The following is a 72,089-nucleotide window of genomic DNA, read 5'->3' as shown; positions in this document are numbered from 1 at the left end:
ACACCTGACGTCACTAAACAGTTCATTGTCGAGGTAGACGCGTCAGAGGTGGGCGTGGGAGCCATTCTGTCCCAGCGCTCCCATACTGACGATAAGGTCCACCCTTGCGCGTATTTTTCTCATCGCCTGTCGCCGTCGGAACGTAACTATGATGTGGCTAATCGCGAACTGCTCGCCATCCGCTTAGCCCTAGGCGAATGGCGACAGTGGTTGGAGGGGGCGACCGTTCCTTTTGTCGTTTGGACTGACCATAAGAACCTTGAGTACATCCGTTCTGCCAAACGACTTAATGCGCGTCAGGCTCGTTGGGCGCTGTATTTCGCTCATTTCGAGTACGTTATTTCTTATCGTCCGGGCACTAAGAACACCAAGCCTGATGCTTTATCCCATCTTTTCAGTTCTTCTGTAGCCTCTACCGACCCCGAGGGGATTCTCCCTGAGGGGCGTGTTGTCGGGTTGAATGTCTGGGGAATTGAGAGACAGGTAAAGCAAGCACTCACTCACACTCCGTCGCCGCGCGCTTGTCCTGGGAACCTTCTTTTCGTTCCCGTTTCTACTCGTCTGGCCATTCTTCTGTGGGCTCACTCTGCCCAGTTAGCTGGCCACCCCGGCGTTCGGGGTACGCTTGCTTCTATTCGCCAGCGTTTTTGGTGGCCTACTCAGGAGCGTGACACGCGCCGTTTCGTGGCTGCTTGTTCGGACTGCGCGCAGACTAAGTCCGGTAACTCTCTTCCTGCTTCTGCTCCTGCCCTTGCTGTGTCTCAGTCTGTCCCCAGCCACCGCATCTCTCCTGGTCCTGTTCCTGCACTTGCTGTGTCTCAGTCTGTCCACAGCCACCGCCTCTCTCCTGTTCCTGGTCTTAGCCTTGCTGTGTCTCAGTCTGTCCCTAGTTGTTACTCTCCTGGCCTGTTTGGTCCTGATTGCTCAAACGCTTACAGTTCTCTACCCGTGTCTCATTTTTATAATAGTAATTGCACTAGATTCCCTCTTCATCGTTTCCCGTTACGGTCCTGAGGAGAGGAGTTGGGTTCTATCTCGGGACGTGCTGGACCGTTCGTTGATCAATGATTTCCTCCGTTGCCGCCAGGGTTCCTCCTCGAGTGCGCCAGGAGGCGCTCGGTGAGTGGGGGGGTACTGTCATGTATTGTCATATATTGTCATGTCTTGTCCCTGTGCTTTCTCTTCTATTCGTTTCCCCCTGCTGGTCTTATTAGGTTTCTTTCCCTCTCTCTATCCCTCTCTCTCTCTATCGTTCCGTTCCTGCTCCCAGCTGTTCCTCATTCTCCTAACGACCTCGTTTACTCTTTCACACCTGTCCCCTATTTTGCCCTCTGATTAAGTCTCTATTTCTCTCTCTGTTTCTGCTTCTGTCCTGGTCGGATCATTGTTTGCTGTTCGCTGTGTACTTGTTCCGTCCTGTCGTGTTTTTGTCTTCATCAGATGCTGCGTGTGAGCAGGTGTCTCTGTCAGCTACGGCCTGCGCCTACCCGAAGGGACCTGCAGTCTGTGGTCGCTTATCCTGTTATTCCCCTCTACAAACTAGAGGATTTCTGTTATCCCCGTTTGGACATTTCCTGTTAAGGATTCAGGATTTGTTATTTTCTGTTTGGACTTGAATAAACTCTGTTTCTGTTAAGTCGCTTTTGGGTCCTCACTCACCTGCATAACAATAGCCCTTACACAGCCTGGAGGTGTTGGGTCATTGTCCTATTGAAAAACAAATGATAGTCTCACTAAGCCCAAACCAGATGGCGTATCGCTGCAGAATGATGTGGTAGCCATGCTGGTTAAGTGTGCCTTGAATTCTAAATAAATCACTGACAGTGTCACCAGCAAAGCACACCCACACCATCACACCTCCTCCATGCTTCACGGTGGGATCCACACATGCAGGGACCAAAAGGACTAATGTTGAGTCGGTGTTCTAGAACGTTTGACCCGTACATGTAGGCTCCTTTCTGACGAGCAGTTTTAACTCACTATTTGCATTTAAGGTTTGGTCCAACAGAACAGGTCATATGGACGAAACATACATTATTATTATTTGTAATGGAGAAGTGAACCTTTTTATGTATGAACTCCTGAAGTCGCTCAGCTTTACTGTGCGGTGGTACAAACGGAGGTAGACGTACTTCAACTAGCTAGCTGTAAAAACAATAGGGCTAGACAACCGGCAAAACCAAACACATCTGGTGAACACCGGCTTTATACTAGCCGTCTATAAATGTGGCTAGACAACCAGCAAAACCAAACACATCTGGTGAACACCGGCTTTATACTAGCCGTCTATAAATGTGGCTAGACAACCAGCAAAACCAAACACATCTGGTGAACACCGGCTTTATACTAGCCGTCTATAAATGTGGCTAGACAACCAGCAAAACCAAACACATCTGGTGAACACCGGCTTTATACTAGCCGTCTATAAATGTGGCTAGACAACCAGCAAAACCAAACACATCTGGTGAACACCGGCTTTATACTAGCCGTCTATAAATGTGGCTAGACAACCAGCAAAACCAAACACATCTGGTGAACACCGGCTTTATACTAGCCGTCTATAAATGTGGCTAGACAACCAGCAAAACCAAACACATCTGGTGAACACCGGCTTTATACTAGCCGTCTATAAATGTGGCTAGACAACCAGCAAAACCAAACACATCTGGTGAACACCGGCTTTATACTAGCCGTCTATAAATGTGGCTAGACAACCAGCAAAACCAAACACATCTGGTGAACACCGGCTTTATACTAGCCGTCTATAAATGTGGCTAGACAACCAGCAAAACCAAACACATCTGGTGAACACCGGCTTTATACTAGCCGTCTATAAATGTGGCTAGACAACCAGCAAAACCAAACACATCTGGTGAACACCGGCTTTATACTAGCCGTCTATAAATGTGCAATACGCATAAAACATAAGGAATTGGCAACTCGCTCTCATGCTGAGAAATAATGTTTGGCCACTTGATTTCAACATCTGAACAGAGTGGACAGGCTAGCCTGCTGTTCAAACAGTGGAGAGGACAGAATGGGGTGTTCATAATGATTAGACAGTTCAACCTCGTTAGCTAGCAAATAGATCCAACTTGCCTAAACTTGAAATATAAACATTAGCTACTCACTAGCACGTGGGCTTGTGCTTGACCGAGACCTGTGTTAATGTGCTATAATGGCTGCTACTAGAAGTTGGTCATTATTAGTGAACGTGGTTCTTGCTAAATTTGTAACGAATATGGCATGTTCATAGACTTGAAATCCAGATCACGGATTATTGCAAAAAAAAAGCAGGTTAAACTATTTTGATTAAATAATTAAATCATTTACGAATCCAAGGGCTTATATTTAGCCTTGGTATAATTTCACAAGCCCTGAATTCATTATTACTGATGAGAAAACATTCAAAAAATGTAGACCGTAGGGTTACAAAGAAATCGAGACATCACTTTCAGGCCATATCGCCCAGCAAAAGTAGTGCTCTACCCATAGGGCTCTGGTCTAAAGTAGTGCACTACCCATAGGGCTCTGGTCTAAAGTAGTGCACTACCCATAGGGCTCTGGTCTAAAGTAGTGCACTACCCATAGGGCTCTGGTCTAAAGTAGTGCTCTACCCATAGGGCTCTGGTCTAAAGTAGTGCACTACCCATAGGGCTCTGGTCTAAAGTAGTGCTCTACCCATAGGGCTCTGGTCTAAAGTAGTGCACTACCCATAGGGTTCTGGTCTAAAGTAGTGCTCTACCCATAGGGCTCTGGTCTAAAGTAGTGCACTACCCATAGGGCTCTGGTCTAAAGTAGTGCACTACCCATAGGGCTCTGGTCTAAAGTAGTGCACTACCCATAGGGCTCTGGTCTAAAGTAGTGCACTACCCATAGGGCTCTGGTCTAAAGTAGTGCACTACCCATAGGGCTCTGGTCTAAAGTAGTGCTCTACCCATAGGGCTCTGGTCTAAAGTAGTGCACTACCCATAGGGCTCTGGTCTAAAGTAGTGCACTACCCATAGGGCTCTGGTCTAAAGTAGTGCACTACCCATAGGGCTCTGGTCTAAAGTAGTGCACTACCCATAGGGCTCTGGTCTAAAGTAGTGCACTACCCATAGGGCTCTGGTCTAAAGTAGTGCACTACCCATAGGGCTCTGGTCTAAAGTAGTGCACTACCCATAGGGCTCTGGTCTAAAGTAGTGCACTACCCATAGGGCTCTGGTCTAAAGTAGTGCACTACCCATAGGGCTCTGGTCTAAAGTAGTGCACTACCCATAGGGCTCTGGTCTAAAGTAGTGCACTACCCATAGGGTTCTGGTCTAAAGTAGTGCACTACCCATAGGGCTCTGGTCTAAAGTAGTGCACTACCCATAGGGCTCTGGTCTAAAGTAGTGCACTACCCATAGGGCTCTGGTCTAAAGTAGTGCACTACCCATAGGGCTCTGGTCTAAAGTAGTGCACTACCCATAGGGCTCTGGTCTAAAGTAGTGCTCTACCCATAGGGCTCTGGTCTAAAGTAGTGCACTACCCATAGGGCTCTGGTCTAAAGTAGTGCACTACCCATAGGGCTCTGGTCTAAAGTAGTGCACTACCCATAGGGCTCTGGTCTAAAGTAGTGCACTACCCATAGGGCTCTGGTCTAAAGTAGTGCACTACCCATAGGGCTCTGGTCTAAAGTAGTGCTCTACCCATAGGGCTCTGGTCTAAAGTAGTGCTCTACCCATAGGGCTCTGGTCTAAAGTAGTGCACTACCCATAGGGTTCTGGTCTAAAGTAGTGCACTACCCATAGGGCTCTGGTCTAAAGTAGTGCACTACCCATAGGGCTCTGGTCTAAAGTAGTGCACTACCCATAGGGCTCTGGTCTAAAGTAGTGCACTACCCATAGGGCTCTGGTCTAAAGTAGTGCACTACCCATAGGGCTCTGGTCTAAAGTAGTGCACTACCCATAGGGCTCTGGTCTAAAGTAGTGCACTACCCATAGGGTTCTGGTCTAAAGTAGCGCACTACCCATAGGGCTCTGGTCTAAAGTAGTGCACTACCCATAGGGCTCTGGTCTAAAGTAGCGCACTACCCATAGGGCTCTGGTCTAAAGTAGTGCACTACCCAGAGGGCTCTGGTCTAAAGTAGTGCACTACCCATAGGGCTCTGGTCTAAAGTAGTGCTCTACCCATAGGGCTCTGGTCTAAAGTAGTGCACTACCCATAGGGCTCTGGTCTAAAGTAGTGCACTACCCATAGGGCTCTGGTCTAAAGTAGTGCACTACCCATAGGGCTCTGGTCTAAAGTAGTGCACTACCCATAGGGCTCTGGTCTAAAGTAGTGCACTACCCATAGGGCTCTGGTCTAAAGTAGTGCTCTACCCATAGGGCTCTGGTCTAAAGTAGTGCTCTACCCATAGGGCTCTGGTCTAAAGTAGTGCACTACCCATAGGGTTCTGGTCTAAAGTAGTGCACTACCCATAGGGCTCTGGTCTAAAGTAGTGCACTACCCATAGGGCTCTGGTCTAAAGTAGTGCACTACCCATAGGGCTCTGGTCTAAAGTAGTGCACTACCCATAGGGCTCTGGTCTAAAGTAGTGCACTACCCATAGGGCTCTGGTCTAAAGTAGTGCACTACCCATAGGGCTCTGGTCTAAAGTAGTGCACTACCCATAGGGCTCTGGTCTAAAGTAGTGCACTACCCATAGGGCTCTGGTCTAAAGTAGTGCACTACCCATAGGGCTCTGGTCTAAAGTAGTGCACTACCCATAGGGCTCTGGTCTAAAGTAGTGCACTACCCATAGGGTTCTGGTCTAAAGTAGTGCACTACCCATAGGGCTCTGGTCTAAAGTAGTGTACTACCCATAGGGCTCTGGTCTAAAGTAGTGCTCTACCCATAGGGCTCTGGTCTAAAGTAGTGCACTACCCATAGGGCTCTGGTCTAAAGTAGTGCACTACCCATAGGGCTCTGGTCTAAAGTAGTGCACTACCCATAGGGTTCTGGTCTAAAGTAGTGCACTACCCATAGGGCTCTGGTCTAAAGTAGTGCACTACCCATAGGGTTCTGGTCTAAAGTAGTGCACTACCCATAGGGCTCTGGTCTAAAGTAGTGTACTACCCATAGGGCTCTGGTCTAAAGTAGTGCTCTACCCATAGGGCTCTGGTCTAAAGTAGTGCACTACCCATAGGGATCTGGTCTAAAGTAGTGCACTACCCATAGGGCTCTGGTCTAAAGTAGTGCACTACCCATAGGGCTCTGGTCTAAAGTAGTGCACTACCCATAGGGCTCTGGTCTAAAGTAGTGCACTACCCATAGGGCTCTGGTCTAAAGTAGTGCACTACCCATAGGGTTCTGGTCTAAAGTAGTGCACTACCCATAGGGCTCTGGTCTAAAGTAGTGTACTACCCATAGGGCTCTGGTCTAAAGTAGTGCTCTACCCATAGGGCTCTGGTCTAAAGTAGTGCACTACCCATAGGGCTCTGGTCTAAAGTAGTGCACTACCCATAGGGCTCTGGTCTAAAGTAGTGCACTACATAAAGAATAGGGTGCCATTTGGGAGAATCCCACAACCTTAAAAACCTGCAAGTCAGCTAATCAAAACTATGCGACCTTTGACCCCTGGTGATATCAGGACAAGGTTAATTAACAGACAATACAGGTCGAGTAGCTGGTGCTGCCTTGTCCACTCCTATAGCGCTAAGACAACTTGGAGAGAATCTCTCTGACCTATTTCTGTCTTATTTCTCTGGGCTATTTCTCAGGCCTATCTCTGGCTTATTTCTCTGGCTTATTTCTCTGGCTTATTTCTCAGGGCTATTTCTCTGGCCTATCTCTGGTTTATTTCTCTAGGCTTATTTCTCAGGCCTATTTCTCTGGGCTTATTTCTCTGGGCTATTTCTCTGGGCTATTTCTCAGGCCTATTTCTCTTGCCTATTTCTCAGGCCCCTAACCCAGGGTCTGGCTCTGTGTCTGGCTCTGTGTCTGGGTCTGGTTCTGTGTCTGTGTCTGGCTCTGTGTCTGGCTCTGTGTCTGGGTCTGGGTCTGTGTCTGGGTCTGTGTCTGGGTCTGGGTCTGGGTCTGGGTCTGGGTCTGGGTCTGGGTCTGGGTCTGGGTCTGGGTCTGGGTCTGGGTCTGCATCTGGCTCTGCGTCTGCTTCTGCGTCTGGGTCTGGCTCTGGGTCTGGTTCTGTGTCTGTGTCTGTGTCTGGGTCTGTGTCGGGGTCTGTGTCTGGGTCTGGGTCTGGTTCTGTGTCTGTCTGGGTCTGGGTCTGTGTCTGTGTCTGGGTCTGGGTCTGTGTCTGTGTCTGTGTCTGGGTCTGGGTCTGTGTCTGGGTCTGTGTCTGGGTCTGGTTCTGTGTCTGGGTCTGGCTCCATTGTTCCAGGGTGGTTAGGGGGCTGTCCTGGCTGACGGGGCCCAGAGAGGCTGCCACGACTCCATTTTGCTGATCCCTGCCTACAGACAGAAATTAAAACAAGAGGCTCCCACGCTGAGGTCTGTCCAACGCTGGTCAGAACAAGCTGACTCTACACTCCAAGACTGCTTCCATCACGTGGACTGGGACATGTTTCGTATTGCGTCAGATGGGAATATTGACGAATACGCTGATTCGGTGTGCGAGTTCATTAGAACGTGCGTCGAAGATGTCGTTCCCATAGCAACGATAAAAACATTCCCAAACCAGAAACCGTGGATTGATGGCAGCATTCGCGTGAAACTGAAAGCGCGAACCACTGCTTTTAATCAGGGCAAGGTGTCTGGCAACATGACTGAATACAAACAGTGCAGCTATTCCCTCCGTAAGGCTATCAAACAAGCTAAGCGTCAGTACAGAGACAAAGTGGAATCTCAATTCAATGGCTCAGACACAAGAGGCATGTGGCAGGGTCTACAGTCAATCACGGACTACAAGATGAAATCCAGCCCAGTCACGGACCAGGATGTCTTGCTCCCAGGCAGACTAAATAACTTTTTTGCCCGCTTTGAGGACAATACAGTGCCACTGACACGGCCTGCAACGGAAACATGCAGTCTCTCCTTCACTGCAGCCGAGGTGAGTAAGACATTTAAACGTGTTAACCCTCGCAAGGCTGCAGGCCCAGACGGCATCCCCAGCCGCGCCCTCCGAGCATGCGCAGACCAGCTGGCCGGTGTGTTTACGGACATATTCAATCAATCCCTATACCAGTCTGCTGTTCCCACATGCTTCAAGAGGGCCACCATTGTTCCTGTTCCCAAGAAAGCTAAGGTAACTGAGCTAAACGACTACCGCCCCGTAGCACTCACTTCCGTCATCATGAAGTGCTTTGAGAGACTAGTCAAGGACCATATCACCTCCACCCTACCTGACACCCTAGACCCACTCCAATTTGCTTACCGCCCAAATAGGTCCACAGACGATGCAATCTCAACCACACTGCACACTGCCCTAACCCACCTGGACAAGAGGAATACCTATGTGAGAATGCTGTTCATCGACTACAGCTCGGCATTCAACACCATAGTACCCTCCAAGCTCGTCATCAAGCTCGAGACCCTGGGTCTCGACCCCGCCCTGTGCAACTGGGTACTGGACTTCCTGACGGGCCGCCCCCAGGTGGTGAGGGTAGGCAACAACATCTCCTCCCCGCTGATCCTCAACACGGGGGCCCCACAAGGGTGCGTTCTGAGCCCTCTCCTGTACTCCCTGTTCACCCACGACTGCGTGGCCACGCACGCCTCCAACTCAATCATCAAGTTTGCGGACGACACAACAGTGGTAGGCTAGATTACCAACAACGACGAGATGGCCTACAGGGAGGAGGTGAGGGCCCTTGGAGTGTGGTGTCAGGAAAATAACCTCACACTCAACGTCAACAAAACTAAGGAGATGATTGTGGACTTCAGGAAACAGCAGAGGGAACACCCCCCTATCCACATCGATGGAACAGTAGTGGAGAGGGTAGCTAGTTTTAAGTTCCTCGGCATACACATCACAGACAAACTGAATTGGTCCACTCACACTGACAGCGTCGTGAAGAAGGCGCAGCAGCGCCTATTCAACCTCAGGAGGCTGAAAAATTTGGCTTGTCACCAAAAGCACTCACAAACTTCTACAGATGCACAATCGAGAGCATCCTGGCGGGCTGTATCACCGCCTGGTACGGCAACTGCTCCGCCCTCAACCGTAAGGCTCTCCAGAGGGTAGTGAGGACTGCACAACGCATCACCGGGGGCAAACTACCTGCCCTCCAGGACACCTACACCACCCGTTGTTACAGGAAGGCCATAAAGATCATCAAGGACATCAACCACCCGAACCACTGCCTGTTCACCCCGCTATCATCCAGAAGGCGAGGTCAGTACAGGTGCATCAAAGCTGGGACCGAGAGACTGAAAAACAGCTTCTATCTCAAGGCCATCAGACTGTTAAATAGCCACCACTAACATTGAGTGGCTGCTGCCAACACACTGTCATTGACACTGACCCAACTCCAGCCATTTTAATAATGGGAATTGATGGAAATGATGTAAATATATCACTAGCCACTTTAAACAATGCTACCTTATATAATGTTACTTACCCTACATTATTCATCTCATATGCATATGTATATACTGTACTCTACAACATCGACTGCATCCTTATGTAACACATGTATCACTAGCCACTTTAACTATGCCACTTTGTTTACTTTGTCTACACACTCATCTCATATGTATATACTGTACTCAATACCATCTACTGTATGCTGCTCTGTACCATCACTCATTCATATATCCTTATGTACATGTTCCTTATCCCCTTACACTGTGTATAAGACAGTAGTTTTTTTTGGAATTGTTAGTTAGATTACTTGTTGGTTATCACTGCATTGTCGGAACTAGAAGCACAAGCATTTCGCTACACTCGCATTAACATCTGCTAACCATGTGTATGTGACAAATAAAATTTGATTTGATTTGATTTGAGCCAGCTGGGGAAGGGGACAAGGAGCTTTGGCTTCTCTCTGGAACTTATGTAGAACAAAGTGCTTTGTGTTTTCCCTTCTCCTTGTACCTCACGTTGCTAAGGTCATCGTGGGTAAACATTCCTCTCTTGTGTACACACTATTACAGATACGAACACACACACACAGAAATGAAAACACACACACAGATACGAACACACACATAGATACGAACACACACACAGATACACACGCATAGATACGAACACACACATAGATAAGAACACACAGACACACACACGTAGATACGAACACACACATAGATACGAACACACAGATAGATAAGAACACACAGACACACACATAGAAATCTAAGGAAGTCTCTAGATTTTGCTCGCCTGAAGTAGAGTATATTGTGATAAATTGCAGGCCACACTACTTGCCTAGAGAGTTCTCAGCTATACTTTTCGTGGCTGTTTATTTACCACCACAGACAGATGCTGGCACTCAAGACCACACTCAGTCAGCTGTATAAGAAAATAAGCAAACAGGAAACCACTCACCCAGAGGTGGCGCTCCTAGTGGCCGGAGACTTTAATGCAGGGAAACTTAAATCAGTTTTACCAAATTTCCATCATGTTAAATGTGAAACCAGAGGGAAAAAATTCTAGATCACCTGTACTCCACACACAGAGACGCCTACAAAGCTCTCCCTCGCCCTCCATTTGGTCAATCTGACCACAACTCTATCCTCCTGATTCCTGGATTGCTTGTAAGCTTCCGGGTTAGAGTCCCGCACCTTGAAAGCGGCAGCTCTACCCTTTAGCTCAGTGCGAATGTTAAAGCAGGAAGCACCAGTGACTCGGCCTATAAAAAAGTTGTCATTGAAGCAGATGCTAAACTACAGGACTGTTTTGCTATCACAGACTGGAACATATTCCGGGATTCTTCCGATAACATTGAGGAATACACCACATCAATCACTGGCTTTATCAATAAGTGCATCGAGGACGTCGTCCCCACAGTGACTGTACGTACATACCCCAACCAGAAGCCATGGATTACAGGCAACATTCGCGCTGAGCTAAAGGTTAGAGCTGCCACTTTCAAGGTGCGGGACTCTAACCCGGAAGCTTACAATAAATCCTGCTATGCCCTGCGACGAACCATCAAACAGGCAAAGCGTCAATACAGGACTAAGATTGAATCATACTACACCGGCTCTGACGTTCGTCTTATGTGGCAGGGCTTGCAAACTACTACAGACTACAAAGGGGAGCTTCCCAGTGACACGAGCCTATCAGACGAGCTAAATCACTTCTATGCTCGCTTCGAGGCAAGTAACACTGAAACATAAATGAGAGCATCAGCTGTTTCGGACGACTGTGTGATCACGCTCTCCATAGCCGACATGAGTAAGACCTTTAAACAGGTCAACATGCACAAGGCTGTGGGGCCAGACGGATGACCAGGACGTGTGCTCCGGGCATGTGCTGACCAGCTGGCAGGTGTCTTCACTGACATTTTCAACATCTCCCTGATTGAGTCTGTAATACCAACATGCTTCAAGCAGACCACCATAGTCCCTGTGCCCAAGAACACAAAGGCAACCTCCCTAAATGACTACAGACCCGTAGCACTCACGTCTGTAGCCATGAAGTGCTTTGGAAAGGCTGGTCATGGCTCACATTAACACCATCATACCAGAAACCCTAGACCCACTCCAATTTGCATACCGCCCAAACAGATCCACAGATGATGTAATCTCTATTGCACTCCACACTGCCCTTTCCCAGCTGGACAAAAGGAACACCTATGTGAGAATGCTATTCATTGACTACAGCTCAGCGTTCAACACCATAGTGCCCTCAAAGCTCATCACCAAGCTAAGGATCCTGGGACTAAACAACTCCCTCTGCAACTGGATCCTGGACTTCCTGACGGGCCGCCCCCAGGTGGTGAGGGTAGGTAGCAACACGTCTGCCACGCTGATCCTCATCACTGGAGCTCCCCAGGGGTGTGTGCTCAATCCCCTCCTGTACTCCTTGCTCACCCACGACTGCATGGCCAGGCACGACTCCAACACCATTATTAAGTTTGCTGACGACACAACAGTGGTAGGCCTGATCACCATGATGAGACAGCCTATAGGGAGGAGGTCAGAGACCTGGCCGGGTGGTGCCAGAATAACAACCTATCCCTCAATGTAACCAAGACTAAGGAGATGATTGTGGACTACAGCAAAAGGAGCACCGAGCACGTCCCCATTCTCATCGACGGGGCTGTAGTGGAGCAGGTTGAGAGCTTCAAATTCCTTGGTGTCCACATCAACAACAAACTAGATTGGACCAAACACACCAAGACAGTCGTGAAGAGGGCACGACAAAGCCTATTCCCCCTCAGGAAACTGAAAAGATTTGGCATGGTTCCTGAGATCCTCAAAAGGTTCTACAGCTGCAACAACGAGAGCATCCCGACTGGTTGCATCAATGCCTGGTACGGCAATTGCAAGGCACTTCAGAGGGTAGTGCGTACGGCCCAGTACATCACTGGGGCTAAGCTGCCTGCCATCCAGGAACTCTACACCAGGCGGAGTCAGAGGAAGGCCCTAAAAATAGTCAAAGACCCTAGCCACCCCAGTCATAGACTGTTCTCTCTACTACCGCATGGCAAGCGGTACCGGAGTGCAAGTCTAGGACAAAAAGACTTCTCAACAGTTTTTACCCACAAGCCATAAGACTCCTGAACAGGTAACCAAATGGTTTATCTTATATGCATAGTCACTTTAACTATACATTCATGTACATACTACCTCAATTGGGCAGACCAACCAGTGCTCCCACACATTGGCTAACTGGGCTATCTGCATTGTGTCACACCCACCAACCCCTCTTTTACGCTGCTGCTACTCTCTGTTTATCATATATGCATAGTCACTTTAACCATATCTACATGTACATACTACCTCAATCAGACCGACTAACAGGTGTCTGTATACAGCCTCGCTAGTCTTTTCTCAAATGTCTTTTTACTGTTGTTTTATTTCTTTACTTACCTTCACACACACACACACACACACACACACACACACACACACACACACACACACACACACACACACACACACACACACACACACACACACACACACACACACACACACACACACACACACACACACACACACACACACACACACACACAAAACAAAACAAAAAAATTCCCACACCATTGGTTAGAGCCTGTAAGTAAGCATTTCACTGTAAGGTTGAAACCTGTTGTATTCGGAGCATGTGACAAATAAACTTGATTTGATTTGAGATACGAACACACACATAGATACAAACACACACACATAGATACAAACACACACACATAGATACAAACACACACACATAGATACAAACACACACACATAGATACAAACACACACACATAGATACAAACACACACACATAGATACGAACACACACACATAGATACAAACACACACACATAGATACAAACACACACACATAGATACAAACACACACACATAGATACAAACACACACACATAGATACAAACACACACACATAGATACACACACACACATAGATACAAACACACACACATAGATACACACACACACATAGATACAAACACACACACATAGATACACACATAGATACAAACACACACACATAGATACAAACACACACACATAGATACAAACACACACACATAGATACACACACACACATAGATACAAACACACACACATAGATACACACACACACATAGATACAAACACACACACATAGATACACACATAGATACAAACACACACACATAGATACAAACACACACACATAGATACAAACACACACACATAGATACAAACACACACACATAGATACAAACACACACACATAGATACAAACACACACACATAGATACAAACACACACACATAGATACAAACACACACACATAGATACACACATAGATACAAACACACACACATAGATACAAACACACACACATAGATACAAACACACACACATAGATACAAACACACACACATAGATACAAACATACACGGTGTGTGTGTGTGTGCGTGTGCGTGCGTCTAACAGTGTGTGTGTGTGTGTGTGTGTGTGTGTGTGTGTGTGTGTGTGTGTGTGTGTGTGTGTGTGTGTGTGTGTGTGTGTGTGTGTGTGTGTGTGTGTGTGTGTGTGTGTGTGTTATAGCAGCTGGTTAGTCTGTTTGAGGTGGGGCCTTCTCAATGATGTTAAAGGTTGTATGAGGTTACAGCCTGACCTGGCAGAGAGGAAACAAGAGGACTCTTTATCATGGCCAGCACACTACAGAAATACCCTCTATCTCAGAGAGGAGTCTTTATCATGGGCGACCCTCTACAGAAATACCCTCTATCTCAGAGAGGAGTCTTTATCATGGCCAACACACTACAGAAATACTCTCTATCTCAGAGAGGAGTCTTTATCATGGCCAACACACTACAGAAATACCCTCTATCTCAGAGAGGAGTCTTTATCATGGCCAACCCTGTCACGCCCTGGTCGAAGTATTTTGTGTTTATCTTCATGTATTGGGTCAGGCCAGGGTGTGGCATGGGGTTTTTGTATTGTGGTGTGTTTTGTCTTGGGGTTTTGGTGTGTATATATTGGGAGTGTAGCTAGTGGGGTGATCTAGCAAAGTCTATGGCTATCTGGAGTGGTTCTCAATCAGAGGCAGGTGTTTATCGTTGTCTCTGATTGGGAACCATATTTAGGCAGCCATATTCTTTGAGTTTGTCGTGGGTGATTGTCCTTAGTGTCCTTGTTCCTGTCTGTGTTAGTTTTCACTAGTATAGGCTGTTTCGGTTTTTGTTACTTTGTAGTTTTGTATTTTAGATTCGTGTTACGTTTTTGTTCATTAAACATGGATCGCAATCTACACGCTGCAGTTTGGTCCGACACTCCTTCAACACACCTAGAAAACCTTTACAAACCCTCTACAGAAATACCCTCTATCTCAGAGAGGAGTCTTTATCATGGCCAACACACTACAGAAATACCCTCTATCTCAGAGAGGAGTCTTTATCATGGCCAACACACTACAGAAATACCCTCTATCTCAGAGAGGAGTCTTTATCATGGCCAACACACTACAGAAATACCCTCTATCTCAGAGAGGAGTCTTTATCATGGCCAACACACTACAGAAAGACCCTCTATCTCAGAAGAGATATATACCTACCCCTCACAGTACATGGAAAATCTCTCTCTAACTCTATCCCTCCCCATTTCCCTCTCTCTCCTTGTCCCCCTCCCTCCTTCCCTCCCTCTCTCCCTCTCCCTCCTTCCCTCCCTCTCTCCCTCTCCCTTTCTAATTATATGGGAATTCACCAAAAATAAACTGCCCCTCCCCCCCCAGAATAAAATACACAAGGTTCCTCTAAGAAGACAAAAAAAGATAAGGAGAGAGAGAGAGGGAGAGCAAGGAGAAGAGAGAAAGAAGCACAGAGACCCTCTCTGTCGGGTCTAAAGGGGACAGAGTGGTATTGTTCCCCCTCCTTCCCTTCATCGCTCCTGATTCACCTGGAAACAAACCCCTTTATTGAGGGCCGGCGGCCATCTTTGATTAGAGGGAATGACTCAGCGAAGACGGACCACAAGGTGTGTGTGTGTTAGGGGCTGTGCGATGTAGTCCTACCTCGTGGTCAGGTATCTCAGAGGCTAGTGTTTGTCCCAGGATGGACACAGTCAGGTAGGTTCAACAACGAGTCGTGTTGACTAGGTTATGCCCTCCTAGAGAGAAGGGGCGGGAGGGGGAGAGAGAGGGAGAGAGAGGGGGGAGGGAGAGAGAGGGGAGAAAGAGGTGGGGAGAAAGAGAGAGTGGGGGGAGAGAGAGGGAGAAAAAGAGAGCAAGAGAGAGGGGAGAGAGAGAGAGCGAGAGAGTTGGGAGGGAGAGAGAGAAAGAGAAAGATACAGAGAGAGAGTGAGAGAGGGGGGATGGAGGGAGAGAGAGAGAGAGAAAGAGAGTGAAAGAGAGCGAGAGAATGAAGGGGAGAATGCAGTAGAGAGATCAGGAGGAGAGCAAGAAATTGAGAGAAGAGGGAGAGAGTAAGTGAGGATAAATAGAAGGATTGTAGTGTGTGTGTGTGTGTGTGTGTGTGTGTGTGTGTGTGTGTGTGTGTGTGTGTGTGTGTGTGTGTGTGTGTGTGTGTGTGTGTGTGTGTGTGTGTGTGTGTGTGTGTGTGTGTGTGTGTGTGTGTGTGTGTGTGTGTGTGTGTGTGTGTGCGTGTCAGACGTACCTCCTCCCAGTGGTAGTGTGGGTAGGTGCCAGTCTAGTACGTGTCGTAAACACTGTGCCCTCCTTACAGGGGTCATGTTAAAGGAACACATGGGGTCACCAGCCATGGGGTTAACTCCCAACTGTTTCCGGGTTAAACAACGGCTGCACCTCCTTCATCACACTGATGATGGCAACAACAATCACACCTTTAGTATTTAATCTAACATATCATATGCTGTAAATTAATCTGACTATAACAATTACAATAATTACAGACTGACAACTTCATCCAATGCAATATGTACGCTAACATGTAAACCGTAGAATGGACAATGTTATAATTTTACTAAACAAAAACATTTGTATTTTCTCTGCAGTTGCAAATCCTCAACAAAACAATGAACATGCAACCCTAGCTTTTTGTTAAATGTTGCTGACAATGTTAAGCGTTACGGAAATGGTTTTGTTGACGGTTTACCTTTACCCAGCCCTGAGTCATCCAGAGGTTTACCTTTACCCAGCCCTGAGTCATCCAGAGGTTTACCTTTACCCAGCCCTGAGTCATCCAGAGAGACGTACCTTTACCCAGCCTGAGTCATCCAGAGGTTTACCTTTACCCAGCCCTGAGTCATCCAGAGAGCAGTACCTTTACCCAGCCCTGAGTCATCCAGAGAGACGTACCTTTACCCAGCCCTGAGTCATCCAGAGAGACGTACCTTTACCCAGCCCTGAGTCATCCAGAGGTTTATCTTTACCCAGCCCTGTGTCATCCAGAGGTTTACCTTTACCCAGCCCCGTGTCATCCAGAGGTTTACCTTTACCCAGCCCTGAGTCATCCAGAGGTTTACCTTTACCCAGCCCTGAGTCATCCAGAGAGCAGTACCTTTACCCAGCCCTGAGTCATCCAGAGAGACGTACCTTTACCCAGCCCTGTGTCATCCAGAGGTTTACCTTTACCCAGCCCTGAGTCATCCAGAGGTTTACCTTTACCCAGCCCTGTGTCATCCAGAGAGACGTACCTTTACCCAGCCCTGAGTCATCCAGAGGTTTACCTTTACCCAGCCCTGAGTCATCCAGAGGTTTACCTTTACCCAGCCCTGTGTCATCCAGAGAGACGTACCCTTACCCAGCCCTGAGTCATCCAGAGGTTTACCTTTACCCAGCCCTGAGTCATCCAGAGGTTTACCTTTACCCAGCCCTGAGTCATCCAGAGGTTTACCTTTACCCAGCCCTGAGTCATCCAGAGGTTTACCTTTACCCAGCCCCGAGTCATCCAGAGGTTTACCTTTACCCAGCCCTGAGTCATCCAGAGGTTTACCTTTACCCAGCCCTGACTCATCCAGAGAGCAGTACCTTTACCCAGCCCTGTGTCATCCAGAGGTTTACCTTTACCCAGCCCTGAGTCATCCAGAGGTTTACCTTTACCCAGCCCTGAGTCATCCAGAGAGCAGTACCTTTACCCAGCCCTGTGTCATCCAGAGAAACGTATCTTTACCCAGCCCTGAGTCATCCAGAGGTTTACCTTTACCCAGCCCTGAGTCATCCAGAGGTTTACCTTTACCCAGCCCTGAGTCATCCAGAGGTTTACCTTTACCCAGCCCTGTGTCATCCAGAGGTTTACCTTTACCCAGCCCTGAGTCATCCAGAGGTTTACCTTTACCCAGCCCTGTGTCATCCAGAGAGACGTACCTTTACCCAGCCCTGAGTCATCCAGAGGTTTACCTTTACCCAGCCCTGAGTCATCCAGAGGTTTACCTTTACCCAGCCCTGAGTCATCCAGAGGTTTACCTTTACCCAGCCCTGAGTCATCCAGAGGTTTACCTTTACCCAGCCCTGAGTCATCCAGAGAGCAGTACCTTTACCCAGCCCTGAGTCATCCAGAGAGCAGTACCTTTACCCAACCCTGAGTCATCCAGAGGTTTATCTTTACCCAGCCCTGTGTCATCCAGAGGTTTACCTTTACCCAGCCCTGTGTCATCCAGAGGTTTACCTTTACCCAGCCCTGAGTCATCCAGAGGTTTACCTTTACCCAGCCCTGAGTCATCCAGAGAGCAGTACCTTTACCCAGCCCTGAGTCATCCAGAGAGCAGTACCTTTACCCAGCCCTGTGTCATCCAGAGGTTTACCTTTACCCAGCCCTGAGTCATCCAGAGGTTTACCTTTACCCAGCCCTGAGTCATACAGAGGCTTACCTTTACCCAGCCCTGAGTCATCCAGAGAGCAGTACCTTTACCCAGCCCTGTGTCATCCAGAGGTTTACCTTTACCCAGCCCTGAGTCATCCAGAGAGCAGTACCTTTACCCAGCCCTGAGTCATCCAGAGGTTTACCTTTACCCAGCTCTGTGTCATCCAGAGGTTTACCTTTACCCAGCCCTGAGTCATCCAGAGGTTTACCTTTACCCAGCCCTGAGTCATCCAGAGGTTTACCTTTACCCAGCCCTGAGTCATCCAGAGAGACGTACCTTTACCCAGCCCTGAGTCATCCAGAGAGACGTACCTTTACCCAGCCCTGTGTCATCCAGAGGTTTACCTTTACCCAGCCCTGAGTCATCCAGAGAAACGTACCTTTACCCAGCCCTGAGTCATCCAGAGAGCAGTACCTTTACCCAGCCCTGAGTCATCCAGAGGTTTACCTTTACCCAGCCCTGAGTCATCCAGAGAGCAGTACCTTTACCCAGCCCTGAGTCATCCAGAGAGCAGTACCTTTACCCAGCCCTGTGTCATCCAGAGGTTTACCTTTACCCAGCCCTGAGTCATCCAGAGGTTTACCTTTACCCAGCCCTGAGTCATCCAGAGAGCAGTACCTTTACCCAGCCCTGTGTCATCCAGAGAAACGTATCTTTACCCAGCCCTGAGTCATCCAGAGGTTTACCTTTACCCAGCCCTGAGTCATCCAGAGGTTTACCTTTACCCAGCCCTGAGTCATCCAGAGGTTTACCTTTACCCAGCCCTGTGTCATCCAGAGGTTTACCTTTACCCAGCCCTGAGTCATCCAGAGGTTTACCTTTACCCAGCCCTGTGTCATCCAGAGAGACGTACCTTTACCCAGCCCTGAGTCATCCAGAGGTTTACCTTTACCCAGCCCTGAGTCATCCAGAGGTTTACCTTTACCCAGCCCTGAGTCATCCAGAGGTTTACCTTTACCCAGCCCTGAGTCATCCAGAGGTTTACCTTTACCCAGCCCTGAGTCATCCAGAGAGCAGTACCTTTACCCAGCCCTGAGTCATCCAGAGAGCAGTACCTTTACCCAACCCTGAGTCATCCAGAGGTTTATCTTTACCCAGCCCTGTGTCATCCAGAGGTTTACCTTTACCCAGCCCTGTGTCATCCAGAGGTTTACCTTTACCCAGCCCTGAGTCATCCAGAGGTTTACCTTTACCCAGCCCTGAGTCATCCAGAGAGCAGTACCTTTACCCAGCCCTGAGTCATCCAGAGAGCAGTACCTTTACCCAGCCCTGTGTCATCCAGAGGTTTACCTTTACCCAGCCCTGAGTCATCCAGAGGTTTACCTTTACCCAGCCCTGAGTCATACAGAGGTTTACCTTTACCCAGCCCTGAGTCATCCAGAGAGCAGTACCTTTACCCAGCCCTGTGTCATCCAGAGGTTTACCTTTACCCAGCCCTGAGTCATCCAGAGAGCAGTACCTTTACCCAGCCCTGTGTCATCCAGAGGTTTACCTTTACCCAGCCCTGAGTCATCCAGAGGTTTACCTTTACCCAGCCCTGTGTCATCCAGAGAGACGTACCTTTACCCAGCCCTGAGTCATCCAGAGGTTTACCTTTACCCAGCCCTGAGTCATCCAGAGGTTTACCTTTACCCAGCCCTGAGTCATCCAGAGGTTTACCTTTACCCAGCCCTGAGTCATCCAGAGGTTTACCTTTACCCAGCCCTGAGTCATCCAGAGAGCAGTACCTTTACCCAGCCCTGAGTCATCCAGAGAGCAGTACCTTTACCCAACCCTGAGTCATCCAGAGGTTTATCTTTACCCAGCCCTGTGTCATCCAGAGGTTTACCTTTACCCAGCCCTGTGTCATCCAGAGGTTTACCTTTACCCAGCCCTGAGTCATCCAGAGGTTTACCTTTACCCAGCCCTGAGTCATCCAGAGAGCAGTACCTTTACCCAGCCCTGAGTCATCCAGAGAGCAGTACCTTTACCCAGCCCTGTGTCATCCAGAGGTTTACCTTTACCCAGCCCTGAGTCATCCAGAGGTTTACCTTTACCCAGCCCTGAGTCATACAGAGGTTTACCTTTACCCAGCCCTGAGTCATCCAGAGAGCAGTACCTTTACCCAGCCCTGTGTCATCCAGAGGTTTACCTTTACCCAGCCCTGAGTCATCCAGAGAGCAGTACCTTTACCCAGCCCTGAGTCATCCAGAGGTTTACCTTTACCCAGCTCTGTGTCATCCAGAGGTTTACCTTTACCCAGCCCTGAGTCATCCAGAGGTTTACCTTTACCCAGCCCTGAGTCATCCAGAGGTTTACCTTTACCCAGCCCTGAGTCATCCAGAGAGACGTACCTTTACCCAGCCCTGAGTCATCCAGAGAGACGTACCTTTACCCAGCCCTGTGTCATCCAGAGGTTTACCTTTACCCAGCCCTGAGTCATCCAGAGAGCAGTACCTTTACCCAGCCCTGTGTCATCCAGAGGTTTACCTTTACCCAGCCCTGAGTCATCCAGAGGTTTACCTTTACCCAGCCCTGAGTCATACAGAGGTTTACCTTTACCCAGCCCTGAGTCATCCAGAGAGCAGTACCTTTACCCAGCCCTGTGTCATCCAGAGGTTTACCTTTACCCAGCCCTGAGTCATCCAGAGAGCAGTACCTTTACCCAGCCCTGTGTCATCCAGAGGTTTACCTTTACCCAGCCCTGAGTCATCCAGAGGTTTACCTTTACCCAGCCCTGTGTCATCCAGAGAGCAGTACCTTTACCCAGCCCTGAGTCATCCAGAGAGCAGTACCTTTACCCAGCCCTGTGTCATCCAGAGGTTTACCTTTACCCAGCCCTGAGTCATCCAGAGGTTTACCTTTACCCAGCCCTGAGTCATACAGAGGTTTACCTTTACCCAGCCCTGAGTCATCCAGAGAGCAGTACCTTTACCCAGCCCTGTGTCATCCAGAGGTTTACCTTTACCCAGCCCTGTGTCATCCAGAGGTTTACCTTTACCCAGCCCTGAGTCATCCAGAGGTTTACCTTTACCCAGCCCTGTGTCATCCAGAGAGACGTACCTTTACCCAGCCCTGAGTCATCCAGAGGTTTACCTTTACCCAGCCCTGAGTCATCCAGAGGTTTACCTTTACCCAGCCCTGAGTCATCCAGAGGTTTACCTTTACCCAGCCCTGAGTCATCCAGAGGTTTACCTTTACCCAGCCCTGAGTCATCCAGAGAGCAGTACCTTTACCCAGCCCTGAGTCATCCAGAGAGCAGTACCTTTACCCAACCCTGAGTCATCCAGAGGTTTATCTTTACCCAGCCCTGTGTCATCCAGAGGTTTACCTTTACCCAGCCCTGTGTCATCCAGAGGTTTACCTTTACCCAGCCCTGAGTCATCCAGAGGTTTACCTTTACCCAGCCCTGAGTCATCCAGAGAGCAGTACCTTTACCCAGCCCTGAGTCATCCAGAGAGCAGTACCTTTACCCAGCCCTGTGTCATCCAGAGGTTTACCTTTACCCAGCCCTGAGTCATCCAGAGGTTTACCTTTACCCAGCCCTGAGTCATACAGAGGTTTACCTTTACCCAGCCCTGAGTCATCCAGAGAGCAGTACCTTTACCCAGCCCTGTGTCATCCAGAGGTTTACCTTTACCCAGCCCTGAGTCATCCAGAGAGCAGTACCTTTACCCAGCCCTGTGTCATCCAGAGGTTTACCTTTACCCAGCCCTGAGTCATCCAGAGGTTTACCTTTACCCAGCCCTGTGTCATCCAGAGAGACGTACCTTTACCCAGCCCTGAGTCATCCAGAGGTTTACCTTTACCCAGCCCTGAGTCATCCAGAGGTTTACCTTTACCCAGCCCTGAGTCATCCAGAGGTTTACCTTTACCCAGCCCTGAGTCATCCAGAGGTTTACCTTTACCCAGCCCTGAGTCATCCAGAGAGCAGTACCTTTACCCAGCCCTGAGTCATCCAGAGAGCAGTACCTTTACCCAACCCTGAGTCATCCAGAGGTTTATCTTTACCCAGCCCTGTGTCATCCAGAGGTTTACCTTTACCCAGCCCTGTGTCATCCAGAGGTTTACCTTTACCCAGCCCTGAGTCATCCAGAGGTTTACCTTTACCCAGCCCTGAGTCATCCAGAGAGCAGTACCTTTACCCAGCCCTGAGTCATCCAGAGAGCAGTACCTTTACCCAGCCCTGTGTCATCCAGAGGTTTACCTTTACCCAGCCCTGAGTCATCCAGAGGTTTACCTTTACCCAGCCCTGAGTCATACAGAGGTTTACCTTTACCCAGCCCTGAGTCATCCAGAGAGCAGTACCTTTACCCAGCCCTGTGTCATCCAGAGGTTTACCTTTACCCAGCCCTGAGTCATCCAGAGAGCAGTACCTTTACCCAGCCCTGAGTCATCCAGAGGTTTACCTTTACCCAGCTCTGTGTCATCCAGAGGTTTACCTTACCCAGCCCTGAGTCATCCAGAGGTTTACCTTTACCCAGCCCTGAGTCATCCAGAGGTTTACCTTTACCCAGCCCTGAGTCATCCAGAGAGACGTTTTACCCAGCCCTGAGTCATCCAGAGAGACGTACCTTTACCCAGCCCTGTGTCATCCAGAGGTTTACCTTTACCCAGCCCTGAGTCATCCAGAGAGCAGTACCTTTACCCAGCCCTGTGTCATCCAGAGGTTTACCTTTACCCAGCCCTGAGTCATCCAGAGGTTTACCTTTACCCAGCCCTGAGTCATACAGAGGTTTACCTTTACCCAGCCCTGAGTCATCCAGAGAGCAGTACCTTTACCCAGCCCTGTGTCATCCAGAGGTTTACCTTTACCCAGCCCTGAGTCATCCAGAGAGCAGTACCTTTACCCAGCCCTGTGTCATCCAGAGGTTTACCTTTACCCAGCCCTGAGTCATCCAGAGGTTTACCTTTACCCAGCCCTGTGTCATCCAGAGAGCAGTACCTTTACCCAGCCCTGAGTCATCCAGAGAGCAGTACCTTTACCCAGCCCTGTGTCATCCAGAGGTTTACCTTTACCCAGCCCTGAGTCATCCAGAGGTTTACCTTTACCCAGCCCTGAGTCATACAGAGGTTTACCTTTACCCAGCCCTGAGTCATCCAGAGAGCAGTACCTTTACCCAGCCCTGTGTCATCCAGAGGTTTACCTTTACCCAGCCCTGAGTCATCCAGAGAGCAGTACCTTTACCCAGCCCTGTGTCATCCAGAGGTTTACCTTTACCCAGCCCTGAGTCATCCAGAGGTTTACCTTTACCCAGCCCTGTGTCATCCAGAGAGACGTACCTTTACCCAGCCCTGAGTCATCCAGAGGTTTACCTTTACCCAGCCCTGAGTCATCCAGAGGTTTACCTTTACCCAGCCCTGAGTCATCCAGAGGTTTACCTTTACCCAGCCCTGAGTCATCCAGAGGTTTACCTTTACCCAGCCCTGAGTCATCCAGAGCAGTACCTTTACCCAGCCCTGAGTCATCCAGAGAGCAGTACCTTTACCCAACCCTGAGTCATCCAGAGGTTTATCTTTACCCAGCCCTGTGTCATCCAGAGGTTTACCTTTACCCAGCCCTGTGTCATCCAGAGGTTTACCTTTACCCAACCCTGAGTCATCCAGAGGTTTACCTTTACCCAGCCCTGAGTCATCCAGAGAGCAGTAACTTTACCCAGCCCTGAGTCATCCAGAGAGCAGTACCTTTACCCAGCCCTGTGTCATCCAGAGGTTTACCTTTACCCAGCCCTGAGTCATCCAGAGGTTTACCTTTACCCAGCCCTGAGTCATACAGAGGTTTACCTTTACCCAGCCCTGAGTCATCCAGAGAGCAGTACCTTTACCCAGCCCTGTGTCATCCAGAGGTTTACCTTTACCCAGCCCTGAGTCATCCAGAGAGCAGTACCTTTACCCAGCCCTGAGTCATCCAGAGGTTTACCTTTACCCAGCTCTGTGTCATCCAGAGGTTTACCTTTACCCAGCCCTGAGTCATCCAGAGGTTTACCTTTACCCAGCCCTGAGTCATCCAGAGGTTTACCTTTACCCAGCCCTGAGTCATCCAGAGAGACGTACCTTTACCCAGCCCTGAGTCATCCAGAGAGACGTACCTTTACCCAGCCCTGTGTCATCCAGAGGTTTACCTTTACCCAGCCCTGAGTCATCCAGAGAAACGTACCTTTACCCAGCCCTGAGTCATCCAGAGAGCAGTACCTTTACCCAGCCCTGAGTCATCCAGAGGTTTACCTTTACCCAGCCCTGAGTCATCCAGAGAGCAGTACCTTTACCCAGCCCTGAGTCATCCAGAGAGCAGTACCTTTACCCAGCCCTGAGTCATCCAGAGGTTTACCTTTACCCAGCCCTGAGTCACACAGGTCTCCAGTACCTACAACAGGGTGGTAGGGCTACTATGAGTCTGTGGGAGGGTGTTTCAAGTCTATTAGGTATCACAGTGTGTGTGTGTGTGTGTGTGTGTGTGTGTGTGTGTGTGTGTGTGTGTGTGTGTGTGTGTGTGTGTGTGTGTGTGTGTGTGTGTGTGTGTGTGTGTGTGTGTGTGTGTGTGTGTGTGTGTGTGTGTGTGTGTGTGTGTGTGTGTGTGTGTGTGTGTCTGTCACAGTCATCATGTAGCAGTCATCCCTTTAGAGGTAAAACTTCCCCACCTGAGAGAAAAATTACATTATTCTCTAAAAATACACAAAAACACATCTTATTGACAGACAAAAAAATTTACAATCAACATTGATGAACTTTTGTATCCACTTACGGTAGAGAGGAAGAGAGATGTAGAGACAAGAGGGTAAGAAAGAGAGAAAGACAAGGACAGGAAGTGAAGTGAGAGTTTGTGAGGACAGAAAGTACCAACAATTAGAGGACCTCCAACTAACATAATTTGTTCAACAACATTTAATTGTTTTTCTCATAGAAATCACTCATCAGCATTTCCCCTGGTCCTTCCCCTGTCCTCTTACTTCTTGGCGTGGTGCCAGCCTCCTGACCAGTCGATGGCCACCTCACCGCTCTTATCCAGCAGGCACTGGGGGGCTGTCAGGGTGGCACCACCCACCGCTGCAGCATAGTCATAGATACTCTCCACCACTGGACAGTCATAACCTGGGAAGAGGGGGATGAGGAATGGGGGGGGGGTATAGGGGTGAGGGAGAAAGAAAGGGACAGAGGAAGAGATGGAAAAGGAGAAGGGGGAGAGAGAGCGAGAGAGGTAGAGAGAGAGAGAGAGGGAGTGGTAGAGAGAGACAATGGGTGAGAGGGAGGAGAAGTGAGAGTGACAAAGACCGAGACAGAGGGGAAGGATGGGAGGAAGGACCAGACAGAGGTGTGGAGGAGAAACAAAGGGAGGAAGAGAGAGGCGGAAGAGAAGGAGAGACAATGAAAAGGAAGGGTGTTGGAGAGGGACATGGAGAGATGGGGAAGACAGCGGAAACACATATGGTGAGATTGAGCAGTTTTTCTGAGAGAAAGGTTGGCAGAAGATGAGTGTTCTCCATCCAATGATACCAGACTGGGGTTGTATCCTTCCTACAGACTCCCACCCACAGACCAAGATAACATCAGTAACCTATAAGGGCCGTCAGCATTAATCTGTTATTTATATCTTCAAATATATAACTCGAGGGATTTTAATGTAGATATTTAGTGTGTTGTCAATCAACCTTTTGCCCAGTGGAGTCAATGGGAGGTGGGTCATTTTTATTGGGTGTTAGACCACCCTCTACTGCCAGCAAAACAACATTACATGAAATGGTACTCCCTCCCATCTCTCTCTCTCTCTCTCTCTAATTTATTGATGTCTGTCAAACTTAGCTCCAGGGACCCCGTCCTTCCCTCTCTTTTTACCCAGGCCAAAGTCTCCGGACTGGGGATCATCATTGTCTCCGTCCTGGCTGATTTTGTGGAGGTGCTCCAGGTAGCGTGAGTCTGTGTGGGACTTTGCCATCTCCTTAATGGTTGCAACATGGGGCTTCACAACACTGAGAGAGATAGATGGAACACAGACACTGATAGAATGCTTTGGAACATTCTATCTACTTAGCTAACAGAGTTCTGGAACTGTTCTATAGAGTTCCATTCCATTTCATTTCATTTCAAGGGGCTTTATTGGCATGAGAAACATATGTTAACATTGCCAAAGCAAGTGAAGTAGATAATAAACAACAGTGAGTTATTGAACTGTTCTATAACTGCAGGTAGAGCTCAGAATGGGGTACTGGCTTTGGAGCAAAATGGTAGCTAGCTATTTCGATTGAATCTTTAATCTAAAAGAATAACTACAACTCTTCAAACATCCACAATCTGTGTGAAACAAGCACCAAGTTGAGTTGGTTAGCTAAGGGAATGGTTGCCTAAAGATACCGACCCTTCCGTTACACTTGTTTACACTGTGCTACACTGGGGTCGGAACACAATCGTGGACACATTAAGACACCATGGAGCCGGCGCGAGACATGGGTCAGAAAACGTACCTCAATGCAGGGAGGTGATACGTGGCCGTACTCCAAATTGGACCTTTATCCACACTGTTTCATCAAGAACTACTGGCAATACCGCTCGTTTTCCTGGAAAACGTCCCTTTCCATCCGTATGCTAGCTAGCAATAGCCTCCGCAGCCATTTTGAAATAGCAGTGTCAGTCCATCAGCTCCTTTGTGCCATTCCATAATGGCTGCTGTGTTTACTGTTCGCATGAGGACGAACAGGGGCAGTATTTCAATCTTCTCGACGGAGCGATGATAGTAAAATGTGTTGTACAGAGGCACCTGCTGTCTCCAACTCTGAATGATCGGCTATGAAAAGCCAACTGACATTTACTCCTGAGGTGCTGACCTGTTGCCCCCTCTACAACCACTGGGATTATTATTATCTGAGCCTGCTGGTCATCTATGAACATTTAAATATCTTGGCCATGTTCTGTTATAATCTCCACCCGGCACAGCCAGAAGAGGACTGGCCACCCCTCAGATCCTCTCTAGGTTTCTTCCTAGGATCTGGCCTTTCTAGGGAGTTTTTCCTAGCCACCGTCCTTCTACATCTGCATTGTTTGCTGTTTGGGGTTTTAGGCTGGGTTTCTGTACAGCACTTTGAGATATCAGCTGATGTACGAAGGGCTTTATATAAATACATTTGATTGATCGATCCCATCCCTGCGTTGAGGTACGCTTTCTGACCCATATCTCGCGCCGGCTCCATGGTGTCTTAATGTGACCACGCATTTCGACCCCAGTGCAGCTTAGTGTAAACAAGAGTAACAATAGGGTCAGTATATTGTGGCAAAGGTCATGGTTAATTTAGCTACAGTGCCTTCAGAAAGTATTCACACCCCTTGACTTTTTCCACATTTTGTTGTTGATCATTGCTTAATAACAGACATTTTCAAGTCTTGCCATAGATTTTCAAGCCGATTTAAGTCAAAACTGTAACTAGACCTCTCAGGAACATTCAATGTCGTCTTGGTAAGCACCTCCAGTGTGTTAGGGCTTGTGTTTTCGGTTGTTGTCCTGCTGAAAGGTGAATTTGTCTCCTAGTGTCTGTTGGAAAGCAGACTGAACCAGGTTTTCCTCGAGGATTTGGCCTGTGCTTAGTTCTATTCCGTTTATTTTTATCATGAAAAAACTCCCTTGTCCTTGCCAATGACAACCATACCCATAAGGGTTAGGGTTAGGGTTAGGGTTAGATGCAGACAAAACCATTCTTGAAAATATGAAAAGTGGCACTCAGTGATATATTGTGTTAGATTTGCCTATGTACAGACTCAGTGAGCATAGCCTTGCTATTGAAAAAGGCTGCCGTAGGCAGACATGGCTACGAATTGGCTTGAATTGAAAATTGAGAGGCGGAAAATCTGTCTCCATCCAGCAGGTGGCGTTTTTTCATTGTTTCGCCGACCAAAGAGTCAATGAGAGTGTCAAATTTGGTCAACAAAAAAAATGAATGGCTTTTTTGTTATGTGAGGTTTATTTGACCATAATAGAAGTTTTGTAATGCTTAAGATTTTATGAGTGGACTGATGTAAATAGGACACATCCTGGCAACTTTGAGAAAAAAACCTTTATATTGGGGTTGTCTCGAGATGGCTATGCATATTCATGACATATCTCTCAATTGAATACAGGCGGTTGACATTACATTTACATTACATTTAAGTCATTTAGCAGACGCTCTTATCAAGAGCGACTTACATATTGGTGCATTCACCCTATGACATCCAGTGGAACAGTCACTTTACAATAGTGGATCTAAAACTTAAGGGGGGTAGAGGGATTACTTATCCTATCCTATCCTTATCCATCAACAAACTCTCATCAAATATTTTTATTGCAGTATGAAATGTAACCACCAATACAAAGAAAGGTTTTGCGGGAGCTACAAATTGTCAACACATTTATGCACAACATTTGAGAGAAACAAGCTTTTGTGTGTATGGAACATTTCTGGGATCTTTTATTTCAGCTCATGATACATGGGACCAACACTTCACGTGTCTATTTTTGTTAAGTATACTATAACTGTCCTCCGGCTACACCATGGTGCTACCCTACAGAGTGCTGTTGAGGCTACTGTAGACATTACAAAACACTGTGTTTAAATCAATTATTTGGTGACTGATTTTATATTTAGTATAGTTTTATCTAAAAAAGGATAACTTTTTTAAATGTTTCACTATTTTTAATTTGAAGAAATCCACTGAGGAGGATGGTCCTCCCCTTCACCCTCTGAGGAGACTCCACTTTTGTATATATTATTCCACATTTTTCATGTTTGATCTATTGTCTTTTCATAAGTTCTATTTATTGTTTAAGCTCCAGACAAGCTTTAAGCGAATGCCAGAATAATTTCTGAATTCAACTGGGTCTGCACATTCTCCAGTGTTCTAACCATCTGCAAAGAACAGGCACATTCTCCAGTGTTCTAACCATCTGCAAAGAACAGGCACATTCTCCAGTGTTCTAACCATCTGCCAAGAACAGGCACATTCTCCAGTGTTCTAACCATCTGCCAAGAACAGGCACATTCTCCAGTGTTCTAACCATCTGCCAAAGAACAGGCACATTCTCCAGTGTTCTAACCATCTGCCAAGAACAGGCACATTCTCCAGTGTTCTAACCATCTGCCAAGAACAGGCACATTCTCCAGTGTTCTAACCATCTGCCAAGAACAGGTACATTCTCCAGTGTTCTAACCATCTGCCAAGAACAGGCACATTCTCCAGTGTTCTAACCATCTGCCAAGAACAGGTACATTCTCCAGTGTTCTAACCATCTGCCAAGAACAGGCACATTCTCCAGTGTTCTAACCATCTGCCAAGAACAGGCACATTCTCCAGTGTTCTAACCATCTGCCAAGAACAGGCACATTCTCCAACCATCTAATGAACAATATTTTCTTTGACATTGGAAACTTCCCCGGGTGCCAGTCCTCATTTTCATTTTATTTTTGTTCCCCTCTTGTGGACTCCACCTTGCCTTGCTGTGGTGTAGGGGCTTTGTTGCTTCAGCGGGAACAATGACTCTCCTGTATGTATGTAAAATGCCCTCAGAAAATCTTCACACAATGTTACAATGACTTGTCCCTTCACGTTACAGTGAAAACATAGGGCTAGACTTGCAAACACTGAAAATTCTTACAATAGCCTACCTTTCCTTAATACAACTTAATCTGAAAAATAATTTGATAGAAAGTTGAAAATTACCAGTGTACAGAAAGTTTATGCACAGACTTACCACATGTGAATTATATGAGTCGACTGAATTTGATGAGCTGGTATCAGGACGGTGGGTATGAGGTGGTATCAGGACAATGGGTATTACATTTACATTTAAGTCATTTAGCAGACGCTCTTATCCAGAGCGACTTACAAATTGGTATGAGGTGGTATCAGGGCGGTGGGTATGAGGTGGTATCAGGACGGTGGGTATGAGCTGGTATCAGGGCGGTGGGTATCAGGACAGTGGGTATGAGGTGGTATCAGCACGGTGGGTGTGAGGTGGTATCAGGACGGTGGGTATGAGGTGGTATCAGGACGGTGGGTATGAGGTGGTATCAGGACGGTGGGTATGAGGTGGTATCAGGACGGTGGGTATCAGGACGGTGGGTGTGAGGTGGTATCAGGACGGTGGGTATGAGGTGGTATCAGCACGGTGGGTATGAGGTGGTATCGGGACGGTGGGTATGAGGTGGTATCAGGGCGGTGGGTGTGAGGTGGTATCAGGACGGTGGGTATGAGGTGGTATCAGCACGGTGGGTATGAGGTGGTATCAGCACGGTGGGTGTGAGGTGGTATCAGGACGGTGGGTATGAGGTGGTATCAGGACGGTGGGTATGAGGTGGTATCAGGACGGTGGGTATCAGGACGGTGGGTATGAGGTGGTATCAGGACGGTGGGTATGAGGTGGTATCAGGACGGTGGGTATGAGGTGGTATCAGGACGGTGGGTATGAGGTGGTATCAGGACGGTGGGTATGAGGTGGTATCAGGACAGTGGGTGGGTATCAGGACAGTGGGTATGAGGTGGTATCAGGGCGGTGGGTATGAGGTGGTATCAGGACGGTGGGTATGAGGTGGTATCAGGACGGTGGGTATCAGGACAGTGGGTATGAGGTGGTATCAGCACGGTGGGTATGAGGTGGTATCAGGACGGTGGGTGTGAGGTGGTATCAGGACGGTGGGTATGAGGTGGTATCAGGACGGTGGGTATGAGGTGGTATCAGGACGGTGGGTATGAGGTGGTATCAGGACGGTGGGTATGAGGTGGTATCAGGACGGTGGGTGTGAGGTGGTATCAGGACGGTGGGTGTGAGGTGGTATCAGGACTGTGGGTATGAGGTGGTATCAGGACGGTGGGTATGAGGTGGTATCAGGACGGTGGGTATGAGGTGGTATCAGGGCGGTGGGTATGAGGTGGTATCAGGACGGTGGGTATGAGGTGGTATCAGGGCGGTGGGTATGAGGTGGTATCAGGACGGTGGGTATGAGGTGGTATCAGGACGGTGGGTATGAGGTGGTATCAGGGCGGTGGGTATCAGGACAGTGGGTATGAGGTGGTATCAGGGCGGTGGGTATGAGGTGGTATCAGGACGGTGAGTATGAGGTGGTATCAGGACGGTGGGTATGAGGTGGTATCAGGACGGTGGGTATGAGGTGGTATCGGGACGGTGGGTATGAGGTGGTATCGGGACAGTGGGTGTGAGGTGGCTGTATTTGTCACATGCGCCGAATATAACAGGTGTAGACTTTGCAGAAGAACAATGCAGAATTAAAAAGTAAGAAAAGATCAAACCAAATCAAGTTTGATTTGTCACATGCTCTGAATACAACAGGTGTATTTGATGTTCCAGCCCCCAGAAAACCCTTCAATTCTGCGAGTTTGCTGCCTTGTCCTTCCCCTAATAACACCTGAAAGGGATTGGACTGTAGTCCCGACACGGGCCTTCCGTGGAACGCTAAAAAAACATTTCCCCTGTACTGCAATGTATGTCGTTGTTGCCAATACTATAAATTCCATTGCAGCCTACAGCTATTTCCTGTTTGTTTACTTACGCTATTTGTTTTTGACTTTTTAAATGTTTTCAGGAACAAGTGTTCTAGTAAGTAACATATGGATCATTTATATTTTCTGCTTCATATCACGTTGTGTTACAGTGCCTTATCGGTGTTCATTCCCCTTGATTTATTTCACGTTTTGTTGTGGTACAGCCTGATCCGTTTTCTCACCCACCTACACATAACACCCCATAATGACAAAGTGAAAACACGTTTTTAGAAATGTTTTGCAAATGTATTGAAAATTAAATACATAAATATCTCATTTCCCTAAGTATTCACAATCAATAAACGTTAGAATCATCTTTGGCAGTGATTACAGCTGTGAGTCTTTCTGGGTAAGTCTCTAAGAGTCATTACAGCTGTGAGTCTTTCTGGGTAAGTCTCTAAGAGTCATTACAGCTGTGAGTCTTTCTGGGTAAGTCTCTAAGAGTCATTACAGCTGTGAGTCTTTCTGGGTAAGTCTCTAAGAGTCATTACAGCTGTGAGTCTTTCTGGGTAAGTCTCTAAGAGTCATTACAGCTGTGAGTCTTTCTGGGTAAGTCTCTAAGAGTCATTACAGCTGTGAGTCTTGGGAAAGGTTTTGTCATTTGTCATTGTCCCCATGAGTGACAGAACACTGAGCCAACATTACCAACCCCTACCCTCTGTATTTCTGCAGGCTGCCCCACCAACACAGAAAGCACTGAGCTGAAACACCTGCATTTTGGAGCTGCCTTACTCAAGAAAACAAAAAAGAGACCATGTGGCTTTATTAACTCAATATTCATATATGTGACACATATTAATACCAAAATGACATGCAAAACAGGCCAAAATAAATAAATAAATAAATAAATTTAAAAAAATACCCCACTTGCCCTGAATGACATGCTGCAACTGCATGGTAGTGATAAAAAAACATGGTACTACCATGGTATGTTTGTCATTATACTACCATGGTATGTTTGTCATTGTACTACCATGGTATTTTTGTCATTGTACTACCATGGTATTTTTGTCATTGTACTACCATGGTATTTTTGTCATTATACTACCATGGTATGTTTGTCATTGTACTACCATGGTATGTTTGTCATTGTACTACCATGGTATGTTTGTCATTGTACTACCATGGCAGGAAAATACCATGGTATTTTTGTTATTGTAATACCATGGTATTTGCACAAGTATCATGGTATTTTCCTGCCATGGTAGTGACCAAAAATACATATTTTTTAAATTGTACTAGCTACCACGGCACACAAATGAAACGTGATGGTACAATGAGAAAAATACCATGGTTTTATAGCAGCAGCATGTAGTCAAACATGCAAGAATTGTAGTTGTTTACAATGTATTACGACGGTCTGTGTCCTACTGTTTTTCAGGTAAAGTAGTCGTTTTTGGCACTCGTATAACGCAACATTGACTACTCGCTCTGCAATGGCAAAGCATAGGCATAGTATCCTCTAAAACCCCTTTAGCTCATAGCGAAAAAGCTGAACTTGGTTTCATATCCTATGCTTTATAACTCGCTCACCGTGATGATAACGTTGAAAATATATCGTTTATCTGGCGCTTCTCTCTGCAGTTTTCATTTGGCTTGACTCTCTCATTCAACTGACTCTAAAGCAACCACCAGATCGAGCGGCTCCCTCTGCAGGCCGAAACAAGCACAACACCCTCTGAACAATAAATACTGTAAATTATTACAAAATGCCAAAGATTAGCTTAACATATATTTCACTCTCTCCAACATTTCAGGTTGACGACACATGGAACCAAAACAAGATTTTAAAAAACGGTACTATTAATAAAGACAATATTATCCCTTTTTCACAGTAACTAATTCCCTTCTTCTTTGATGTTACAGACAAACTACGACCAACAATAGTCGCCTGCCTCTGACTTTATCAGAAACTTTCCCATACTGGTGTATAAATGAATTAATCACTAAAATACCGACAGAAGTCTTTTGACCTTGGGAGTGTTTATTTATTTCATGCATTATACTTCCACTGTACTATGGTAACGCACAATTAATACAGATGGTCTGATCATTTTATAAATTAATTATTTGTTGCCATGTCAACAACACTGTATTCAAAGTGCCCACTATTATATTCTAATTATAGAATTAGAATAATCATGCCATTTCCATGATTCCAACAGTTCACCCAAGTGTTTTGTCTAAATCGCAAGTAATGTCACAATTGCAACATTTGGTTTGAAATAAGGACAAGCTGTTTTGCCCATATCGTGCAGCCCTATGTGGCAGTGTGGAAATGACCTCAAATGAGTGCAGGAAATTGAGAAATTGATTAAAATTCTAAAAATAGTTTTTGGTTAAGGTTGAATTGAACAGTATAAAACTATATGAATGGAGAAAGATTCCATTGAAATTGTGTTGCCACCCTAGTGTCTACTACTCACTACTCTATTAGTACTATATAGTATAGTATAGTACACTATTAGTACTACGCACTACTCATAAAACTAATTTACAACTTGTAATATTCCAAAACATGAAGCACCATCATACCATTCATTTTTTAATTTGGTGATATGATATTTTGTCCATATCGCCCAGCCCGATGTTGAAGTGATTGGAATGTCAGGAGTTGAGGAGGATTTTGTAACAAGTGCAAGTGGGAAAACAGTAATGACTCTATTTGCCTTCATGATCAAGGCAGTTCTCTCTGGCAGTGTTCAGGTCTTAGGAGCACTCAATCAATCAATCTGACTGTTTCTGACTTCTGGCTACTTTGTTGTTCTTCTTCTTCTGAAGATTGGCAGCTCTCTTCTGGTTTCTTTGGATGGCTCGGAGTGTCAGTGAGAAGAGAGGCAGTGGTAGCTGGTTTGATAGGCACTTGACCTGTCATTCATTTACAAGTGAGTCATAGTCTAGACACTCCCTCTTTTGTAGATATTGGGAGATTAATTAGCACAAAAGGGGGAGAATCTATTGCCCAAGCAGCACTCTTCCACACGGTCAATTGGAACACAACTTAGCCTGGACTCAGCAATTACATTTTTTATTTTACTGTTATGTAACTAAATCATCAAATCAAATCTAATTTTATTTGTCACATACACATGGTTAGCAGATGTTAATGCGAGTGTAGCGAAATGCTTGTGCTTCTAGTTCCGACAATGCAGTGATAACCAACAAGTAATCTAACTAACAATTCCAAAACTACTTTCTTATACACAGTGTAAGGGGATAAAGAATATGTACATAAGGATATATGAATGAGTGATGGTACAGAGCAGCATACAGTAGATGGTATCGAGTACAGTATATACATATGAGATGAGTATGTAGACAAGTGAACAAAGTGACATAGTTAAAGTGGCTAGTGATACATGTATTACATAAGGATGCAGTCGATGATGTAGAGTACAGTATATACGTATGCATATGAGATGAATAATGTAGGGTAAGTAACATTATATAAGGTAGCATTGTTTAAAGTGGCTAGTGATATATTTACATCATTTCCCATCTATTCCCATTATTAAGTGGCTGGAGTTGGGTCAGTGTCAATGACAGTGTGTTGGCAGCAGGCAAGTCAGTTAAGAACAAATTCTAATATTCAATGACAGCCTAGGACAAGGGGGTTAACTGCCTTGTTCAGGGGCAAAACGACCATCTCTTACCAACTCCTTAACAGTACTGTGATGTCACGTCTTCATAATGAGCGCACAAACTGTTCTGGGATCAGGCTCGTGTAGAGTTATCCTGGGTGTCAGTCTGTTTCTGATCTCTTACCAACAAACTGTTCTGGGATCAGGCTAGTGTAGAATTATCCTGGGTGTCAGTCTGTTTCTGATCTCTTACCAACTCATTAATGGTACTGTGATGTAACGTCTTCATAATGAGAGCATAAACTGTTCTGGGATCAGGCTAGTGTAGAGTTGCTTGGGAATGTAATGTTTCCCTCTTCCACCACCAAGTCAAGTACAATAATAACTACAGAGTAGCACCTTTATTGTTGCCTTTGAAAGAAAGATAAATAATTGTTTGCTGCATTTTTACTGGGGGTATACATATGAGGTGACACACAAGTCAAGTTCCCACAGTCATCCATCACTATGGGAAAGACCTGAGAAAACAGTAATGATGTGAGACAAAAGGTTGTTGAGCCGCACAAATCAGGAAATGGCTATAAGAAAATAGCTCAACGGTTGAAAATGCATATTTCCACAATCAGAGCAATAATGAAGAAGTTTAAAGCAACAGGAGATGTTAACAATGGGCCTGGGAGAGGAAGTGTGTCTATATTGACCCCATACACAGTGAGGAAGATGGTTCGAGTGGCCAAAAAAATCTCCAAGGATCACAGCTGGAGAATTGCATACATTAGTTGGGGTCTTGGGCTCAGAAAGTCTCCAAAACTACGATCATACGCCGCCGACATAACCACAAGTTGTTTGGTAGGGTTGCCAAAAAAAAAATGGGACCGGGTTCTATGGTCAAAGCTTTTTGGAAACGAACACCAGAGGTGGGTTTGGTGTAGACAGAAAGATAGCCATGCAGAAAAGTACCTCATCCCCACTGGTGGCGGATCTTTGATGTTGTGGGCCTGTTTTTCTTCCAAAGGTCCTGGACAACTTGTTAGGATACATATTATCATGGACTCCATCAAGTACCAGCAGATATTAAATCAAAACCTGACTGCCTCTGCTAGGAAGCTTAAACTGGGCCGTGGTTGGAACTTCCAGCAGGACAATGATCCAAAGCACACCTCAAAATCAACACAAAAATGTTTCACTGACCACAGAATCAAGGTTTTTCCATGGCCATCCCAGTCCCCAACCTAAACCCCATAGACAACCTGTAGGATGAGCTGAAGAGGACAGTCCACAAGAATGGACCTCAGAATCTGAAGGATCTGGAGACATTCTGTATGGAAGAATGGTCTCAGATCTCAATTGAAAATTGATTAAATAAAACATTTTCCTCATCAATCTACACGCAATACCCCATAATGACATCACAATACCCCATAATGACATCACAATACCCCATAATGACAAAGCAAAAAAACAGGTTTTTATAGATACATTTAATACATTTTAAAATAAGGCTGTAAGGTAACAAAATGTGTAAAAAGTCAAGGGGTCTGAATAATTTCCGAAGGCACTGTATGATATGAAAGGAGCAACAAAGAATAAAAGCAGAACTGTCAAAAATATCCATGATATTTACTGTGCAAAATCACCAGAAGAGGACTGGCCACCCCACATAGCCTGGTTCCTCTCTAGGTTTCTTCCTAGGTTTTGGCCTTTCTAGGGAGTTTTTCCTAGCCACCGTGCTTCTACACCTGCATTGCTTGCTGTTTGGGGTTTTAGGCTGGGTTTCTGTACAGCACTTTGAGATATCAGCTGATGTACGAAGGGCTATATAAATAAATTTGATTAGATTATCTAAAGTCAAACATTTGGCCTAACAATCTCTAATCACAGAATAGCTGTGATATATTGGCCATATAGCACAATCTCCCGAGGTGCCTTATTGTTATTATAAACTGGTTACCAAAGTAATTAGAGTGTTGCGTTGGGCCTAAGAACAGCCCTTAGCCGTGTTATCTAGGTCTCCTGAGAATTAAACTAAGTTCCAGATATCACAGTATAGCATATACCATACCTCCTTGGACCTTATTGCTTAAATAATAAACTGGTCTATTTGGTCCTTTAATGCACCTGATGAAATAAAACTGAAGTATTGTCAAACATCTTGTGATATTAAAAGGCACATTGGTGAATCACAGTGTACGCTGCTCTAGCAACCACAAGGACGCCTGGCGCCATACATTCAAGGTGGCATTCCTTAGGTAGACAAAGCAGATTGACTGGCAAGTGTACCCATGTGGAAAATGCACAATATTAGTATATAATGTTAAGACGATAGCTTCACAATCAGGTCATGGTAAAACGCACTTTGAACTGCATTCTTCATAAGACGTGTGCTACATAAATACATTTTGATTTGATATCAACTAGTTTCAAGGGGGTGCTACACTACCTCATCCTGAGATTTAATCGCCCCTGGGAAATAGGTAGGTCCTTCCTGGGCATTGGGGGCCGAGCCAGGAGTAAAGGGAGGTCCATCAGTAGCCCTAGTAACAAGGCCAGGAGTAAAGGGAGGTCCATCAGTAGACTTAGTAACAAGGCCAGGAGTAAAGGGAGATCCATCAGTATCCTTGGTAACAAGACCAGGAGTAAAGGGAGGTCCATCAGTAGCCCTAGTAACAAGGCCAGGAGTAAAGGGAGGTCCATCAGTACCATTGGTAACAAGGCCTGGGGTAGAGCGAGGTCCTTCCGGAGCTCTGATGACAGGGGCCAAATCTTATGAAAAATAAACACGTGGCCCTGTCCCACTCTTGTCTTCCTCCATTTCTGACTCATGCTCCCTATCCAATTCCACGTGGACAGGTGGATCATTCACCCCGTTCTCCGGCATCATGATTAACAGGGGCACTACTGCCCTCTCAGTATTCTGCTGGGGGCGTGATCCGACTTCTGGACAGTAACAGGATTGTAATCTTGAACAAATCCATTGGAACCACACTTTGCCATAAAAATAAATAAACAAACATATGATCCCCACCAAAACCGCTACAACCACTTTATAAACGGTACATGTTCCAGCCTCCTCTGATTGCTTTTCTTCAACTTTGGGGCTGACAGTGAGACTGTAAGAGTCTGGACGTCCTCTCTGTCTCAGCCTATCAGTAGTGGTGATGAAGAAGCACCGGTATACCCCTTGATCAGAGAGGCGCAAGTCAGTGAGGGTGATGGAAAGGTCTCCGTGTCGGGAACCATCCAAGGATACAGATGCCCTGTCCTTAAACCCACGGCCAAAGACAAAATGCCCTGCCGTGACATTCAGCACAGTCTCTCCATCCTTTTCCCAATAGATGTCAGCAGTTTGTTTACCGGTTAAGCCGTGGCAGGTAAGTGTCACATTTTCTCCAACATGAGCAGCTTTTTCAATGGTGTCCAAAACCACTAGCATAACATCCTGCGGACGTTGTTCACTGTTGCAGTAACACTCATACCATCCGTTGTCGTTAAATACAACCGTGGTGATGCTGAGATCGAGGTCTCGGTCTCCGCGTTTAACCCGGTGCTTAAAGTCCTCTCCTGGTGTGAGTCGGCCAGTTTCTTGATCAAGATGAGCGACCAATGTGGAAGGTAGAAAGTCTTGTGGTGTCATCTGACGATACTTCCAATCGACGGGACCCTCGCATGATCCCGTGAACCGGAGTGTGACAGGGGCGTTCACAACCACTTCAATTGATTGAGGCGAGTTGGATTCTGCACTGTAATATAATACATGGAGAAAACAAGCGACAAACGTTTTCTTTAAAAAACTATTCATGGTTGTTCTGTATGTGGCGCCAGGCTCGGCTTCAAATTCCTCTGCTGTTGTAGCGGTAACGCTATTAGTTAGCTCAGCTTGCTTCACACTCAGCTGTAAGTCTGACTTTTTAAAACTCATCCGAATAAATTATGGGTTTACGAAATAGATTATAAATCTTGCAAGTTTCTGAAATATCCTCCGTTAAATATATTTACAATGTTTTGCATCGGTTTAAAAACAACTAGCGTTTAAAAACGACCCACGTTGCCGACTGGCCGGTGTTTGGTGTGTCTGGGTATACGTCACACACAGCTGACAAGCTCGACCCAATCAAAGCCTGAGGTCAGTTTAGAAAACCAAAATAGTGCATCCACAAGAAATGAATTACATCATTTGTTGTGTTAAATCGTTTTTCGGACATTTGTTTTTATTTTTTACAAATAACATTATTTGAAATAATCTTTATGAGTGCAAACAGATTGGAAAATTGCGAGATAGGGAAGATTTTAGAACTTCCCTGTTTTACCACTAGATGAAGGACTTTACCTATTAGTTAGTTTTTGTTTAGTAAATGAGTTGTTGTACATTTTTCCTCAACTATCTGATAATACACTTTGTGTAGTTGTATCGAATACATTTTATTTATAAAGCCCTTTTTATGTCAGTAGATGTCACAAAGTGCTTATACAGAAACCCAGTCTAAAACCCCAAACAGCAAGCAATGCAGCTGTAGAAGCACAGTGGCTAGGAAAAACTCCCCAGAAAGGCTGGAACCAAGGAGGAAACGATGACAGGAACCAGTCAGGCTCTGAGGGGTGGCCAGTCCTCTTCTGTGTTATCTTTTTGTCTGTTGTGATGCTGAAAACAGCCAGATCTTAACAACTCCAATAGGCCTACAGTCAATATCAGGTTAAAAACAAGAACAGAAATGACATTATTATTATACTGTATTAGCGTAACAGTATGTACAATGTGATGTACAATGTACTAGTTCCCTTAACCTAACGTAAGTATATATCTGAAAAGCCATATAGGTTTAAACCTTAAAGCAAACATGGAGAGGGAGAGCCCCAGCCTAAGCCCCTCCCAGCCCCGGCCCATTCAAGGCATTAGTGATTGGTAGACAGCAGGTTGACTGACAGGTGGACCCCTGTAGAACGTGCACAATACAGGAAGATAAAAATGATTTTGCATATACTTCCTTTTCACTTCCTTTATATGTGACAACATTCATTTCTGGTGGCACATGGTCTAACCGTGTCCTTTAATTAGCACTGCACAGGCGATAGGCCAACACACTACTCAAAACAGTTTTATCTCTTGTATATTTTTAAGCCTTAAAGTGGGGGCATCGGCTAGCCCTTCCACACCCGCCTTCATGTGTTCCTCCATGTCCATGTGGGCTCATTCACCTTGCTGATTTCTAACAGAACATAATCAGACTATTGGGGCTCCTCTAGAAGGCCTCAGATTATCTAGAAGGCTTCGGATTATCTAGAAGGCCTTGGATTATCTAGAAGGCATTGAATTATCTAGAAAGCCTCAGATTATCTAGAAGGCCTCAGATTATCTAGAAGGCATTGAATTATCTAGAAAGCCTTGATTATCTAGAAAGCCTCAGATTATCTAGAAGGCCTCAGATTATCTAAAAGGCCTCGGATTATCTAGAAGGCATTGAATTATCTAGAAGGCCTCAGATTATCTAGAAGGCCTCAGATTATCTAGAAGGCCTCGGATTATCTAGAAGGCCTCGGATTATCTAAAAGGCCTCGGATTATCTAGAAGGCATTGAATTATCTAGAAGGCCTCGGATTATCTAGAAGGCATTGAATTATCTAGAAGGCCTCGGATTATCGAGAAGGCACTGAGTGTGATGATTCCACTTACTGGTTGCGACGACCATAGGGAAATCTCAGAAAACGTACAAATCTCGCTCTGTCTACATGATTAACAATAGCAAACCCTGCTAAGAGTATTACAAACCCTCCTGCAATTATAAGCACCAATTTCAATGTTGTTGACCAGCACTATTCTTGAACAATGAGAGTGACAGCATCTGGTGTTCCCCGCTCTTTAGAGCCAAAGAAGCAGTGGTAGGTCCCCTGATCTGACAGGCTTAAGATAGGGTGATGGAAAGGTTTCCCTGTCGGTAAGCATCTTTGGACACCGACACCCTGTTCTCAAACCCAAGGTCATGAGTCAAATGATGTCCCTTGACAGACAAAACATTCTCTTCATCTCTTTTCCAATAGACGAGTACCTCACTGTTAGGAGTATGTTTTTTCGGTTAAGCCATTGCAGTTGAGTTGAAAATTAGATCCAACATGAGCGGGTTGGCACACAACAATGGGGACTATTTCCACATCTTCATGAGTCTTACCACAGTGACACTCAAACCATCCGTTGTCATTAAATACAACAGAGGTGATGTTGAGACAGAGGTTTCCATCCCTGCGTTTAACCCTGTTCTCAAAGCCCACTCCAAGTGTGAATACCAAAGGCCATTGATCAAGTTTAGCAACCAATGTGGTAGGCCTAATTTCTTCTGATGCAGTCTTCTGGCGATACATCCATTCAATGATATGACCATTGCATGACCCAGAGAAGGCGAGTGTAACAGTGTCATTCAAATATGCTGACATACTGATAGGAAGAGATGTTGAGGATGATTTTGTAATAAGGAGTAGGAAAACAAAGATTCCAGCTGCCTTCCAAGTCATGGTTGTTACCTCTCTGGCAGTGAAAGCGTCCGGAACGTAAGCCTGTTTGTTTGTCCCGTGGGAAAAAATCAGATCTATGCAGCCAGACACAGACTTCTCGTTCTTCTTTATTTTCCTGGATTTAACTGTCCTGGGGTAAGGAATAGAGGTCGACCGATTAATCGGAATGGCCGATTAATTAGGGCTGATTTCAAGTTTTCATAACAATCGGAAATCGTGATTTATTAATTGTTTTACACCTTTATTTAACTAGGCAATTCAGTTAAGAACATGTTCTTATTTTCAACGACGGCCTAGGAACAGTGGGTTAACTGCCTGTTCGGGGGCAGAACGACAGATTTTTACATTGTCAGCTTGAGGATTCAATCTTGCAACCTTAGTTAACTAGTCCAACACCTCTAACCACCTGCCTCTTGTTGCACTCCACAAGGAGCCTGCCTGTTACGTGAATGCAGTAAGCCAAGGTAAGTTGTTAGCTAGCATTAAACTTATCTCATAAAAAACAATCAATCATAATCACTAGTTAACTACACATGGTTGATGATATTACTAGTTTAACTAGCGTGTCCTTCGTTGCATATAATCGATGCGGTGCGCATTTGTGGAAAAAGGACTGTCGTTGCTCCAACGTGTACCTAACCTTAAAGATCAATGCCTTTCTTAAAATCAATACACAGAAGTATATATTTTTAAAGCTGCATATTTAGCTAAAAGAAATCCAGGTTAGCAGGCAATATTTTCCAGGTGAAATTGTGACACTTCTCTTGCGTTCATTGCACGCAGAGTCAGGGTATATTCTATAATTTTGTTTAACGTTTTGTTTTCGAAATGATAGTGTCCAGATTCGACCATATTAATAATCAAAGGGTCGTATTTCTGTGTGTTATTATGTTATAATTAGGTCTATGATTTGATATTTTATAGAGCAGTCTGACTGAGCGGTGGTAGGCAGCAGCAGGCTTGTAAGCATTCATTCAAACAGCACTTTTGTGCGTTTTGCCAGCATCTCTTCGCTGTGCTTCAAGCATTGAGCTGTTTATGACTTCAAGCCTATAATCTCCCGAGATTAGGCTGGTGTAACCGATGAGAAATGGCTAGCTAGTTAGCGCGCCCTAATAGCGTTTCAAACGTTACTCACTCTGAGACTTGGAGTAGTTGTTCCCCTTGCTCTGCATGGGTAACGCTGCTTCGGGGGTGGCTGTTGTCGATGTGTTCCTGGTTCGAGCCCAGGTAGCAGCGAGGAGAGGGATGGAAGCTATACTGTTACACTGGCAATACTAAAGTGCCTATAAGAACATCCAATAGTCAAAGGTATATGGAATACAAATGGTATAGAGAGAAATAGTCATATAAATACTATATTAACTACAACCTAAAACCTCTTACCTTGGAATATTGAAGACTCATGTTAAAAGGAACCATCAGCTTTCATATGTTCTCATGTTCTGAGCAAGTAACTTAAACGTTAGCTTTCTTACATGGCACATATTGCACTTTACTTTCTTCTCAAACACTTTGTTTTTGCATTATTTAAACCAAATTGAACATGTTTCATGATTTATTTGAGGCTAAGTTGATTTGTATTGATGTATTATATTAAGTTAAAATAAGTGTTCATTCAGTGTTGTTGTAATTGTCATTATTACAAATAAAATAAAATAAATCATTGTTGAAAAAATCATAATCGGTCGACCTTTAGTAAGGAATGCTTCTTTTGGATTGTTCAATATGTGACAGACTTATTTCAACTGAATGTTGTTATTAGCTTCTGTTCCTGTGAACAAATTGATAAATTGATCAATACAGTGACAATTGTTTAAACCTCATATCTCCAGCCCCATACCAGTGTCTATATCTGTGAAAACAGTAATTATATATGTTCTGTACGCTTAAAAAGATCATGAAAAAATGTCCTAGATAAGAAAAAGATTCCCATCCCCTTATAATGTCTTCTGTCAAATTCCTAAACATCCAATACCTTTTGGTCATTATAATGTCTTCTGTCAAATTATCAAGTTATATGTTGTTTTTTTAGGATGCTAAACATAAAAATAAAATGGACATCAATACCTTTTGGTCATTTCCTTTTTCCAGCTCTGTTGAAATGCATCTTGGCGGATAAGCTCTGTTGATATGCATCTAGGCGGATAAGCTCTGTTGAAATGCATCTTGGTGGATAAGCTCTGTTGAAATGCATCTTGGTGGATAAGCTATGTTGAAATGCATCTTGGTGGATAAGCTCTGTTGAAATGCATCTTGGTGGATAAGCTCTGTTGAAATGCATCTTGGTAGATAAGCTCTGTTGAAATGTGTCTTGGTGGATAAGCTTACAAGTAGTAATCTCAACTTCTCAGCAGACATTTGCTGTATGGTTTCATGGCACTCAATAAAGGTGTGGTGGTGGATGGATCGTTTTATTGTCTTTACACAGTGTTTTTATGATGTCCTGGTTCCAAGTTGGGCAGACTGTTATTTGTTGCTAGGTCATCAGATAGTTATCAAGTCCTTAGTAGTAGGCAGGGGTGGAAATGCAAGAAATAAAATACTCAACCCTGAAAAACTAAAATATGTAATTTATGATTATTATATTTTATTTTTAACCTTTTAATGAGACTAACCTGGTAAAATAGAGATACAAATATATATTTTCCAAGTGAGAAATGATTCTAAATCCTTGAATAAATGTGAAACTCCTAGAACCCATGTGTAGGGCTATCATCATCACACACTGTGGGCAAAACCATGTTTGGTTCTCTGTCTGTTGTTCTGTGTGAGTTATGTTAAAGAATAACAATGAGGTATCCATAATTGATGTGAAATGGAAACTGTATAAATTATGGATAACACATTCTAAAACAATCATCTTTTAAAGTATTTTTGTGTTTTCCCTGGTATTCATATTCAAACAGGTTGTTAGACAGTTCCCAAGCCTTGCAAAGTAGATTTTACTGTTACACTAGCCTACTACAAAGTAAATGTACATGGTCTTCCAATATATTTATTTAACCATGTCAGCCTAGTGATCGAGGACATAAGGAAAAGAAGTAAGCCACTTCACAAGCGCAAACTCAAGCATTCAAGACCGGCACCAAAAGATAGTCGATAAATAAAGATGGCTCACTTTCGCAATTTACTTTATAAAAAAAAATGCCAGTTCCGGTCTACTTTTAACGCCCAAGGTGGCAATAGCTGCCTGGGTCTGGTCTACTTAAATCATTGACTTCCATTGAACCAGAGAAAGAACAGCACGTGGGGTGTCTCGCTTTTTTACTCGTCCTTCTCTGATGGGCAGCTCTTCAGTAGGAACGCCACGCCCAACTTCAACGCAACGAGAGAGTAGAGAGTCTTTTCCAAGATGGCAACGACCATAGACAGCAGCAATGCCGTACAGGCGACAAGCAAAAAGCATCTCGGAATTCCCGAAGCAATATTTGTGGTGGGTAAAATATGAAGTATATAACACACACTATGTGTTGTCGCCTATAACGTTACTTTGTGCAATAAGTTTCTCTCTCAAAAAAAAAAAATAATAATAATATTCGCCCTTAATATCCAGCCTCTCTGCTAGCCTGTCACACATGCTAACTAAGCTAATGCTAGGTAGCTAACGTTATCTAGCAAAGTGGTGCTATGTTCATTTTACATCCTTTTAGGGAAATAACGCCCGACAAAAGCCCATTAGCCGACCTGGCTACCTATCCAAATGTTCTCTTTGTCATCCAAATGCAATTAAACAGTTATCTAAACGTTAACTACCTTGTATCATAGGTTTAGTGTGTGAGTATGACTCGTCTGCTATAACGTTAATGTTAGCTAACGTTATTAACCGTTGTAGGAGGATGTCGAGTCGTTTATGAAGCAGCCGGGCAACGACACCGCAGACGCCGTTCTGCGGAAACTGGATGAACAGTACCAGAAATACAAGTATATGGAGCTCAACTTGGCGCAGAAGAAACAAAGGTAGGCCCCAGTACCAAAACAGATGAGAATGTATGCACTCATTACTGTAAATTGCTCTGGATTTTATATATATATATATATTATATATATATGAACCTTTTATTTAACTAGGCAAGTCAGTTAAGAACACATTCTTATTTACAATGACGGCCAACAAGGAGTACTCCTTAAATTGTTGCTAGTGGTTTTGTACTAAATTATCCTCATGGGTTACTTTTGTTTCCATTGTGAACAGTCACAGTGGTCGCGTTAATGCAGAATTATGTGTACACGCAGAATATTTGTTGTTGAATGCATAAGAAATATCTTTCTGGGTTTTGTAAATGCCTATCTACAATTCTTGTTGTAAGTTCTCCTCGGCATCAGACTAACTTTGTGCTTTATAGTTGCCCTTCTCCACTTAGATGACAATTCACAAATGGGCATCAGCAGACAGCTCTCTGACAGAAGCTACCTTTCTCTGGTTTATTTTCTTGGTGTAGCCTACTTTTCTCTAGTAAAATGCAAGATTAGCCTCAAGCAAAACATGAAGAAATGTACCTGGCTACATTCTTTCCATGAGAAACATTAGATATATGATGGCCAGGCATTGGTTTTGCAAAATTACCTTGCTTTTTCAGTGTAAACTCATTTACTTGTGCCTGACGTTGCACTTATTTCTTTTGATGAAAATGAAGCTATTTTCTGCTGAATGTGTTAAGCTAATATATTTTATGTGAAGGAAAACTATAGTTGCACATTCGTGATCACTCTATTGAAGCAAAAAAAAAACACTAATGACTTTCAATATAAAATGCAGGTGAAATGGTTTAAAACGCGATTTTGTGATGGTCAGCGTTATGAAAAGGCAGATTTTCTGAACTCTAACGTGACCCCTGAGTCAAGTATCTGCTAGCTAGGAGTAGCTTCTTGACTACATTAATCTTAATAAAATAACGAGTGGTGTACAGTCGAGACCACTTCTCATTCTTTAAATTCGCAAGATTGAATAAAGGCGCGCATCATTTATCGAGAATTGATCCTCTGCGATTCTTGCGCTTGGACGCTGTCATTGAACGTGATGCAACGCGAGCACAACACGGGCAGTGTAGCGACTTTAATTGATTTTCAAAGGAAGCAATTCCTCGATGGCTAGAGTGTAGCAGGGCCGCTACCTAGTGAAGTGCACCTATATTAGGAAGGTGACAAATGGAAACATTCTCTTAACGTGTAAACTTCCATAAAAATAAATAAATAATAGTTTAACATTAAAGCGATAAGAGAAATTCATGACATTCCACATGAATTCACAATGCTCTACTGCCGGTAACGGTTTAGGTTTCACGTATGTTCCTTCAGTTGGTTGGGCTTTGCACCTGTGCTAGCATTAGTGTACCTCAATTCTACCACACAAAGTTTGCAATTCCTTCTTATTTAACTTCTCAAAAGTATTGCCATTCAGGCAGTGCTATTTGCTGTTGTTTTTTTAGGTGAGGGAATGCAAAAAAAAAAGAGACCATCATTTCTCAAAGTTTTTACAGACAGATGTAGTCTATTCAATGTCATTGTAGAGTAGGCCTATGCATAAAATGCATCCTCCTATTGCAACGTCTGAGACACCACACAGTGTCTTAAGAAAATTACTTTTTTTTTTTAATACCCTCAAACACAAATTTACCCGTAGCCTATTTTTTGAAATTTTGTATCACATTTTTACCGGTGAAATCATCAAACTGCTTGCCAACCATTTGATTGATCTCAATCAGTTTGATAGGAATATGCAGGTCTTCTTGAAGTGCTGATTTGTCAGTGAATCAGAGCGGACGGTCTTAACAAACTAGTAGCTTTTCTTGTATTTTGTTTCAGTCAAAGCATATCTCCTGCCTAGTGGATCACACTGTTGGGTTTTGGCCACATGAAAAGAAAAAAGGTACTATTCAGCTTCGTATAAGAAATGACTGAGGTGTTTTTTGGTGTAACATATTATAGTCATACCATGCTACAGTAGACCTATATGCTATTACATTTGGTCCTGTAAAATACTAACAAATCGTTGTGATATCGGGAGACATTGATTAACCAATAGTAAGTGAAGAGGAAGACTATGAGTTGTAGGTAACAGGTCTTGATGACTTGAGCGCTGTTCATATCATGGTGCTGAAAGAACAACACCGTAACCAACTGGTCTCACATGCCCCCCACCCCTCTGTGGTTCATATGCCCCCCCACACACACCCCCCTGTGGTACATATGCCCCCCACCCGCACCCCTTGGTGGTACTTATGCCCCCCACCCGCACCCCTTGGTGGTACATGTGCCCTCGCACCCCTCTGTGGTACATATCCCCCGCGCACCCCTCGGTGGTACATATGCCCTGCCCCCGCACCCTCTGTGGTACATATGCCCCCGCACCCCTCTGTGGTACATATGCCACCCGCACCCCTCGGTGGTACATATGCCCCCGCACCCCTCAGTGGTACATATGCCCCCGCACCCCTCTGTGGTACATATGCCCCCGCACCCCTCTGTGGTACATATGCCACCCGCACCCCTCGGTGGTACATATGCCCCCACCCGCACCCCTCTGTGGTTCCATTTGATTCAGAGGGGTTGGGTTAAATGCGGAAGACCCATTTCAGTTGAATGTATTCAGTTGTACAACTGACTAGGTATCCCCTTTTCCCATATCATTCTGGGTTCCACTGTGCAAGAGTCCGTGGAGTTCTATGAACATCAAGGCAGACACGCTGTGAATTTGGATCCTAGATCTCGTTGGTGTGATTAACGTTCAGGCGGTGGATCAGATAGAGGTGGTACGTTTCTATAAGCTCAGCTTGGACAATCGGGTGAGTTCAGGTGCATGGTCGATAGCTGTTTTAGCAACCTCTGGTCGAGTTTGTGTACAGGCCTTCGCTGCTGTCGCATGCCCTTCTCTGCCATTTTCCCAACTGTTAACGATGATAACGTAGTGGTGGAGAGAGTCGACTCCAAATAGATTCCTCGATTCGTTACACGTCGACTCCCATTTCTGAGTGTCAAAATGTAAACTCCTTAATAATATTCATTGTTTTTGGAACGTAGGAGACTGATTAGTTGCTGTACTTCCGAGAAGACAAACACTTGCATATTTCATAACGAGCTAGTAAGGGAGGGAAGGGGAACTGTCAGGTCGGCCACCAGTCAGAACTGTGCACTACGCCTATCTATCAGTACAAGATCAGATTGGGCACATCTGCTATATAGCGCAATATTTTTTTTTTGTGACAAACCCATCAGTAGAGTTGAATGTAATGGAAACCTATTTAACTAGTATTTGTCATTCGGTACATGGGAATTTAACGGAAAAAATATTTAAATTTAGCGGACATTTTGAGAACTTTACTGGTCACCCATATACATTGGGTGCGTAACCCATTTGGGCTTCCACCCAGCCAGCAGCATCAATAAACGCGGGATATTTGCCAAATTAGCCACATTTACGGGTCCTTAACAGCCTATTACAAAAACACTATTCCTTGTGTTTCCATGTGTATCATATGGACAACTTTATAGCCTATTGTTTCCTAAAACAACAATCGTCCTCCACACGGTTCAGCTGTCAGCGATTTGAGCACTAAATGCATTAGGGTATTGCATCCATAGGCCTTCAGGCGTTCAAATCAAATCAAATTTTATTTGTCACATACACATGGTTAGCAGATGTTAATGCGAGTGTAGCGAAATGCTTGTGCTTCTAGTTCCGACAATGCAGTAATAACCAACAAGTAATCTAACTAACAATTCCAAAACTACTGTCTTATACACAGTGTAAGGGGATAAAGAATATGTACATACAGGTATATGAATGAGTGATGGTACAGAGCAGCATAGGCAAGATACAGTAGATGGTATCGAGTACAGTATGTACATATGAGATGAGTATGTAAACAAAGTGGCATAGTTAAAGTGGCTAGTGATACATGTTACATAAGGATGCAGTAGATGATATAGAGTACAGTATATACGTATACATATGAGATGAATAATGTAGGGAACATTATATTAGGTAGCATTGTTTAAAGTGGCTAGTAATATGTGCCAACACCGTAATATAGGCCTTCAGGCGTTGGTCTCCACTGTATGCTATTACATAAATATAAAGGAAGGCCAGCTTAGGCCCCAGAGAGAGAGAAATATGCTGGTGGCATGCTACGATACCAACATTATTTCTTTATCCTTGTCAGACATACAGGTGTAGGTGTACAGGAATGAGGCGAATTTGTTAATTTTCGATCTTTAATTTTTTTAAATAAAGAAGCATTATATTGTTAGATTATAGGAGTAACTCTGGCAGGCCTAAAACATTCTTCCTCAAGTTCAACGGTCAGAGTAGGTTGGAGCACTGGTGCGCACTGCCTTCATATCAGGCAGTATAATAGGCTAATAACCACACCTAAATTTTATTAAGGTAATATCAAAAGTTTGTCGAGCCATTGTTTATAGGGAAAATACGAGCAGGATATATATTGCGACAAATCCATTACAGTTGAAACTGTATTTGGCCAAAGAAAATGACTCAACAGAACAAAACTAAACGCTTGCGAACTGGTGTAAACCTTCACACTAAGTTTTGAACAGGCTATATTGCAGCATTAACCAAGAAAGACTAGTGCCTACCATACCCATACAAATGACAGCAATAAGCTAATGATATATATATATTTTTTTTTACAACAGGCCTATGTTAAACTAAATACGGAGCACACAATTTAAAAACACAGATCAAACTTCATTTAAGCCAACAGATGTCTCAACAGGATGAAGCAAAACATGTTTAGATAAATAAATACGCCTACAATGATGATGAAACAGATTATTATAAATGAGAGAGAAAAATCCAAAATGGCATCCTACCTAAAAAGGAAGTTGCACAGTAGCCATACCAACGCTCTTCTCATCTTTGTCCACTACAATATTAACACTTGTCTATACAGAGGACATTCCCCCTGTAGGCTTCCCCTTCTGGGGGAATTCTGACCGGAGATAAGCGCCTTATAAATGGAACGTAAATTCCCTTTTTCCCCCTCTATGCATATTAAAATCTTGAACATAAGAATAGCATGCTTTTCACCCACTATTCCTTTGGGGTGGAGATTGAATTAATTAGGTATATACTATTCCTTTGGGGTGGAGATTGAATTAATTAGGTATATACTATTCCTTTGGGGTGGAGATTGAATTAATTAGGTATATACTTTATTTTTCCCGATAGAAATAACATTCTCCAGGCACTGTCATTTACAAATGGAAAAGAACTAGGTAAATGAGTAAGCTGTTTGAATACGGGGATTGTAAATATAAATGACACTTATTTTTAGATCTCAGGGGCCTAGTGGTTAGAGCGTTGGGCCAGTAACCGAAAGGTTGCTAGATCGAATCCCTGAGCTGACAAGGTAAAAATGTCGTTCTGCCCCTGAACAAGGCAGTTAACCCACTGTTCCTAGGCCGTCATTGTAAATAAGAATTGACTTGCCCAGTTAAATAATAAATATTAAAAAATATATATATATTACCTTCTAATCGCTAGAGACAAATGTGAAACCAGTCATATGGCAGCAAAACTGAAGCACATCAACTTTCCCAAAGTAATGTTTATGAAATCCAGTTCCTGTTCCATTATGCAGATTTTAAATTGTACGGTATTTTCACTTAATTTCTTAATTCTAGAATACGCCGACTTTGTTTCCTATTTTTAACATGTTAAATATTAGCTACTATCAGGATAGACTGTCAGTAGGCCTAATAACAACACATTCCACTGTCAATGTACTGTTAGTTACCTTCAGTTGGTGTAGTCTACATTATTTCATTGTTTAGTTTCCTTCATCTGCTTTATTTATCAAGAAGCTGATTAAACAGCATGATCATTACACATTACACCTTGTGCTGGTGGACAATATAAGGCCACTAAAATGTGCAGTTTTCTCACACAATGCCACAGATGTGTCAAGTTTTGAGTGGCATGCTGACTGCAGGAATGTCCACCAGAGCTGTTGCCAGAGAATTTAATGTTAATTTCTCTACCATAAGCCGCCTACAACATCGTTTTAGGGAATTTGGCCGTACGTCCAACCGGCCTCACAATCACAGACCATGTGTATGGTGTCTTGTGGACGAGCGGTTTGCTGAAGTCAACATTGTGACCAGAGTGCACCATGTTGGCTGTGGGGTTATGGTATGGGCAGGCATAAGCTACGGACAACAAACACAATTGCATTTTATTGTTGGCAATTTGAATGCACAGCGATACTGTGACGGGATCCTGAGGCTCATTGACGAGCCATTCATCCGCCGCCATCATGTTTCAGCATGATAATGCACGGCCCCATGTCGCACGGATCTGGTCACAATTCCTGGAAGCTGAAAATGTCATAAATTAGGCATCAATTCCTACATCTGAAACACCGACTATAGGCATCTCTAACTTTCATTTTACTAAAATAAAAAAAATGCAGCCTCCTTCGGTTAACAGTAGCCCAAGGCTTCTCTCTCGTGCGCGCTCGTGCGCGCACACTCTCTCGCAGCAACATGCAAGGAGTGAGGGAATGGTACTGACGCATGAAATCGGGATGCAGCCTATGATATGCATCCCCGGCCAGGCTACAGTTTTATTTATCTGTTTTTTTTCTCCATTTATTTGATCAATTAGCGGCTAAAGGAAACGCTGAGATGTAATACAATGATTCTAATTCTTCTTCTGTGGTGTTTCTCGCTGCGATCCTCAGGTTGAAAAGCCAGATCCCACAGATCAAGCAGACTCTAGAAATCCTACGACACATGCAGAAGAAGAAGGTAAACAAACAAATATGTGGGGTTTACTTACTTTTTCTTGTCCTCAGACCTTGCCAGCCCGTCCCAGTTTTCTCCCTCCTCCTCCTCCTTGGCCCAAACTGTTCAATGTTTCCAGACCTGTAAACAATATGGTGGAAACTATGCTGCTTATCCAGAGCCTTCAGAGGGGGAGGGACTGAGGCCAGGAAACCACGGTAGAGTATTGGGTTTCACCCTGTGTCCCGCTCCTCTCGTCCAATAGGAAACCACAGACCCGATGGAGACACACTTCCTATTGGCTGACAACGTTTACTGCAAGGCGTCAGTTCCGCCCACCGACAAAGTGTGCCTGTGGCTAGGGGTGAGTACTTTGGGATTGATCCTCCTCAGCCTGTGCATGTATATCCAAAGTGATGTTCTTTGGACTGACCCACCTCCCACCCCTCTTAAATGAAGGCTAGAAGGAGCCTTGTTAGGGAAAATTCCCAGTTTCTCCTAGGAAGGAACCATTAAGCAAGCAATAGTAAAAACTACAATATACTACCATTCCATACTCTAACCTCCCTTTCTTCCCTCTATCCCCTCACCCAGGCTAATGTGATGTTGGAGTATGACATCGACGAGGCCCAGTCTCTTCTGGAGAAGAACCTAGCGACCGCATCACGCAACCTAGACTCCCTGGAGGAAGACCTGGACTTCCTCAGAGACCAGTTCACCACCACCGAAGTCAGTATCCTTACGCCGAAATATAGGCCCACTCAGCCCAGGGACTATGGGTGAACAGGATTGGAGTCTGGAGAAGTATGTGATGCTGCCAAAAGTGTTCTGAAGTTCCAAAAGTTCTACCAGTGCAGGGGTATGTGATGCTGCCAAACGTGTTCTGAAGTTCCAAAAGTTCTACCAGTGCAGGGGTATGTGATGCTGCCAAAAGTGTTCTGAAGTTCCAAAAGTTCTACCAGTGCAGGGGTAGAACAAATATGTGTCTGGTGGTCCGTCAAGAGAGTTGGGGAAACTCTGAATTTAGTAGAGATGTGAACTGTATCCTGAAGCAAGCATATAGGCCTAGGCGGTGTGGGTTAATGGGTCCGTAGGCAGCGTGGGTTAATGGGTCCGTAGCCTGCGTGGGTTAATGGGTCCGTAGGCGGCGTGGGTTAATGGGTCCGTAGGCGGCGTGGGTTAATGGGTCCGTAGGCGGCGTGGGTTAATGGGTCCGTAGGCGGCGTGGGTTAATGGGTCCGTAGCCGGCGTGGGTTAATGGGTCCGTAGGCGGCGTGGGTTAATGGGTCCGTAGGCGGCGTGGGTTAATGGGTCCGTAGGCGGCGTGGGTTAACGGGCCCGTAGGCGGCGTGGGTTAACGGGCCCGTAGGCGGCGTGGGTTAATGGGCAGTGACAGGGTGTCCGCGGGTCCTTAGTCTTAAATTAATTTATCTAAATTAAAGGCCTTAAATTGTCTTAAATTCAGTTGTCAACGGTCTTAAAAAATGCAGCCAGAGATGACTATGGTGTTTCTGCTATGTTATGCAGCCGGCGAAATAAAATAAAAACATTAAATTATAGCCTATTCTTACTGAGGCGCATTTTCAAGATGCTAAGAGTTCCACATGTAGCCTACGACTGTGTCTCTCTGTGTGCCACTGCAAGTCTGACGGCTATGGCCAGCCGAGAGGGCACAGCGAGCAAGTTAGGCTACAAAATAGATAGCCGATTCGAAACATTGTTTTTAGCTTGATTAGTTAGCTTACTGCACTTTACGGTTTAACAAAATCACTTAACGAGTATCTTCATAATTCCTCTAATCAATGTGTCCCTGTTTTTCTGGGATAATGAAAATGATCAAGACACTTTTTTTTTCTGCCTTTCACACTGCTCTCCTGTAGGTAGATTTTGGCATTAGTGTGTAAGAATGAATAATTCAGGTGGTAACACGCCGGGCCCTACAGTGTAAGCGTTTTAATAAATGGGGACAAGTGCAAGCTTTCCCACCTTACGCATTAACACTGCCTGGGGGCTGAAAGATTGAGTTTTTCTTTAAGAAGCAATGGACACATACATAAGTTGTTCTAATTTACTCTAAAGTCTACAAAAGTGAGACTCGTGTTTCTTGGCTATTTACATTTGTTTTGTTCACAAGCTAGGTTGCTTTTCAACGTTTCAGTTTGCTCCTACTGCTAGCAAAAGAGACATCTGGCCTCTAGTAGTGACATTCTCACAGGCATGGTGATTAATCAGTGGCCCTGTTACCACGGTAACCGCAAAGGGGCAATTTAACTTTCTTTTTTTGTCACTTATTTTTGTTAAAATACTCAGGTCACAGATAATTAAATTAGATCTTACTGGTAATATGTTTTACTGGCCCAACGCTCTAACCACCACAACATTACTAAGCTCATCTGTTCTGTGTTTCTTTGTGTAATTGTGGCAACAACAACAACAACAACCGCTTGGCTGGTTTAAAAAAACCTACCTGCCACAGTGGCTGGTTTAAAAACCAAGGGTTTTAGGCCCTGGTAATAGTTGCCACAGTTGAAGAGAAGATGTTCTTAGCTTTACAGTTGAAGAGAAGATGTTCTTTGCTTTATGCAAGTATATATATATATATATATATATTTTATTTTACATTTCTCAGCTGTGTATTTTACAACAGAGATATTGACATGGAGAGCGTGAAATGAGCCTCGGCCTCATTGGGTATTAGCCTATGACATCAGCATCTTTATTTAGGACACAAATAATTACTTTACTGTTAGATTAAAACCTGGCTACTTCCAGTGAAAATTAGATTTATAGGGAGTGATCTAGCTCATAGTGTTGAGTTTCCACTTACCCAGCTGGTGAATTAGCACCAAATATATTAGTGCACATAAAGATTTCACACAAATTCATCTATATTTAACAAAAAAAATATTGACCTATTTTAACACACAAATATAACGACAATAGTCTTAAAACTTCGGGTAGACGATTATGACGATCACTGGATTAGGTTGCAGTGCACATGAAAATATCTTCAGTCATGAAATCCTGCCTTGATGATGAGTTATTTGAATACCATCTCAGTAGTCAATTCTACTTCCTATACTAAAGCTCTGTCAATGGCATTTCAAGATGATTAACCAACAAAAGTTGAATATTAGCATGTTTGTGGGCGCACGCAGACCCTAATTGGAATTAAATTGCATTTCAAGTGGCATTAAAAAGTCTTAAATTCAACCTGATGGAACCTACAGATACCCTGAGTGAAGAAAGCTGTGATACAATGTTCTCTGTGTGTCAGGGATGGTTACACTGGTCTTTGGGTGCTGCCTTGTCTTGTGGTTTTACAACTTGAGGCAGTTTATGGTCTGGCAGGGCAGAGTTACTGGTGCAGGTGTGGCAGATGGTTGTGTAAAAAGCAGGGAAAGTTGGGTTGTGTTCAGTCGACATGAACCAGGAGAAAATAACATTTTGAAACTGAGTTACATAGTTCGTGTTGACAATTGGATCTTGTTTAAACTGTTGGTAAGTGCTGTTGTTTTGATAGACTGGTAATGACAGTGTTTACAGTGCTTCTGAAAATACTAGACAAAAAATGTCAAACTGAGAAGTGTGTCATCCTTAACCTATCGCCTCCCTCAGACATGGCACGAGTCTACAACTTTGACGTTAAGAGGAGGAGCAAGGACAACCTCCTTAAATCAGTCAAGAAGTCTTGAGAGAGGGGGACCCTCCCACAATAAATACCCCCCCCCAGTAACCCGCCCCAACTCCATGTTCACATCTCTAGTCTCTACAACATGTTTGTGACTTAAATGGCACCCTATTCCATATTTGGTGCACTACATTTAACCAGGGCCCATAGGGTAGTGCACTACATTTAACCAGGGCCCATAGGGTAGTGCACTACATTTAACCAGGGCCCATAGGGTAGTGCACTACATTTAACCAGGGCCCATAGGGTAGTGCACTACATTTAACCAGGGCCCATAGGGTGGTGCACTACATTTAACCAGGGCCCATAGGTAGTGCACTACATTTAATCAGGGCCCATAGGGTGGTGCACTACATTTAACCAGGGCCCATAGGGTGGTGCACTACATTTAACCAGGGCCCATAGAGTAGTGCACTACATTTAAACAGGGCCCATAGGGCTCTGGGTCCAAAGCAGTGCACCACAGGAGGTTGGTGGCATCTTAATTATTCGGGAGGGAGGGCTCGTGGCCATGGCTGGAGCAGAAACACTCCATTCCAGACATTATTATGAGCCGTCCTCCCTCAGCAGCCTCCACTGCAGTGCACTGTATAGGGAGTAGGATTCCATTTGGGATGTGGACCAAGCCTTATTCTATTGATTTGTTACTTTTTAAAGTATTTTTTCAAGTAAAAAAAGACAAAACAAAAGTTACTATGGCAGTTTTTTGTATTCTTTTATTAGGATTTATTTAAGCACAAATCTTTTTGAACCCCCTGCTTAGTCTTTAGGTTGTTGCGGTCCTACTTTTCTTCCTCCTCTCGTTGTGTTTTCTGCCATTTTAAGTTGTCGTGTACTGCTTCTTCTTCCAAACTCTTACTGACGTTGATCTTTGCTATGTACTCGTTTGGGACCTTGGTTTGCTTTCAGAACACATCCTGCTATTACATTACCCATAATCCTCGCTGGGCAGGAAATGGGAGAAGAGGAGGAGCATCTCACCAGTTCAAGTTGACACCTTCCTGTGATTATGAGAATGTTTAAATGTCGAGCCCACTCTCTTGTGGGTTCCGTCCCTCACTCCTAGTCCCTCGACTGCATCTGAAATGGCACCTTATTCCCAGAAGTAGTGCACAAGGTAGTGAATAGGGTCCCATTTCGGATGTAGCCTCTTCTGCTGCGTCTGTGTCTGTCTGTGTTTATTTTATATTCCTCCTGTCTTCCCTCCTCTTCTTTCTCAACATCACGTTGTATTCATTAGAATACTGAAGTGGAAAAAGAAATGTCAAACTAAAAAAATAATGAACATTTTGGGAAAGAGAAATGGTCCTGTGATCTGTGTTTGGTGCCAGTCAGTATCTGCTCTTGCTAATTCCTTACGGAATAGTCATGCAACAATAGCTATGTTTTCCATCAATTTGTCCACTTTTTTTTTGGTATTATTATTATTTAAAAAGATGGCAAAGAAAATAGCCTGCTACTGTGGATTTCCATTGAACTAGATTGTTGAGAAACTGCTGGAGGAATATGGTAACTAGGTTCCGAACAGATTTTCATGTGAATGTTCTAGAATCCGCATAGAGAAAATATGCACATTTTTCCTATCAGTGGTAGGCTATGTTTCCACCAAATGGACCTGTTGCGTATAAAAAAAACAATGGGTGATGATTAGAGGTCGACCGATTATGATTTTTCGATGCCGACTATTGGAGGACCCAAAAAAAGCCGACACCGATTTTTATATTTTCATTTTTACAATGTATTTGTAATAATGACAATTACAACAATACTGAATGAACATTTCTTTTAACTTAATATAATACCGGTACATCAAAATAATTTTAGCCTCAAATAAATAATGAAACATGTTCAATTTGGTTTTAGTAATGCAAAAACAAAGTGTTGGAGAAGAAAGTAAAAGTTTGAATTCCTTGCTCTGAACATGAGAACATATGAAAGCTGGTGGTTCCTTTTAACATGAGTCTTCAATATTCCCAGGTAAGAAGTTTTAGGTTGTAGTTATTATAGGACTATTTCTCTCTATACCATTTGGATTTCATTAACCTTTGACTATTGGTCTTTAGGCATTTTAGTATTGCCAGTGTAACAGTATAGCTTTCGTCCCTCTCCTCGCTCCTACCTGGGCTCGAACCAGGAACACATCGACAACAGCCACCCTTGAATCAGCGTTACCCATGCAGAGCAAGGGGAACAACTACTCCAAGTCTCAGAGCAAGTGACGTTTGAAACGCTATTAGGTCGCGCTAACTAGCTAGCCATTTCTCATCGGTTACACCAGCCTAATCTCAAGAGTCGATAAACAGCGCAATGCTTCAGAGCTGCTGTCAAACGCACGAAAGTTTTATATATTGGTAGACACCAAGAGAGAGACATCTACACTGAACAAAAATATTAACGCAACATGAAGCAATTTTAAAATATTTTGATTAGTTCATATAAGGCAATAGGTCAATTTAAATTAATTAGACCCTAATCAATGGATTTTACATGACTGGGATTACAGATATGCATCTAATGGTCACAAATACCTTAAATTAGGGGTGTGGTTTAAAAAAAAACAGTCAGTATCTGGTGTGACCACTATTTGCATCATGCAGCGCGTCACATGTACCTAGGATAGGTTAAGTAATCCCTCTCACCCCACCCCCCCTAAGTTTTAGATGCCTTCCCCACTGGATAGAGTTGGCCCAATTTGGCTGTTAAATGAAATTGTCCTTCCCATAGAGTGATTGTGATCTGTAGAATGTTGTCCCACTCCTCAATGGCTGTGCGAAGTTGCTGGATAATGGCGGGAACTGGAACACGCTGTCATGCATGTCGATCCAGAGCATCCCAAACATGCTCAATGGATGAAATGTCTGGTGCGTATGCAGACCATGGAAGAACTGGGACATTTTCAACTTCCAGGAATCGTGTACAGATCATGAGGTGTTGGCAGCAGATGAATGGCATGTCTATGGGAACAAATAAATGCAATTCTGTTAAAAACACAACACATCAGCTGTATGTGACAGGGCGAAAAAACCTTTCCAAGCCAAACCACTAACTTACACAGCCTATGTCGTCACCATATTAGCTAAAGTAGCGTCATAGTCAGCATAGCCACTAAATGCACCGCGTTAGTAAACCCGCTTCATGCAGTAATGTTACAGTGTACAGTCAGTAAGCGGTTACACCGGCGGGCCCTGGTGGCAATAAATTAGTCAAACCAAAAGCTTACCATGACTTGAAAGAGTTCCAGTGTTTTGTTGGAAAGTCATAGCCAGCTAGCTAACATAGCATCCCTCTGTTATAGCCAGCTAGCTAACATAGCATCCCTCTGTTATAGCCAGCTAGCTAACATAGCATCCCTCTGTTATAGCCAGCTAGCTAACATAGCATCCCTCTGTTATAGCCAGCTCGCTAACATAGCATCCCTCTGTTATAGCATCCCTCTGTTATAGCCAGCTCGCTAACATAGCATCCCTCTGTTATAGCCAGCTCGCTAACATAGCATCCCTCTGTTATAGCCAGCTCGCTAACATAGCATCCCGCTGTTATAGCCAGCTCGCTAACATAGCATCCCTCTGTTATAGCCAGCTCGCTAACATAGCATCCCTCTGTTATAGCCAGCTCGCTAACATAGCATCCCTCTGTTATAGCCAGCTCGCTAACATAGCATCCCTCTGTTATAGCCAGCTCGCTAACATAGCATCCCTCTGTTATAGCCAGCTCGCTAACATAGCATCCCTCTGTTATAGCCAGCTAGCTAACATAGCATCCCTCTGTTTGAGCAGGGTGATTCAGTAGGTTAAACTAGCTAGCTGCATTTGCTAGCCAAGTGGAAAAAAGTATATTTTGCTCTTGCTTCATTTTGAAAGAAAGAAATTTGTTCAAAACTGTTCAACTATTGTCTTTGAGTCAACTACTCAACATATTTTATGCACTGCAGTGCTAGCTAGCTGTAGTTTGTTTTCAGTACTAGATTAATTATCTGATCCTTTGATTGGGTGGACAATGTGGACGTGCTACAAGAGCTCTGATTGGCTGGAAGACGTCCTCAAATTGTCATAATAACTGTGTCAGTCTATGAATGGGGGTGAGAAACATGGGCCTCCTGGGTTTTGTATTGAAGTCAATGTACCCAGAGGAGGACGGAAACTAGTTGTCCTCCAGCTACACAATGGTGCTTCCCTACAGAGTGCTGGCGAGGCTACTGTAGATCTTATTTGCAAAATAGTGTGTTTTTTAATTATTTGGTGACGTGATTTTATATTTAGTATAGTTTTATCTAAAAAGGATCACTTTTTAAAATGTTTTACCATTTTTAGTTTTTATGAAATTCACTGAGGATGGTCCTCCCCTTCCTCCGCAAACCCAGAGTTTCATCAGTAGACACAGCATGTTTTATATTTAACTGACCTGGAAGACCGCGTGTTGATTTTAAACACTGGACTGATCCATTAGCGAAGTACCTCAGTGTGGTGCCTAGTTAGTGCAGGATTTTGTCCCATCTGCATCACTCCAGGAACAGAGTTGTGTTATATATGGAACTATACACCTTTTTAACGAAACACCCTTGTGTTTAACAGGCAACCAGTATCACTCCTGAGGTGGACGGTCAAGGGGATATGTAAATGAGCTATCTTGCGGTTTGAAGTGTGCCCGCGTGAACAGTGTTCATTCTTACCATGCTTCAGATATAAAGACAAAAGTAATAGTACTCCAGTCTCCATTGTCAAGTTAATTCTACCGTGTCAGCTAGAGCACGACATGGTTGCCTACCGGTGTTGTATGGTGAGGTGACTGAGATCAAATGGTTACTCAGAGACAGTGATCTCTTATCAACATAGTAAAAGGATAGTTTTTGACATGGGGGGTGGGCTATCTTATCTGATAGCAATATCTGTCATTTTTTTTTGTTAACTAGGCAGTTCAATTAAGAACCAATTCTTATTTACAATGACAATTCCACACCATCTGTTGTGATTTATGAAAGAGAAATCTACAGGCCTCAATCCCAAAGGATCGGGATGCTTGGCATCACTTTTCAATCAATATGTATTTATAAAGCCCTTACATCAGCTGAAGTGCTGTACAGAAACCCAGCCTACAACCCCAAACACCAAACACTAAGGTGACTGTGCATTTAATAAACAGCTTGGAAAATACCAGAAAATGATGTCATGGCTTTAGAAGCTTCTGATAGGCTAATTGACATCATTTGAGTCAATTGGAGGTGTACCTGTGGATGTATTTCAATGCCAACCTTCAAATCAAATTAAATGTATTTATATAGCCCTTCGTACATCAGCTGATATCTCAAAGTGCTGTACAGAAACCCAGCCTTAAACCCCAAACAGCAAGCAATGCAGGTATAGAAGCACGGTGGCTAGTGAAAACTCCCTAGAAAGGCCAAAACCTAGGAAGAAACCTAGAGAGGAACCAGGCTTTTGAGGTTTTATGTCTTGACAAATGTGGGTATTTAGGTTGAACTATTCCCTATGAGGGGTTAACCCATGTGATCTGAACGGAAGCCTATGTCCCTAAAGGGCTGATTAGGATTAGGATAGTAGCACCGGACTCACCGCTAGGAATGAAATAGGGAGCTTTAGAGAGTTTGACCTGATCTAGCTGTTTGGATAATTCCTTCAATAACCTAGTTTTTTTTTCCTTCTGGCAATTATTCATTTCTCCATTGTCGGCAGGTAGCCTTGTGGTTAGAGCGTTGGGCCAGTAACCCGAAAGGTTGCTAATCGAATCCCTGAACTGACAAGGTAAAAATCTGTCATTCTACCCCAGAGCGAGGCAGTTAACCCACTGTTCCCCGAGCGCCAAAGACGTGGATGTCGATTTTAAGGCAGCCCCCCGCACCTCTCTGAGTGGTTCGGTTAAATGCAAAGTCCCATTTCAGTTGAACAACTGACTAGGTATCTCCCTTTCTAAATGCTGGGGTGTCAAACTCATTCCAACTCATTTTTTTTCTCCCCCTTTTAACTTCCTTTCTAATCAGTGGAGAGAACACCTCTGGTCTGGGTATAACTAGACCCCCCCCCCCCCCCAAACGGATACAAGCTGGTTGACAATGACACCTATTTGCCTTGTATTGTCATCTAGTGGTTGATTTCTGGCACTGCAATGAGTAACCCATTATGACGTCACTACCCACACACACACGCGGGTGCTACATTGTGTCCTCCTCCCAGAGCGCTAAGAACCTTGGCGTGATCCTGGACAACACCCTGTCGTTCTCAACTAACATCAAGGCGGTGGCCCGTTCCTGTAGGTTCATGCTCTACAACATCCGCAGAGTACAACCCTGCCTCACACAGGAAGCGGCGCAGGTCCTAATCCAGGCACTTGTCATCTCCCGTCTGGATTACTGCAACTCGCTGTTGGCTGGGCTCCCTGCCTGTGCCATTAAACCCCTACAACTCATCCAGAACGCCGCAGCCCGTCTGGTTTTCAACCTTCCCAAGTTCTCTCACGTCACCCCGCTCCTCCGCTCTCTCCACTGGCTTCCAGTTGAAGCTCGCATCCGCTACAAGACCATGGTGCTTGCCTACGGAGCTGTGAGGGGAACGGCACCTCAGTACCTCCAGGCTCTGATCAGGCCCTACACCCAAACAAGGGCACTGCGTTCATCCACCTCTGGCCTGCTCGCCTCCCTACCACTGAGGAAGTACAGTTCCCGCTCAGCCCAGTCAAAACTGTTCGCTGCTCTGGCCCCCCAATGGTGGAACAAACTCCCTCACGACGCCAGGACAGCGGAGTCAATCACCACCTTCCGGAGACACCTGAAACCCCACCTCTTTAAGGAATACCTAGGATAGGATAAGTAATCCTTCTCACCCCCCCTTTCAGATTTAGATGCACTATTTGTAAAGTGACTGTTCTACTGGATGTCATAAGGTGAATGCACCAATTTGTAAGTCGCTCTAGCGTCTGCTAAATGACTTAAATGTAAATGCTACAAACCCATTATGACGTCACTACATTTTACCCACACACACGCGGGTGCTACAAACCCATGACGTCATTACATTTTACCCACACACACGCGGGTGCTACAAACCCATTATGACGTCACTACATTTTACCCACACACACGCGGGTGCTACAAACCCATTATGACGTCACTACCCACACACACGCGGGTGCTACAATGTAAGACACACGGAGCAAAACTGGTGTTTTACCAGTCACATTTTTTATTGATTTTTTTTTTTTGTACATTTCAAGTTGTTTTGATAGAATAGTAGTTAGTGGCCCAGAAAGTTCCATAGATGTTGAATTGAATGAACAGTAGTTACATGGTATTGTACAGATTGGAGACAAAGAGAAGAAGATGCCATCAGGTAAAATGAAAAGATTCATCCTGGGTCCCATTCATTAGGGCAAAACGTTGCAAAACAGAGAGGGTAGTTTCCTCTCTTGTTTCAGTCTGTTGTCTTCCGTTTGGTGCCCAATGAATACGACCCTAGTAATGCTGTACATTGATGGTCTACTTGCGTGTTATATTGTTTATGAGCAACAGCTAGCCTGGTATCCAACTGATTTCACAGCGCTTCTCTTTTGTTTCCTTTCATTATGTCTGGTTTTACCAGGCTAAGTAACTGCTTGTCCACGTTCAGTAGCCGACGTTGTCGAACGATGTAGTTAGAATTTCCATGAATAGAGCTAAACGTGGAACATTGTTCTATATGCCACAGAGCAAATTTCTATCTTGAACTTTCCAAAACGTTGCTGAACTACGTGCCTGTGTGTGACACAGTAGATAGAAGTTGCCTCTAAGAACCGATACAGGGTCCGATGTCTTTGTGTTAGTCTACTGGTAAAGGTTAGTGTTGGGGGCTCTGGTAATCTGATCTTATATCTGTGATTAGAGACCTTACTTACATAGTGTCTTATTAGATGATGGAGGAGCAACTGATTCAAACTCCTTGAACCCTCTGATACTAGTCTCAACCCATCTGTCTAGACAGACTACTCTGATACGGTATAAGCATTGGAGGAGATTGGTGAAGACACCGTTGTTCAGTTAAGAGCACTGAATAGAATTCTACTCTGTTCTAATTCGACGGGTGGAACATCATGATGTCCAAGATTCTGTTCTAGAACCAGAATGTCCACGAAACTGGGAAAAGCACATAGTAACCCAGAGAAGTCCATTCGTGATCCAAGTCGTAAAGGAGCGAAAAGTCCCTCGTCAAGACTCTGCAAAATGGTCCCAGATTTGATGATTGAGAACGTTTACCATCCACTCTTCCTTGTCAAGGGTAATCCTACATGATAGATGTACACAGTCACACCCCAGCTCCACTGGCCCTGAAATGTTAGATTGACATACGATAATGCATCACTCTTTGGAAAAGGTGGACGATATCAGTTCATCCTTGCAGTTATTAATTACACAAATCAAGTAGATGAAAAGGTGCCCTACAGAATCAGTAGTATACACTCGCCCATTCAGAGGAAAGCAATGGTGCTTCCCCTATCCAAAACAAATAACCTTATCAGATTATTCAAATCTTATTTCAATCTCATCACTAGAGACAAAGGAATCATAGTTTTTTATTCTGATGAGAAAGAAATTGACCTTTGAACACAGTGGCTACAGAACATCTTCAACTGAAAATAAAATGTAGGACACCGTTTGTTACAACGCAGCAAGTTCTGTCCCTCCACCTATTGTGCCCAAACCATTTCATGTTTCAGTTGCCAAACCAGAAAAGGTTATTGTTACATCGTCTTAGTCATGAACAAAATGTGATTTTATTTTTGGAATGAGTGTCCTTATTTCTATACTGGTTTGAGATATTGAATGCACATGTCTGTTGCCATACTTGTGTCCTATAGAGTTAACTGTCATTTAGATGTGCGCAGGTGTGGAATTCTAGGTAGTTGTGGTGTTTTTAGAGTATGTTCTCCTAGCTGTTACCATGGGTTCCTCCGCTATTCCAGAATCACTAGGACAAGTTATGGTATTTTTAGAGTAGCTGTTTCTCCACTGTTACCATGGGTTCCTCCGCTATTCCAGAATCACTAGGACAAGTTATGGTATTTTTAGAGTATGTTCTCCTAGCTGTCTCTCCACTGTTACCATGGGTTCCTCCACTAGATTCCAGAATCACTAGGACAAGTTATGGTATTTTTAGAGTATGTTCTCCTAGCTGTCTCTCCACTGTTACCATGGGTTCCTCCGCTAGATTCCAGAATCACTAGGACAAGTTACAGAGACATTGTTCAAACGTACTCAAATAAATAGTCCTCCTCTGTTGTCAGTTTGACCCTCCTCAGGGATTTGGATTCTTGGTAATGTTCAGGTAATGTACCGGTACTCAGGGATGCCTAATATCCCCTTATAGTCCACCTTTTACTGGGTCGTATTCATTAGTGCACACCATTAAGAAAAAATACAATTATGTTTTGCTATAAATAAATAAAAAGTTTCTTATTGGTTCAGGTTGTCCCTTCCTGTTCTGTCCATTTCCTCCGTTTGATGTGAAGTGAATACGTCCCTGGAGTCACTTTGTCCACCTGTACTGTCAGTCAAACAGTCGTTCCCTTACATCCCTGTCCACAGGGTCCATAAAGCCCATTATGGTGTTGGATAGGGATTGTACAGTGGTCGTTGGATGATGGGTGGGGAAAAAAAAAGTCGAGAACCACAGAGTTTTTGAGACCAGATTTAGTTTCCTTTGGGGGGGAGGGGAGAGACTGAGAGCCCCCTCCATCTTAGTCTCCTTTAAGTCAAGTAGAATGTCGTTTTGGCTAAACCTTGCCCAACCATGGTGTGTGATGCCTTCTGGCTGTATAAATTGTGTTATGGGATTGCATATTGGAAGAAAGGAGATGGGGAAACCAGGGATCTATACTACATGGCCAAAAGTCTGTGGACACCTGCTAGTCAAACATCTCATTCCAAAATCATGGGCATTAATATGGAGTTGGTTTGCCCTTTGATGCTATAACAACCTCCACTCTTCTGGGAAGGCCTTCTACTAGATGTTGGAACATTGCTGCAGGGACTTGCTTCCATTCAGCCACGAGCATGAGTGAGGTTGGGCACTGATGTTGGGCGATTAGGCCTGGCTCGCACTCTGCATTCCAATTCATCCCAAAGGTGTTTGATGGGGTTGAAGTCAGGGCTCTGTGCAGGCCAGTCAAGTTCTTCCACACCGATCTTGACAACCTGTGAGCTTGTGTGGCCTACCACTTCGCAGCTGGGCCGCTGTTGCTCCTAAATGTTTCCACTTCAGAATAACAGCACTTACCGTTGACCGGAGCAGCTTTTGCAGGGCAGAAATCTGACAAACTGACTTGTTGGAAAGGTGGCATCCTATGACGATGCCACGTTGAAAGTCACTGAGCTCTTCAGTAAGGTCAGTCTACTGCCAATGTTTGTATATGGAGATTGCATGGCGGTGTGCTCGATTTTTATACACCTGTCATCAACAGGTGTGGCTGAAATAGCAAAATCCACTAATTTGATGTGTCCACATACTTTTGGCCATGTAGTGTAGTTGTGGGTAAGATCCCTCCATCCTGATGCAGATCAGCAGAGGGTAATTGCTAAACTAGAGCTGAAATGGATCCAGGAGGACCTAGGTGAAACCAGGCTTGAGTCAGAGATCTCTCTAGTGATCCCTCCAGATCAGCAGAGGCACCGCCGGTCACTCTTGGTGACCTCCTCGGAGGAGTGGACCACGTTGGGGACGAAGCCGCTCTTCACCCCTTCCCAACCCTCCTGGATAGTGATGTCACCGCTCCTTACCTAGGGCCAAGATATCAAGGTTAAGTATTCACATTCAGAGGCTTCCGATTTAATTAACTAACACTTTTATTTTACAGCCCAGTAGTGATGGGGGGGAATCGATAGTTACATATCGCAATATTATTCTCCGGGTATTTATTTATTGCTACTGTAGGTTGTGTTAACTAGCGCTAGTTGGCTACACCTGCTCCAAATCCTATAGCTTGTTCTCCATCTTCTTTGTAAATGCTGAGCCAACATGCTATTTGTTTCCCTGACTGATTCAAACTGTTTTCTCCTGCTCTCTCTCTCTCTCTCTGGTCTCTCTGCAGCAGACATATAGTGAGCCATATGTTTGGAACATCATCATCGCAATAAAATCACAGTATCGAACAGCAATACATATAGAATCGGGAGAATCACAAAACATATCATCGGCACCTAAGTATTGTAATACTATTGTAGGTATTGTAATACTATTGTGAGTATTGTAATACTATTGTGAGTATTGTAATACTATTGTGAGTATTGTAATACTATTGTGAGTATTGTAATACTATTGTGAGTATTGTAATACTATTGTGAGTATTGTAATACTATTGTGAGTATTGTAATACTATTGTGAGTATTGTAATACTATTGTGAGTATTGTAATACTATTGTATTGTAATACTATTGTGAGTATTGTAATACTATTGTGAGTATTGTAATACTATTGTGAGTATTGTAATACTATTGTGAGTATTGTAATACTATTGTGAGTATTGTAATACTATTGTGAGTATTGTAATACTATTGTGAGTATTGTAATACTATTGTGAGTATTGTAATACTATTGTGAGTATTGTAATACTATTGTGAGTATTGTAATACTATTGTGAGTATTGTAATACTATTGTGAGTATTGTAATACTATTGTGAGTATTGTAATACTATTGTGAGTATTGTAATACTATTGTGAGTATTGTAATACTATTGTGAGTATTGTAATACTATTGTGAGTATTGTAATACTATTGTGAGTATTGTAATACTATTGTGAGTATTGTAATACTATTGTGAGTATTGTAATACTATTGTGAGTATTGTAATACTATTGTGAGTATTGTAATACTATTGTGAGTATTGTAATACTATTGTGAGTATTGTAATACTATTGTGAGTATTGTAATACTATTGTGAGTATTGTAATACTATTGTGAGTATTGTAATACTATTGTGAGTATTGTAATACTGGCAATTCCCAGCCCCAGTATTTATCAGGTATTTATTTTGAAATTACTTGTTAAAATGGCAATAACCTAATAATTGTATATTAATTACAATTTAGTTTCTTTGAGATTCATGTTTTCACAAGCGTAGGTTTGTACCACATGTGGTACCAGTTTATGGGACCAGCCCATTGCTTTAATAGCCAAGGGTTAGCATTGAAAATGTGACTCCATTTAGATTTTTGACTCCGGTTGAAGAAGGTTATCTCCTCACCAGATGGAAGATGTCCCTGGTCAGCTCCGTGAAGGCGTGCTCCACATTGATGGCGTCGCGGGCCGAGGTTTCTACGTAACGCATCCCGTAGGCGCCGGCGAGTTTCTCAGCTTCCTGACGAGTCACCTGCCAATTATTATTTTTTTTTTTAAAGGTAAAGATTCTATTTTATTGTCTGATTTCATAGGAATGTGTTTCAGGCATCATTTATAGTGTCCTTTGTTAGGGTGAGGATTCTTTCTTCAAATGCTCAATCAAACACACACACACATTCTGATAGGCTACCTGACGCTGAGGCTCCAGGTCACACTTGTGTCCGACCAATAGGAACACGATGCTGTGTGGTTGGACGTGACTCCGGGCCTCCTCTAGCCAATCATGAACGTTCTGGAAGGAGCGACGGTTTGTGATGTCGAACAGCAGGAGCCCGCCCACCGAGTTACGATAGTAGGCTCTTGTGATGGACCTGAGAGAGGGTTGAGATGAGAGAGAACATGAGATATAGATGGACTATTGGCTACTAAGCTGAACCTGGATGACATGGCAGATCACAGTGGAGGATAGAAACATCCACATCATTGAGGAAACATTGAGATGTTATCAAGAGTGTTACTGTTGCATCACACTCATCACGAAGACAAATAAGTGTCGTTCTGAACTAAAAGAAGAGTGTGAGGGAGAGAGGTGTTAGGAGACAGATATAAAGGTTAGAAAAAGGGAGAGAGTGGGTAGTGAGGGAGGGATAATTTGGCAGAAGAGAGAAAGAGAAAATGTGAGGGGCGGGAGAGAGGACAGGAAGGGGAGAGGAAGTGGGAGGAGGGATATGACAGGCAGGCAAGGTGTGGGTGGATAGAGGGAAGGGGAGGTGGAAGAAGAGGACTTCAAGAAAGAGAGAATGAAGATAGGAGGCTGGTAAAATATTCATAAGAAAACAGTTGAAAGGAATCAGAAGACACAGATACAGAGCAGGAAATGGAGAGATGGAACGCTGACGAAGTGTGTGTGTGTGCGTGTGTGTGTGTGTGTGTTCAAAGGCTGCTAGGTAAATGTATTTAAAAGGGTCCTCATATACTTGTTTTATATGTTTTATAAATGTCTATCAGGCCTATTTAGGCCTGTCCAATGTGTTACCAATGTTCCTGTAAATGTTTAGATAGGCCAATAACCGCATACCCTTTGTACTTTGCATAATAAGGCTCTTGACTCGTCAATAACCCTAATCAGTAGTGGAATGACACAACCTGACTTCAGTGTGGACCTCAGTCTTGTTGGATAGGAAGCAGCATTGACACAGCAGAGCGCGTTGTCATTCGAAAGGTAGGCTATGATAGATCACTACCGAAAGAGGTTAATATTCGATGATAAATAACTGTCACCATCCTTAGACCCACACACACACACACACACACACACACACACACACACACACACACACACACACACACACACACACACACACACACACACACACACACCATACCTGAACCGCTCCTGTCCCGCAGTATCCCAGATCTGTAGCTTGATCCGTTTCCCCGGCTCGATCTCCACCAGGCGAGAGAAGAAATCTACGCCGACTGTGGGGTCGCTCACCTGGGCGAAGCGTCCCTCTGTGAACCGCCGGATCAAACACGACTTCCCCACCGTCGAGTCCCCAATGACGATGAGTCGGAACTGGTACAGCCATATCGCCTCCATGGTGACTACTGTCTAGCTTCTGTTGTTGGGTAAATCAGGCACGTGGAGAGAGACACAGGCGAATGGACGCACAAAACCAGAGTCAGACAGGTAACCTGTAACCCGTAACAACAGTGTTCACTTGGGGACCACAGAAGGCTAGAGACGGCCCTGGCGATGAGTTAAAAGGCTGTACTTCTCCTCATCTTGATATGGCCATGGTTTTTATCTAGGCCCCCGGTGTTACAATAAAGCAATAATGCCAGAGGAGGTGTGGTATATGGCCAATATACCACAGCTAAGGACTGTGTCCTCTGCACGACCAATGTGGAGTGCCTGGATACAGCCCTTAGCCGTGGTATATTGGCCACAAACCCCGAGGTTCCTTATTGCTATTATAAACTAGTTACCAACATAGTTAGAGAAGTAAAAATACATGTTTTGTCATACCCGTGGTGTACGGTCTGATATTCCATGACCTTCAGCCAATCAGAATTCAGGGCTCAAACCACCCAGTTTATAATGCCTATTATAGCCACATGTTTAATTACAAGCATGTGACTATAGGAGATCTGATTTTCTAGCCTATGTTGGCCTACTTTCAAGTCACTTGACTTGGCTATGTCACCTATTTGATAGTCTGTTTTAGGTTATCAAGGATGTATTTTAGGTTATCAAGGATGTATTTTAGGTTATCAAGGATGTATTTTAGGTTATCAAGGATTTATTTTAGGTTATTTATTTTAGGTTATCAAGGATGTATTTTAGGTTATCAAGGATGTATTTTAGGTTATCAAGGATTTATTTTAGGTTATCAAGGATTTATTTTAGGTTATCAAGGATTTATTTTAGTTATCAAGGATTTATTTTAGGTTATCAAGGATGTATCTTAGGTTATCAAGGATGTATCTTAGGTTATCAAGGATGTATCTTAGGTTATCAAGGATGTATTTTAGGTTATCAAGGATTTATTTTATTGCTGAATATACAAAGCCCTGTTGAATTTCCCTCTAAGAAAAATAGTTATTTCATTCTAGTTGTAGCCAGTGGCTAGTAAGTAACATGGCTTACATATTTGATTCTATATTCTATTCCATGTTCTATAGAACTATGCTTATTGAAAACACTACAATGCAATAATTTATGATGGTATTGCATTCTATGCACAGGCCTGGTTATCCAGCCATCACACTGCCTCTAGTGCCAACTAAAGCTCACCGCCACTACCTCACTCTGCTTGGCCGGGGGATTACACAGTCCGCTTAATATGCAAACACTCTGCCTACCGTGGACACACAGATCCCCTAGAGAATAACCATAATACCCACCCCCATAGCTGTTGACTCAGCCCGGATATCGGCTTTAACTAGGATCTCTGGAGCATTGACACGGACAGTTGACTGTAACCTATTACAGTCACCTATAGGGGACAAAACGATGTCTATTGTAGAGCATACCGTGGATGTGGCTCATTTGGTAGCGCATGGCGTGAAACGCCAGGGTTGTGGGTTCGATTCCCACAGGGGACCAGTATGTACATGTTTCCACTCACTACTGTGTAAGTCTCTCTGGATAAGGGAGTCTGCTAAGTGACTAAAATGTCAAAATAATATTTCACATAAGGTGCTTTTGGATTCAAATCAAATGTTTTTTTCCAGACCTACCAAGGTCAATGAATGGGCCCCTCCGTTTTTCCTTATGGCAGGACAAATGATTGATTGTTATTATTATTATAGGGATAGTTCAACTTGATCTGTCAGTAGGCTAATGGGGAATCGAATGGAGAACAGCTGGCTAGAATAGAATCTACACGATGATTTGATGAA

The 72,089-nt window shown here is 44.3% G+C and overlaps 3 protein-coding genes across 3 annotated transcripts in view; 1 reads left to right on the top strand and 2 right to left on the bottom strand.

The window, feature by feature from the left end:
• Positions 1-25,276: 25,276 nt before the first annotated feature.
• LOC124008872 (histone deacetylase 8-like) lies at positions 25,277-40,611 on the bottom strand. Its single transcript, XM_046320456.1, has 4 exons — positions 40,584-40,611; positions 38,909-39,014; positions 26,164-26,297; positions 25,277-25,422 (listed from the first exon to the last, which is right to left on the bottom strand). Exons 1-4 carry the CDS (start codon positions 40,609-40,611, stop codon positions 25,277-25,279), a joined length of 414 nt encoding a protein of 137 aa, XP_046176412.1.
• A 4,603-nt stretch (positions 40,612-45,214) lies between these two features.
• On the top strand, positions 45,215-56,695 carry LOC124008802 (prefoldin subunit 3-like). The gene is made up of 6 exons (XM_046320368.1): positions 45,215-45,369; positions 45,769-45,893; positions 52,637-52,703; positions 52,945-53,043; positions 53,274-53,412; positions 56,298-56,695. The coding sequence occupies exons 1-6, from the start codon at positions 45,289-45,291 to the stop codon at positions 56,372-56,374; spliced, it is 588 nt and encodes a 195-aa protein (XP_046176324.1). The 5' UTR covers positions 45,215-45,288; the 3' UTR covers positions 56,375-56,695.
• Positions 56,696-66,458: 9,763 nt separating this feature from the next.
• LOC124007672 (ras-related protein Rab-39B-like) overlaps positions 66,459-72,089 on the bottom strand; it is a 6,257-nt gene continuing 626 nt past the window's right edge. The window contains exons 2-5 of the mRNA XM_046318352.1: positions 70,070-70,303; positions 68,875-69,055; positions 68,590-68,715; positions 66,459-67,126 (exon numbers count right to left, since the gene is read on the bottom strand). Of these exons, the coding sequence (XP_046174308.1) occupies positions 67,007-67,126; positions 68,590-68,715; positions 68,875-69,055; positions 70,070-70,284 (642 nt within the window). The 5' untranslated portion in view covers positions 70,285-70,303 and the 3' untranslated portion in view covers positions 66,459-67,006. The remainder of the gene's footprint in view (positions 67,127-68,589; positions 68,716-68,874; positions 69,056-70,069; positions 70,304-72,089) is intronic.

This window comes from Oncorhynchus gorbuscha, linkage group LG21, assembly GCF_021184085.1.
Source record: "Oncorhynchus gorbuscha isolate QuinsamMale2020 ecotype Even-year linkage group LG21, OgorEven_v1.0, whole genome shotgun sequence".
Taxonomy (NCBI): domain Eukaryota; kingdom Metazoa; phylum Chordata; class Actinopteri; order Salmoniformes; family Salmonidae; genus Oncorhynchus; species Oncorhynchus gorbuscha.
Note: the sequence above shows the minus strand (reverse complement) of the source record. Positions and strands in the feature narration are given on the sequence as shown.

What these genes read in the sequence shown, in the direction of transcription:
- LOC124008872 (XM_046320456.1), bottom strand. Translation starts at nt 40,611, where the DNA reads ATGGACATGGAGGAACACATGAAGGCGG. An exon ending in GGAGGAACACATGAAGGCGG is followed by an intron (nt 39,015 to 40,583) that starts GTGTGGAAGGGC and finishes ATCTTGATCAAG; the next exon opens with AAACTGGCCGACTCACACCA. An exon ending in GTATTTAACGACAACGGATG is followed by an intron (nt 26,298 to 38,908) that starts GTATGAGTGTTA and finishes TATCTCTCTCAG; the next exon opens with TGTTGTGAAGCCCCATGTTG.
- LOC124008802 (XM_046320368.1), top strand. Translation starts at nt 45,289, where the DNA reads ATGGCAACGACCATAGACAGCAGCAATGCCGTACAGGCGACAAGCAAA. An exon ending in GACACATGCAGAAGAAGAAG is followed by an intron (nt 52,704 to 52,944) that starts GTAAACAAACAA and finishes CTCGTCCAATAG; the next exon opens with GAAACCACAGACCCGATGGA. An exon ending in AAGTGTGCCTGTGGCTAGGG is followed by an intron (nt 53,044 to 53,273) that starts GTGAGTACTTTG and finishes CCCCTCACCCAG; the next exon opens with GCTAATGTGATGTTGGAGTA.